Here is a 72,089-nt window from a genome sequence, read left to right on the forward strand (position 1 = left end):
TCTTAGCAAAAGTACTCGATCGAGTAGAAAAACCACTCGATCGAGCTGCTTCCTCTAGAAAACGCATATAAGAAGTATAGGAAATTCGAGGGACGCATAGTTCGGCATTTAAAGTTCAACACACAGCCAAAGGAAAAGAAATAAGTTTAACAAAAGTACAACAAAACAGTCCGGGTTGCCTCCCGGAAAGCGCAGGTTTAAGAGGTCCCGCACGACCTTTCTAGCATCAATTAACTGGCGCATTAAGCTCGTCGAAGTACAAAACTTCAACACGATTGTCTGCATTGTTTGCTTCGTGATAGTGCTTCACATATTGCCCATTCACCTTGAACCTATTTCCCTCGGGACCTTCTAGCTCAACAGACCCAAATTTAGTGACAGTTGTCACCATATAAGGTCCACTCCACTTGGACTTCAGCTTGCCAGAAAATAATCGCAGTCGGGCATTAAACAACAACACCTTCTGCCCGACATGAAATTCACGAGGTAAAATTCTTTTGTCATGCCATCTCTTCGTCTTCTCCTTGTAGATACGTGAGCTATCATAGGCGTTGAGCCTAAACTCCTCTAGTTCATCTAGCTGCAAAAGACGGTTCTGACCACACAACTTAGGATCAAAGTTAAGTTCACGAATTTCCCACCAAGCTTTACATTCCAACTCAACAGGTAAATGACATGATTTCCCATAAACTAACCGATAAGGTGATGCACCAATCGGCGTCTTAAAGGCAGTTCTGTAAGCCCATAATGTGTCTTCTAATTTAAGACTCCAGTCCTTCCGTGATTTAGAAACTACTTTAGATAGGATCTCTTTAATCTCGCGATTAGAGACCTCAACCTGACCACTAGTTTGGGGATGATACCCCAAACCACGCCGGTGTTGAACACCAACCTTAGACAGAATGGAAGTTAGTTTCTTTTCTTTGAAGTGCATTCCCCCATCACTAATGACGACCTTAGGGACACCAAATCGAGGAAATATGATCTTTTTAAACATCTTAATCACGGTCTTGGCATCACAATGGGGTGAAGCAATTGCCTCCACCCACTTAGACACATAATCAATTACTACTAAAATATACCTGTTACCTTTACTAGATGGGAACGGTCCTTGGAAATCAATGCCCCAGACATCGAAAACCTCAACCTCTAAGATACCGTTTTGTGGCATCTCATGTCTCTTTGAAATATTCCCTGATCGTTGGCAGGCATCACAAGCTGAAACAAAAGCCTTAGCATCAGCAAACAAAGTCGGCCAGTAAAAACCAAACTGAAGTACCTTAGCCACAGTACGTGATGGACCGTGGTGACCACCATAAGAGGATGAGTGACAGCCTTCTAGGACTACTTTGGTCTCCCACTGCGGAATACACCGTCTGTAGAGACCGTCTGCACATTCTTTAAACAAATAAGGATCATCCCAGAAGTACTGCTTAGCGTTATACAGAAAACGCTTCCTCTGCTGATGAGAAAGGCCAGGCGGCAGCGTGCCACTGATAACGTAGTTAGCTAGATCTGCATACCAAGGATCTTGGTTAACAATAGAGCACAAAACAGCAAACAAAGAATCATCAGGAAAAGAATCATCAATAGGTAAATAATCTTCTCCCTCTTGCTGTGACAGTCTTGATAGATGATCAACTACAACGTTCTCAGCTCCTTTCTTATCTTTTATCTGCAAATCAAACTCCTGAAGAAGGAGTATCCATCTCAATATCCATGGTTTAGCTTTCTTCTTAGCCAGAAGGTGCCTCAGCGCTGCATGGTCAGTAAAAACAGTAACTTCTGACCCTATCAAATAAGAACGAAATTTTTCTAAGGCATAAACCACAACTAGCAGCTCTTTCTCAGTAGTGGTGTACTTCACTTGAGCCTCATCCAGAGTTCGGCTCGCATAGTAAATTGCATTTAAAGCTTTGTCTTTCCTTTGGCCTAGCACCGCTCCTAGTGCATAGTCACTAGCATCACACATTATCTCAAACGGCAAATCCCGTCGGGAGAAATTTGTATGATCGGCGCAGATACCAAAGCCTGCTTTAACCTGTTAAAAGCAGAAAGACACTCATCAGTAAATACAAAAGGGGCATCCTTAAGTAGCAGCTGTGTAAGTGGTTTAGTAATTTTTGAAAAATCCTTGATAAACCGCCGATAAAAGCCGGCGTGACCAAGGAAACTCCTCACTCCTTTAACGTTAACAGGAGGAGGTAATTGCTGAATCACTTCCACTTTTGCTTTGTCAACTTCTATTCCCCTGTCAAAAACTAAGCGCCCTAAGACAACTCCCTCATTGACCATGAAATGGCACTTCTCCCAGTTAAGCACAAGATTAACCTCAATGCAGCGCTGCAACACTTTATCAAGGTTAGACAAACAATTAGAAAAATCACTTCCATAGACACTGAAATCATCCATGAAAACTTCCATAATAGACTCAATATACTCTGAAAATATCCCCATCATGCACCTTTGAAAGGTAGCAGGGACATTACATAAACCAAAAGGCATCCTGCGATAAGCAAACACGCCCTGAGGACAAGTAAAAGTAGTCTTAGATTGATCATCTGGGTGAATAGGGATCTGAAAGAACCCTGAGTACCCATCCAAATAGCAGAAAAACTTATGAGAAGCTAACCTTTCTACCATTTGATCAATAAAAGGAAGGGGAAAGTGATCTTTCTTGGTGGCGACATTCAGCTGCCTGTAGTCTATACACATCCGCCAGCCAGTCATTACTCTAGTAGGTATTAACTCATTTTTGTCATTCGTGACCACAGTAGTCCCTCCTTTCTTAGGAACTACCTGCACTGGACTCACCCACTTAGAATGACCAACAGAATAGATAATACCTGCGTCGAGCAGCTTTATTACCTCAGCCATCACAACATCTTGCATCTTTTGGTTCAGCCGGCGCTGACCCTGTCTGTAAGGCTTGTGATCTTCCTCCAACTCAATCCTGTGCATACAAATGTCGGGACTAATCCCCTTGATATCATCCAAGGAATAACCCATAGCTTTCATGTTTTTCTTAAGCACAGCTAACAAAGCAGTCAGCTGATCATCATTAAGCTTAGCACTAACAATAACTGGATATTGCTCAGTATCATCTAAGAAAGAATATTTTAGATGAGAGGGAAGAGGCTTACGCTCAGGTACCTTTACCTCTATGGAGCAAAGGGTACTGATCATCTGTTCCACTTGCTCTCCCTCAGCGTCGGTGAGTTCACGCTCATCTAAAGCAGCTTCAAGCAAATCCAACACAGCGTCATTGTTATCTGGGTTATCTGCACACTCATCCAAAAGCATTAGAGCTTCTAGTGGGTCCTTTATAAAAGAACCCGACCAGAAGTCATAGACAGACTCGTCAACAATATCAACAGAATAACATGTATCCTCTATCATTGGCCGAGCCAAAGTGCTAGGCAGACTGAAAGTAATCGCGTCATCCCCCACTGCAAGAGTCAAACGCCCTTGTTTGACATCAATAATAGCCCCAGTTGTACATAAGAATGGTCTTCCTAGTATGATTGGGGTTCGAGTATCCTCAGCTATGTCTAAAACAATAAAGTCTACTGGTATAAAGAACTTGCCTATTTTCACATGCACGTCCTCTAAGATACCCAAGGGTCGTCTTACAGCTCTATCAACCATCTGTAATGTAATATTAGTCATTTTAAGGTGACCCATTTTTAATTTCTTGCAGACAGACAGAGGCATGACACTGACACTGGCTCCTAAATCACAAAGAGCCTTATCTATTACTTCATTTCCTATAATACAGGTAATAGAAAAACTACCCGGGTCTTTCATTTTAGGTGGAGCCTTATTTAAAAGTAAATTACTAGACTCTTCCATGAAAGCAACAGTCTCAAATTCACTTAGCTCTCTCTTACGCGTCACAATGTCTTTCATAAATTTAGCGTAAGTAGGTACCTAGGTAATTAGTTCGGTAAAAGGGATGGTTACCTGGAGGTTCTTGACAACGTCCACATACTTACCGTACTGTCGCTCGACCTTCGCGTCCTTCAGACGTCCTGGAAAGGGTACTCTGGTAGCAATGAGTGGACCCGCGACGTTCTCTTTACCTTAATCAGTGCGTAACATCTTCACAGCAGGGGAAGCTGACACGGTAGCGGAATTAGATGTCAAAATTGAAGCTCCGCTGGTTCTAGCACTCGATCGAGCACTTTCTTCACTCGATCGAGTGGTTTTGTCTTGAGAATTACTCGATCAAGGTATTTGAACCTCTCGATCGAGCTCTTGTATTTCAGGTTCTCTCGATCGAGTCCCAGAATCACTCGATCGAGGTATTTCTTCTGCCAAAGTGTTCGATCGAGAGGAATGGGTTGCTCGATCGAAATCTGTTAAATGAGCATCTCTCGATCGAGTAGAAATTATACTCGATCGAGCAGTGGAAGAAGATAATTCACTCGATCGAGGGGAATTTTCATTCGATCGAGTGCCTGGACAATATGCAGCAGGGATATCGTCCGTGGATTCTTCCAACTCGTCCTCCGGGGCATTAGCAGCTGTCACAACCCCGTCTTCCGGAATTTTTGGCCCCTCATAAGCAAGGCCACTTCGGAGATTGATGGCATTGACTGGGTCGCACGAGGGTGAATGATTAACTGGATTTTGCGCGAGTGTTAATTGCGCAACTTGCTCTCTTAACTCCACGATAGCGGTATTATCCTTGTTGCATTTCTCCCCAAGCTGTTGCGTTAAGTTCAAAACCAAGGATTTCAGTTCGGCAAACTCCCCATTTTTAGAAAAGGAATCCAGTTGTGGCATTGGCGTAGAAGAAGTAGAAGCACTCGTCAAGTCTTCATATAATTGAGAAAAAGGAACTCCTTGCCTGAATTTTTGATAAGTATGGACACGCTCTACACTCGCCAGACAACCAACAGGGTCATGCCCCTCCATGCCGCATCTACTGCATACTATCTCATGCTCAGTAATAGCACAAACTTGTGCATGCTCACCCACAGTCTCTACAATCTCCGGACTCTCCACCTCAGCCACTACCAATTCGTTCACATGTCCACTTCCTCTGGGATTTCCGTATTCGGCAACATGGATGGCCATATCCTCAATAAGATGCCACCCTTGATCATCCTCTACATTCTTCGGGAATCTCCCTTTAGCTGCATTATCAAGGATAGCCCTCTGGTCCGGATGCAACCCATTGTAAAATTAGGTACACATGAACCAGCGCTTGAAACCATGATGAGGCACAGAACGGACGAGCCTCTTGAACCTAGTCCAAGCTCCGTTCAATTCTTCGGTAGGTAGTTGCTCAAATGCAGTAATTTGAGCTCTCAACACATTAGTGCGCTGTGGTGGAAAATATCGCCTGTAAAAGGCTAAAGCAAGGGAATTCCAGTCGGTTACACCGGCAGCTTCCCTATCTAAATCCCTCAACCATTCCCCGGCAACGGCGCCAAAATTTGATACCGTCGTCAGGTACCAAAAATAAACCTAGATACACTAACAGAAGCTAGCAGTAAGTAGGGTCGATCTCCACAGGGAGATGGGAAAATGTCACCCTTAACTAAGTCCGTCACGGTAACCAATTTCTAGGGGTTTAAATTTGTTTGTTCTAAACTAAGAGATTAAGGAAGAGAGAAAAGGTAAGAAAATAAGGATTAAGCAAATAGAGAGAAATTAGCTAAGACAGTCGGTTCACCATGATCATTCAGTCAAGCAATCTAGGTCTCAGGTCAATGCAAGTATGGTCTATGGGGCAGTGAATATCTCCTTCCGGTCTCAATTCGCCCTAAAGCACAAATATCTTAGCTTCCGCCCTCACTACGTGCCCTAATGTTCGCTACAAGTCTCACCCTTTCCAACCTTCCGGTCTAGGTCAAGGTTTACTGCGATTAAATGACTAATTGCGTCGACTCAGTTAGACAGAAACAATTAAATGTAGCGATTAACAACATAGATTACACAAGCATTAAACCTAATATATCGATTTACAATTCCTTCATAATCATGGATTCCCTAAGTCTTAGCAAAGGAAATTAGTTACGCATTATCATCGAATTAACAACAATCATACATAGACAATAGAAATTAAACATCATAACAATGCAATAAGAAAGATTGAACAAGAGCAATTGTAAATAAAGGAAGAGAAGGAATAAAAGAGCAATAAAAGGGATTATGATTAAGAAATAAAAGAGAGTAATGTACCGATTATAAGATTCAAATCCGAGTAGTAGTCTAGAGTAAAGGTAGAAGAGAGAAGAGAGGAGAGAAGAAGAGCGGAGTAACGTAGTCTACTCTGTGATTAAGTAGTCGAAAATCCTACTACTTAACCTAATAACCAAGCCTAATTACAAGGCCCATACGGAATAAGGCAAAAACGCAATTACAGGATAAAAACCTCTCGATCGAGTAGAATTAAACCACTCGATCGAGGAACTAAGCAGCAACTCCTCTCGATCGAATGGAAAAATCGTTCGATCGAGGACTTCTTATATTGGCCTTCTTGATCGAGTATGAAAATAACTCGATCGAGTGAAACTTAAAGGGATAAAGCATTCGATCGACTGAAATGTGGTCGATCGAGCTATATTAGCACGTAAGGCACTTTGACACCTTCCGAAACCAGCTCACGCATCTTCAAAGTGATAGATTCCAAGCTCCGGTTCCTTGTTCTCCATAAATGTATGCAAATGGGACGAGTTTAGGCTCGATTTATCTTCTTTCCGGTCCGTACCTGCAATTTACACAAGACAAACCAAAGTAGACTATTCGGGGGCATTTGTAGCTAGATGCTACATAAATAGTACGGAAATGCGTGTAAAAATGAGGTAAAAACCTTATATAAAATACACGCATCACTCTTGATGACCTGCTGGTATTTCTTCATTCTCGTTTTCATTTTCTCGGTTTCCTACATTACTATTACTACCTCTTCTTCGTCCCCTCGTCGCCATACAAACCAACTAAATTCTTCAACATTGTTAGAAATCAAATAAGAGCAACAAAATAAAAAATCAAATAATAGCAACAAGTAAGAAATTAAATAGTATCAACTATGTACGAAATCAACAAAATAAGAAATCAAATAATAGCATATATTAGGGTCATTTCTTATCTTTAGTTTCCCATTTTGCATATTCTTTGAGGTTTTGTGTCCTTGGTAGGAGAGGATCGCTAACCTTGCATTTATAGAGCGAAATGGAGCTAAATGGATCGCATCTAATGACCAAGCATCGAAGAGGAGACCGACACTAGAGGCCTAAACAAATAAATAAAGTGAAATAGGCAATGATGAAAAGATCCTTGCATCCCCAACACGATCCCCACGGATTGTTAAGGAGCCAAACAAGAGAAGAATCCTGTGCCACGATCCGAGTGGCTTGAGATCAGGACGAGCGTCCTGAGACAGGATCCGAGCGTCTCCTAGACAATCCGAGCGGATCTTCTTACAGGACCAGCCGTGCTTCAGGAGAGGACGAGCGGATCCTGGTGGGACTTGCCGCATGATCCGCGCATGTCCCTCGGTAGGAGCAAAATTACCAAGTTTCTCTTAGGGTCTTAATAGTCATTTAAGCCCTTAGTAACCCTAATCCTTGTACTTAATTTTAGTATAAATACCTTATGGTACTACCTAGATTATCATGTCCTCTTAATCATATCATAATCCTTCCCTTAATTTAGTCTTAATCAAAGTTGTAATACACATTTCAATATTAATCACATCTTAATCTTTCCTTAATTCTCTCAATTGTTCTTAGTTTAGTTGGGTAATTAGAAGATTATTGGGGTTTATTGGAGGATTGACAACCTTCCATCAATCATCAAGATTACTTCTATTATTCTTTGCTTTATTATTTGGATCATCTCAAATAGGTATAATCCCTTTTACCCTTGTTTAATTATTGTTAATTACATCATTTATTCATCATGTTTTGCTTTGTTGGTATGATTGACAACCTTATTAGCATACTAAACTTGATCATGAGTGAGTAGTCCTTTAGTTAGGGTTAATGGGGAATTAGGGGAAATAAATATGGGGATTGATCTAAACTTAATCTAATATGTTTTCATAATTAATTGCTTGCTTGTTGTGATTTCAACCTATGCACATGTCATGTTTGATGAAATGCGAGCCTATGAATCCTTGCATTTTTTACCCATCTCTTATCTTTTCAATGAGGTTTGTAATATATAAACCAACTAGAGCCTTGTTAGACCATGCATAGAGTTGAATAGCAGGAGACTAAGTCGACTTGTAGGTGTTGTACAGTCTAGACGACTCGGCTCCGGGACCTAAATCTTCCTAGGGATTGTAAGATATACATTAAATCGATCCCTTCACAACAATAAGTGCTTGCTTCTAATGGAGAACATGTTTGTATGATTTATTTCCATGTTTCTCCTATGATCCCATGTCACCCTAGTGTCTTTAATCAATTGTTTACAAACCTCTTTATTTGCTTACTTTGTTTTCCTTAGCTAAGAAATGTACCTATATTTAAGTATGTTGCTCATTATAGAAATGTTTATTAGGGTTTAAAATGAATCTTAACATGATACATAAATGAGTAAACATGGTGACATATGTGTTGGTGTGGAATATGTGACCACCTGAGTTGAGAAATGTACCTATGTTTGAGTGAGTTGTTATTTATATTTATGTTTATTTGGGTTTAAAATGAATCTTAACATGTTAACATAAATGACTAAACATGGTCACATATGTGTTTGTAATGAAAATAGGACCACCTTAGCAGAGAAATGTATCTATGTTTAAGTATGTTGCTCACTATAGAAATGTTTATTAGGGTTTAAAAGAATCTTAACATGATAACATAAATGAGTAAACATGGTGACATATGTGTTGATGTTGAATATGTGACCACGTTAGTCGAGAAATATACCTGTATTTGAGTGTGTTGTTATTTATCATGCTAACATAAATGACTCAACATGATTACATATGTGTTAGTTTTGAAAATGTGACCACCTTAGTTGAGAAATGTATCTATGTTTGAGTGTCTTGCTCATTAAAGAAATGTTTATTTGGGTTTAAAATGAACCTTAATATGATAATATAAATGAGTAAAAATAGTAACATGTGTGTTAGTGTTGAATATGTGACCACCTTAGATGAGATATGTACCTATTTTGAATGTGTTGCATATTATACAAAATGTAGGTACATTTAAAAAATGTAATCACCTTAGCTTAACATGATAACATCTATTATGAAACATGGCAACATATGTGTTAGTGTTGAAAGCTTCTTAGTTGAAAAATGTGACCAGTTCTTGATGTTATCAGCCTATTCAAAAATGTGACCATGAGAATGGACAAATGTGCCCTATATTATGGTAAAATGGTAATATAACATAATGTTCCCTATACTCTTTTAAATTGTTACTATTCTGCCTATCTGTTTTCAGTGTATATGTTACCATTTTATTAAAGAACGTGACCTTTTAAAAAGATTTGACCATTTTATTTTTCATATATGACCAATTAGGTGTACCTTGTTACTATTTTATCGTATATATAGATTTGTGATTGTGTAATATCAATTTTAGTTAAAATGGTAACATAAAAATGTGTTGGCCCTTTCTGTTTAATTTGTTACCATTTAAGCAACGCTGGTTAATTTATGTATTTATTAAGATAATTATATGGTAACTATTGCAGTTAAACTGGTAACATATGCCCTTGTTAGTTGTTATCATCTTAATGTAACAATTGTGAGTGAATATAGACTGGTAATTAAATGGTTATAATTTTCGTTAAATGACGGACATATGACTCTAAAGTAGTAGCATATAATGTTTTGAATGTTACAAATGGTCTTAATGTTACTATGTTATTCGAAAATGTTACCATCTTAGTTGTTTTATTTTAAGGGTTGATTAATTTGTTTTGTTTGTAGGTAAATGAAGGAGGTCGAGGGACATGGGCCACCATCTTCCCTATACCATCTCATACAACAATTGACCACCGCGCAGAAGATGGATGTAAAAGATACAGTAAACATCGGTTTGTAATAAGAAAGACTTAGTACTTAGTGGTTGATGGATAATATGTTATTTTGGAACGCACTTTTTAGTCTCTCAAGATGTTACTGGTGTATGACAATGATTGATTTGTAACCGTCATATAAGAAAATATGCGCATTTTCTTCTGAACAATTTCAAGTGTCACCATAAATGTTTACAAATGGTATAACTTTTGTCGCGTATGTGACCACTTTTGTTGACTTGAAAAGTGTGTAAAAGAGAGTATGTTATAATGGAAATGTAACAATATTATTAGGCAGTTATAGTCTCTTAGAATGTGAAAAGGAGAATATTACAATCTTAGTATGTAAATGTAACTATGGCAATTGTCATCTTAACTACGGCATGTAAATATATTACAGATTACACGCATACCATCTTGCGGAGATGTCTATTGATACTGTCGTTTCGTACCAAAAATAAAATACCTAAGTACTACTAACAGAAGTCAGCGGTAAGTAGGGTCGATCTCCACAGGGAGGCGGTGTACTATCTATTTGTCTATTTATCTGTCTAAATATCGCAATTGGGGGTTTTGATTGTGTTAACTAAACTAGAGATTTAAGCAAGGGAAATGAATAAGAGAATTAACAGTAAGAGAAGGGAGTATGCTAGGGGTCGGTCCACCGTGGCAGCTATCAGATCTTATACTATCAGGAATACTAAGGCGATTAGACTATTGATAGGAAGAGCTATGGTCGTCACCTTTCGGTCCTTAAACCGCCCTAGAGTGTAAACAGCTTAACTTTCGCCCTCACTGCAATACCCTATTGTAATTAAGCAAGCCTTCCCTTCCAATCTTTCGATCTAGGTCGGGGTCAACTAGAATTATGGTCTCCTGCATGCATACATTCATTCGAGGATAACAATCAAATTGCCTAATACAATTCCTACCGCAAAGCTAATCTATTTAATACGCTTAAAGCATCGCTACCACGGCTTTCCCGATCCTAACATACTAGGGGATTTAGCTATGCATGATAAAATAAACAAGAACAATAATAAAAGAAGAAATAAACATTAAAAAGTGAATAAGGGAAGAAGAATTACTGAAATTAAGCGATCCGGAAATAAGAGAACAAAGTAACAGTGTATAGAGAAAAAGGAGAAAAGCAACGTGATCCCCCGGATTCTTGGATGATTACAAATGACAACCCTTACTCCTATTTATAAGAAATTAGGAGTAGGATTAAACCTAATTAACGAATTAAACCTAAAAGCCCAGCCCGTAGCAAAGTCCACTCGATCGAGTAAAGAAATCACTCGATCGAGCAAACTCAACCGAGAAAAACATTTCGATCGACCAAGTAAAGTGCTCGATCGACTGATTACACATAAGGGACTGGTCGATCGACTAAGGAAGCAACTCGATCGACTATTTATTCTCCTAAAACCACTCGATCGACTAAGGATGTCTTCGATCGAGTGATAATTGACTTCAGCAGCTTGTAATTCTCGTTAATTTGACTTTGACTTGTCCTTTTAGCTCCCGAAACGCCTTCACGCATCCCAAGACAGCAATATTTCCCGCTCCAAATCTACTCTTCCTCCAAATGCATGCAAAATGGACGGTAAATGACTTGATTCCGCTACTTTCTGGTTCATTCCTGCAAATAAGACAAAATACACCAAAGTAGCATATCCGGGGCATTTCGTAGCGTAAACCACGATAAAAGCATAGAAATACGTGCATAAAATAGGCTAAAAAGACTATATAAAATGCACGTATCAAATCTCCCCAAACCAAACCTTTACTCGTCCCCGAGTAAACTCAAAACTATACGCTAATGGAACGGAAAAAGATAACTCAGAGCTAGCTACAAATGCCCACTTAAGCCAATTTAATGCAAACAAACTAACACTTATAGCAAGACAGTCAAATGCAAACGAGTTATAAGATGTTTATAAATAAAGCTGAAGCGTCGACCTTGCAAGACCTTTAATAATGGACTCTCACGGGTCACTCTTTCCCTCATGAAGCAAAGGGCAAGCATATATATGTATAAGAGAGGAAGAAAAATAGTCGCTCACCTAAACTACGACCCACATAAACATGCATGCAACTGATATGATAGACAATTCTAGCTACCAAACATACATTCCAACCAAACAAGGTCCTGTCACAGCCGAGGGCTTACAAAAATATGGTAAAGTGAGGCAATGGGTAGGAAAAGGCAAAACATTTATGGGAATGTGGAGGTATAGGCGGCCAAGCTAGTACCTAAACAAAACCATATGGAACAAATCCAATTCTCAACTCAATTATGAAATAAGCACAATGCCCTTCATTTGGCATAAAACTCACCAAACCAAACCAAACGTACTCCTCAAATTATGTAAGATAGAACATAGGAGTAGAAACCGTCAACCAAACATCTTTTTTTTTCTTTTCTTTTCTTTCTATTTCTTTCGGTTTCTTCTTTTTCATTCTTTTTTTTTTCATTTTTCATCTTCTTTTTTCGACTCTTTTTTTTTCTTTTTCCATCACGTTTTTTTTCTTTTCTCCCCTTCTTCATAGATTACCAACTCCGATTCAATAGAATATGCGCCAATATTTGATACAATGAAATATATACCGCAAAACAACAATCTAAACTAGCTTGACAAGGCAGGCTAAATTTGGATGTAGCTAAAGGGTCAACTGGCAAATTTGGCTAATGTGGAGTTTGTGGGTAAAAATGAAAGAAAGGGAAATTGTAAGCACCTCCCTGCATGTGACACCAACCACTAACCCGAATGTATGACGGCAAAAAGCAATTGAATTTCATATATGTGCAAATTGATGATACATGATATGCAAGGAGTAACTACTCACAATCCTACATGAAACTGGTCACAAATGACACCAGTTTATACGGCTCTAAATCCTTAGAATTTATAAGTAGGTTGCCAAAATTTCAGGTCAAGTCTATTCGTTCAGCTAAATTTAAACATTAACTCGTAGATTATGCAAAAGACAAAGCTAAAAGATAACAGTTCAATGCAAGGCTTAAGAAAAAAGACAGTTGCAGTGCAATTTCATCATTGAAATCTACCGTTCCGACTCAACCTATATGCTAAAATAAACGTGAAATTTTTGAAATTTTTCAATTTTTTGATTTTTTATGGAATTTGATTTTTTTGAAATAAAGAACAATGCAAACAGAAAATTAAACGTGATAACTGAAATGCAAATAAAAACAATATGCAGACACAGATATGGATGCATAACCTCCCCAAACCAAACCGTACAATGCCCCCATTGTACCAAAACATGGAAAGGAAATGCAAACTGAAGGAGAAAGAGAGTAAAAGCGGAAAAACTCACAAGATAGCGCGAATAAGGGGACCTCCCCAAACCGACCATGAAATGGGAGGTTGCTAAGGGCCCGGAAAACCGTCTCAGGAAGCTAATCCAAGTCAATCGAATGAATGGGCATCCAAAAACTGCTCGATCGAGAAGAAAGGCAGTCGATCGAGTAGTTTCTCTTTTCGCAGGTGGTCGATCGAGTAAATGTTTCACTCGATCGAGTAAATATAGCAGAAAAAGCCCTCGATCGAGTACAAAAAGTACTCGATCGAGTAATCCTGCATACCGCAAAAACGCAATAAAAACAGCCCGCAAACTAACAAGACAAGCATCTTGAGAAAGTTTTATGGTATAAGAACCATTTATTACAACTGAAATTGAAATAAAAACAAAATAAAATCGCCGGGTTGCCTCCCGGGTAGCGCTAGCTTCAGACAGGTCCCAGCTCGACCTTCTTTTTCTTCGAGCCACTATAATCAGCTACAATCAAAACAGCTCAAAGCGCGCAGCAACCTGTCAAATAGCTGCGCATGTGCTACACAAAAGCATAAGTAGCACAAAAGTGGATTACAGAAATAGGGAATAAAAATATGTAAGCATTTAAGTCTAACAAATTTCCTATGGGCGCTCCTAAATTTATCCACAAAATATAGGAGCGAGGGAGCAATTGTCAAATAAGTAGGGCTCCATTTCAGATTAACGAATTTATAATGATGAGGACGGTGAAAAATCGTTAAATTGTGCGACCTACTGGGAAGGGGTAAGGCATTGGGATGCGCAGCAAAAGTCAACTGAGGCAATTTACTATTAAAACAAACAATAAATAAATTATCGTTCAATACCTCAAGTTGATCACTCTCAATGACGGAATCATAGATAAAAGAATTCATTACCTCTTCCGTGCTAGGAGTGACTACCGACTCAGCTACCTCCTTGTCATCCTCAGTGGAATTCGTCCCGTAAATCGCGACCTCAAGCGCATCCGGCTCGGCTTTGAATAAGGGAGATTCACGTGAATCGTTATCATCGTCAAAGTCGTCATCTAAATTAAGCCCAAATGACGAATTACGACTCCCAATGACCAAATCATCGATCGAGCAGAATTATTACTCGATCGACCAATTTCTTCCCGCATTTCGCTCGATCGAGTGGCAGAATCACTCGATCGAGGACTACCTCTGCATTCCACTCGATCGAGTGATATCACTCGATCGAGCAAGTTCTTTCGAAAAATCACTCGATCGACCAATAATTGTCACTCGATCGAGTGATACCTCTATCTGTCTGTTATTTGAAATCTTCGCGTGGGGTAGTGAAATATGATAGGAACTCGTCGTCCGAGTCATAGAAGTCATCCTCATCATTGGGCAACACGGTTTCCTTACGAGAAAAGCGCTCTCGTAAGATAAACCTCTTCTTCTTGCATCTCACCGTTAACCGAGCTATTTGTGACTCGATTCGGGATTCGAGCGTCCATATATCTATCACTCTCTTGCATTTGTGATACAAGCATTCTCGTTAAATATGTCGACTCGCGATCTCTTCTCTCTCCATCTCATTTGCTAATTGAGCAAGCTGAGACTCGAGCTCATCAAATCGCGAGACATATTCTTGCACTTGGAATGCAAGTTCCTCCATCAAGAATTTCAGCTCTGCAAGGTCTTCTTCTTGTATATCGGGGAATCTTGTTGCGGTGGCCATTGATAGGGCGGATGTGGCGGCACAACTACAGCTGCATTGTGCTCGGCAGAACCACATCTCCCGTAGTAAATCACCGTCTGTTCCATAAAATGGGACATCGGTGGTGGGTCAAAGGTACTCAAGCCTTCCCTTTGATTGTCTTTCACCTAGAACTGTCTAGGTAGTACCTGTAAGGCCTATCAAAACACACTAAACAAAAGATTAAAAAAATGACCTCAAGGAAAAATCCCCGAGGCTAAAAAAAAAATAAAATTAAACAAATAAATAAATAGATTGCCTCCCCGGCAACGGCGCCAAAATTTGATACGTCGTTTCGTACCAAAAATAAAATACCTAAGTACTACTAACAGAAGTCAGCGGTAAGTAGGGTCGATCTCCACAGGGAGGCGGTGTACTATCTATTTGTCTATTTATCTGTCTAAATATCGCAATTGGGGGTTTTGATTGTGTTAACTAAACTAGAGATTTAAGCAAGGGAAATGAATAAGAGAATTAACAGTAAGAGAAGGGAGTATGCTAGGGGTCGGTCCACCGTGGCAGCTATCAGATCTTATACTATCAGGAATACTAAGGCGATTAGACTATTGATAGGAAGAGCTATGGTCGTCACCTTTCGGTCCTTAAACCGCCCTAGAGTGTAAAAAAGACTTAACTTTCGCCCTCACTGCAATACCCTATTGTAATTAAGCAAGCCTTCCCTTCCAATCTTTCGATCTAGGTCGGGGTCAACTAGAATTATGGTCTCCTGCATGCATACATTCGACCGGATAACAATCAAATTGCCTAATACAATTCCTACCGCAAAGCTAATCTATTTAATACAGTTAAAGCATCGCTACCACGGCTTCCCTGATCCTAACATACTAGGGGATTTAGCTATGCATGATAAAATAAACAAGAACAATAATAAAAGAAGAAATAAACATTAAAAAGTGAATAAGGGAAGAAGAATTACTGAAATTAAGCGATCCGGAAATAAGAGAACAAAGTAACAGTGTATAGAGAAAAAGGAGAAAAGCAACGTGATCCCCCGGATTCTTGGATGATTACAAATGACAACCCTTACTCCTATTTATAAGAAATTAGGAGTAGGATTAAACCTAATTAACGAATTAAACCTAAAAGCCCAGCCCGTAGCAAAGTCCACTCGATCGAGTAAAGAAATCACTCGATCGAGCAAACTCAACCAGAAAAGCATTTCGATCGACCAAGTAAAGTGCTCGATCGACGATTACACATAAGGACTGGTCGATCGACTAAGGAAGCAACTCGATCGACTATTTATTCTCCTAAAACCACTCGATCGACTAAGGATGTCTTCGATCGAGTGATAATTGACTTCAATGACTTGTAATTCTCGTTAATTTGACTTTGACTTGTCCTTTTAGCTCCCGAAACGCCTTCACGCATCCCAAGACAGCAATATTTCCCGCTCCAAATCTACTCTTCCTCCAAATGCATGCAAAATGGACGGTAAATGACTTGATTCCGCTACTTTCTGGTTCATTCCTGCAAATAAGACAAAATACACCAAAGTAGCATATCCGGGGCATTTCGTAGCGTAAACCACGATAAAAGCATAGAAATACGTGCATAAAATAGGCTAAAAAGACTATATAAAATGCACGTATCATCTATTTCTTGCTCTTCTTTTTGGTGCTAACAGCAGCTGCCATCTTAACTACAGCAGCTGCCATCTTAACAAGTTAACATAATTGATTAAACATGGTGACATAAATGTGTTGGTTGAAAATGTGACCATCATATCAGAGATATGTATCTATGTTTGAGAGTTTTGAACTGAGTTTAACATGATAACATAAACGCTTTATAACATGGTGACATATGTTAACATATTCAAGATGTGAGCACTTTGGTAGGGAAATGTAACCAATCCACCGACCACCGCTAGTAATGTAACCATAATGGAACTGAATTTAGGAGATGATTCAAAATGTGACCACTTTGATAGGGAAATGTAACCACTCTACAGCTAGTAATGTAACCATAATGGGAACATATGTCATAACATTCGTAGATTGTCTCATTTCATCATAAGGTGGTTACGAAACAAAGATTGTCTTACATCTTTAACATCACGAGGGACTAAAAAGTACGTCCCAAAAGAACACATCGTTAAACAAACCACCATGCGCTAAGTCCCAAAAGATCATCATTATTACAAACCAACGCTTACATCAACGGGCCATGCCGATTCTTCATTTCTTCTTCGAAGTCTTAGGAGGACGGGCAACATCTTGAGCACTATTACAAGCGGGATCTCCTGTTGGCCTATCTTTAGCACGGGTGTACCTAAGATGATGTCGTCCAGCCCCAGGTCAAATGAGGGTGGGAGCACCATGTTATCCACTATCTCGTCCAATCGCGGTGGTGTATGAATTGACATAGAATAAGTGGTCGTCCAACTACCTGCCAATGGCCATGTGTTAAGCATATATGTTACCATATTAAGCTAAGCTAAGACATGTCCTCACATTGGTATAATCCTTAGCTAAGGAGGTCACATCTTCATCACTAAGACATGTCACTATGTTAACATGTTAAAATTTATTTCAACCTCAAATTATAGTACATTCCTCGCACAGATACGGTACATTTACCGGAAAAGTGGTCAGATTGTAAAGATATTAACATATGTCACCATGTGTAAGCATAGATGTTATCATGTTAAGATCTGATCACAACACAAAGACATTGGTATATATATCTGACAAGGTGGTCACATTGTCAACAATTACAGGTATGTCATCATGTTTAGTCTATTATGTTGACATGTTAAGAATAATGTTAAGGTGGTCATGTTTTCCACACTAAGACATATGTGATCTAAGGTGGTCACGGTTTCAACAATCACAGATATGTCATCATGTTTAGTCTATTATGTTGACATGTTAAGAATAATGTTAAGGTGGTCACGTTTTCCACACTAAGACATATGTGATCTAAAGGTGGTCACATTATCAACATTAAGACATATGTGATCATGTTTACATATTTATTTTACCAAAAAAAAACATTTTTATAATCTTCGAAAATAAAAAAAACATTGGTATATTTCTCAGCTAAAATGGTTACCTATTCAACACTAACACATATGATACAATATTTACGATAAATGTTACCATGTGTAAATCATAGATGTTATCATGTTAAGTTTACGTCAAAATACTAAGACAGGGGTACATATCTCTGATAAGGTGGTCACATTGCCAACAATCACAGATATGTCACCATGTTTAGTCTATTATGTTAACATGTTAAGACAAATATTAAGGTGGTCACATTTTCAACACTAAGATATGTGATCGAAGGTGGTCACATTTTCAACATTAAGACATGTGATCATGTTAACTCATTTATGTTACCAAAACAAATATTTTTATAATCTTCAAAAAATAAAAAACTTTGGTACATTTCTCGCTAAAATGGTTACATATTCAACACTAATACATATATTACAATGTTTACGCATAAATGTTACCATGTGTAAGCATAGATGTTATCATGTTAAGTTCAGATCAAAACACTAAAACATAGGTACATATCTCTGATAAGGTGGTCACATTGACAACAATCATAGATATGTCACCATGTTTAGTCTACTATGTTGACATGTTAACAATAATGTTAAGGTGGTCCATTTTCATCACCAAGACATATGTGTTCTAAGGTGGTCACATTTTCACCATTAAGACATATGTGATCATGTTTAGTCATTTATGTTACCAAAACAAACATTTTTATAATCTTCACAATAAAACAAACATTGGTACATTTCTCTGTTACAATGGTCACATATTAAGCATTAAGACACATGTGATCATGTTTAGTCATTTATGTTACCAAAACAAACATTTTTATAATCTTCAAAAACTAACAAACATTGGTACACTTCTCAGTTACAATGGTCACATATTTACATATGTCACAATGATTATACATAAATGTTAGTTCGTATTAACATCAATTTTGAATTAGCTATGGTCACATTATCAACACTTCATAGGCACATTACTCAACTAATATGGTCACATTATCAGCCCTTCAGATGCTACATGTTCCAAGTTCAAGACAAACTAGTATTGGTGCCCGGCTTCGCCCGGGCTACCTCTACTTACTATTAAATTTTTTTTTCATTAAATAAAATTACTTAAAGTTGCTTAACCCATAAATTTATCATTAATATATTTGTCTATGACATATCCTAAAATTACGATGAAATAAATTTTGAGACAAATTCACTACTCTCGCTAGTAATATTTTACTCTTATTAATGAAACAATGGTAATAACATTTCATTACTTGCCCGTAATCATTGTTACTTTCACTACTCCCGCCGTAATTATTGTTACTGTCACTACTGCCACATTAATATTGATAATTTCACTACTCCCGCCGTAATTATTATTACTTTCACTATTGCCGGATTAATATTGATTATTTCACTACTCTCGTTGTTGTTTCTACCACTTTCACTAATCTCGCTGATAATATTGTTATTTTTACTATTCAAATGAGTGATTACTATCATATAACTATATCCAATGTTACTAAAATTCTTTTCTTTAGTGACGAAATTACTTTTACTACTTATGCATGTAATTTTAAGAGAATTATATATTTATATAAATATATTACATATATGCATTAAATCAAATCGAAAGAATTATGCAATATTATATATTATGGAATCTAACTTGAATTATTTATAACCTACTTATATTATATTTTTGTATGTTAAATAATTAACAAAGTTTAATAAAATTGCATAGATTTTAAATTTAATATATAATTTTATGATGATAATAATTAATACCATAAGTGTGCATGTTTATATTAATTAATTATTTTATTTTAAGGAAATTGACCATCTTCTAGTCTCTATAAATATTTAGGAAAATTACCAAGCACCATCTTAATTAATTAATTTATTTTAAGAAAATTGACCATCTTAATTAATTATTTTATTTTAAGGAAATTGACCATGTTTTAGTCTCTTACAATTGTTTAGGAAAATTACCAAGCTTCTATATAATTTAATTTTAACCCAAACTATATAATATTTGCATTGAGATCCCTTAATCGGGTCCATCACACGGTGCTAGTGATTTAAAACTATATAGTATAATTAATTTGTATAACTTTCTTTAATTACATTGAAGTCCCTTGGTTTCTGGATTTAATATATAGTATTGATATATTACAAATTACAGGCATACCGTCTTGCGGAGATGTCTGTTTCTTGCTCTTCTTGTTAAAATGGTGACATAATGAAGTGAAATGGTAACATTTTGACTGGTTCTCATTCCAAAACGTCTCTTATACATGTGGTTCTTAGTTTTTCGATCAAAGACGAAAATTGCTTATTTTCGCAACACATTTTATTTACCCAAAACAGTATGTAAAACAATCATTTTAGTCATGAATTAATCGTAAAAACAGAAAGTTTACCCTTTTTGTAAACAACACATGTGTACATGATTTTCCTAAAACAAAAGACGGATGCTTAAACATATGATGTTACGTAATAAACAAATGACGAAACTGAATTAAAATTGAATAGTGGGAAGGAACGAACAACATACCATTTTCGAAATAATCCATCATACTAATATTAAACCAAATTCCTCCTCTAAATTGATTTGGATAGAATTCTCACTTTTTGGCCATAACAACCCCAGCTCTACACATCAAAACACAAATTATTCAAACTTTTTTACATAAATCAAACAAAAACCCAATATTTCGAGTAGAACATGACATAAAGATTGAATCTTTTTACATAAATAAAAAAAAACAACCCCGTATCTACACATCAAAACACTAAAGATTCAAAATTTTTAAAAATAAAATTATCGGAGTGAATAAGGTTTAACGACTTTAACCTAATAAGATTCAAACTTTTTAACGGAGCGAATAAGGTTTACCGATCGTTGGAATAAGGTTTACATATTTTGAATAAGAATTTAAATATGAGTTTTGTTTGCTAAAAATTCTTTGAATAGGTAAAAAATATGGTAAATGATTTGGGTTGGTAGAAAAGTTAGGAAAAGAAGAGATTTGTGTGTCTAAATGAAAAAAGCAATTTATGTTTGTCTCTTGAGAAGATGCAAAAGTTAGAAGATGAAAAAATTGAGAAGATGAAGATTTTGAAATTGAAATGTAATGAAGACTGAAGATTTGGTTGTCTTTAGAAAAGATCTGGTTTCAAAGGCTGTTGAAAAATATAAATTAAATATTTATTTAGTGGGTAATTTAATTTACCATGTGCCCAGTCAAATCAATGTCCCCTACCCATATAATTGTCACCTACCCTTGTGCTTGCTATACGGATCATATTTAACCACATTCACATAATATGGTACTAATTCGACCCATCTCTCCCTTGTGACGGATATCTTCCGTCTTCAATGAGAATTTGTGATCCCACATAGTACATAGACCATTTTACATAGCCTAATCATCTTTATGGACTTGGACGTGAATAGAAAGGTTAATAGCTCGTCATTGTGATGAACAAGCCCTATGCTTGCCGAGTACATCATATACTCCCTTCATATCAGACCAGTAGTAACATTTACCTAATACGGTCGTACCAAAGCAATGGTAACATTTCTTATTTGGTCCACAACATTACCAAGTTATCCTCTTTTCTTAAAAACCCCATTTTTTACCGGGTGATTTCCTTACATAATGATGTGAGATAAAATAATTCCCACCATATGGTTACTTGAAAAATAATTCTCACCATATAGTTAAGGTAGGATTGAATAACCCAATGTAAAAGGATCGGAAAGAACATATACTTGGATTTTCTACAAGTATTGTCTTGTAAGAAAATTATTCCCTATATATTGTTACTTTGATTTTTATTTATTTCTTAATTTTAAGAAGACATATTTAGGTATATATTATAATAATTTGACATATAATATTATATAATAATAAAATTTAAATTAGAATTATGATAAAATAATTTATTTTTTATTTGAGTATATTAATATTAGTTTAAAAAACAACTTTTTAATAGATTTATTTTTTTTGTCCGATATATCTTTTCATCATTTTCTTTTTGCAACAGTTAGTTTTTGTTTTTTTTTTAATCCAAACATTTTTTATTTTTTTACAATTCACACTTGATGTATGACTTATTGCAAAAAAAAAAAGACGAAAAAAAAAGATGAATTATAACTCAGACTTGTACTACCTTCGACGTTAAATTTTAATCCGACTATTTCGGACACAAAATATAAATAAAGCTATGAAAAAAGTATGAGTATTTTTTTACGTAATATTAATACACATAAATAAAAAAATATTTTTAAATTCTTTTATCATAATTGTAACTAGTTTAGATCCCGCGCAATGAATGCGCGGTATTTATACAGTTTTTATTTTTAGAAAAAAAAAAGTAACTATAAAACTAATCCAAAAAATTGAGTAATGTCATGAAATGTGTATATTTTTAAACAAAATTAATGAAATTGTTTATAAATTTTTTATTAGCATATCTTTTAGAAACGATTTAGCATACAAAGAACGTTTTTTATGACAAAAATCTTAGAGACAAATTTTAAATAAGGGATTATATCAAAATAGGAAATGTGCTTTAGGCGGGAAAACTTGGAACTTTTCCTATTCTTTTAGTATATAGGGGATTAGAAATTAAAGTAACAACAATATATAGGAAATAATTTTGTTTACAAGACAATACTTACAGAAAATTCAATTTTATTGTTTTTTCCATTCCTTAGCTTTGGATTATCCAATCCTAGCTTAACTATATGGTATGAATTATGTTTCAAGTAGCTATATGATGATAATTAATTTAACTCTTAGTATTATGTAAGGAAATCATCCTTTTCTACCATATTATCATTGGTCTGTATGGAGGGAGTAAGATTTTTGGACGTTTTTGAACAAGATTCTCGCGCTCCGATGACAGCCTTGCATGCCGTGATTATCCTTCATTTTATGCAATTATGAAGATTAGTCTATAAAATATAATTAAAAGGCTACCCTAAAATGACAAATAAAGGCCACCTAGACAAAGCCACGTAGGATCCAAAAAAACCACCTAGATTAAAATTTAATGTGACGTGGCATATTTAAATATGATGTTGCATATTTTTAATGTGACATGGATTATCAATTTATTATTACATGACATTAATTTAAATCATTTATCTATAAATTAATTTAATTCACTTATATATATAATATTAAAGGATATTATCATTATTCTTAAATTAATTTTGTATATTAAATATGTTGTCTTCCAAAATTTATATAACCCTTACAAATTTACATCAAATTTCATAATTTATAATTAATATTGACATTTTAATTGAAATTTATTAAATATGTTGTCTTCCAAAATTTATATAACTCTTACAAATTTACATCAAATTTCATAATTTATAATTAATATTGACATTTTAATTGAAATTTTTGTAATAAAACATGTTAATAAATTTCATAATTTATAACTAAAATTGAAATTTCAATTGAAATTTTTGTAATAAAACATGTTAAGGAATTAATTAAACCTTTTCATATTACTAAACACTCACCATTATTAACAACTATACAATAATATAAAAAGGATTACTTGAGCATTTTCTTAATCACACGTGGCACAAGGAAAAAGGCACACAAAGTAGACTCATGGATGATTAGTAAAAATAATGTGAGACTTATTGAATGAAGAAGACTAATCGCCTCTTTATTCCCATTAGTTACTCCACCTCATATTAATTCACACACTAAATAGACACTTAAGAGGGAAGAGAAAAGAAATCAATAGGCTAGGGAACTCCAATAGATTTTAAGCGTTTCTTATTGCAAGGCGACTGAAGGATCAACGTTATTAAGTGCCCTCAAATACTGCTATTAATTCAATAGAGGGAGAGAGATTATAAATTGAGAAAAGAGGTGTAGCCGATGAGCCCTAAAATGTAGCGGTATAGACCTCTTATTGTATTTTTGTTTTCCGCTAAATAGCTCGTATTGTTACTTTTTGTTTCGGTATTGCTTTGTTTTGGGTTCAAACCTTGTACCTTCTTTTAATTATATTTGTGACGATATATTTTGTACTTCTATTTGTTAATGTGATTAAGTTGGAGTTGTAAATTCAGGTTGTACAAGAACTATATTTGATTTAGTTTATAACTTTATAAGTGAGCTTCGGTTACTCGGTTAGGCAACGATTTTTTCACTTTGAAGAAAGTTATGCAGCTGGCGAATTTGCTTCTCATATCACTTGCCATATAATCCACCACAACATTCTTCTTTTCAGTTTCAGGTTGAATTCTTTAGTGATTAGATTTTTATTTGCAGTGTTAATCTCATTTATTTGCGGTTCTTGGTGTTCTTTTAATATCGTACTGTACTTTTGAGCTTTTAGGTGGTTCACAAATTTAGAAATTCTTATGAATTTCGATCATTGATAATGTTGGGTTGGTGGAGAATTGGAGTGATTAGTACATAGATATTAGGGTATAAAAGTGATTATAAAAATAGGTGGATGTTACTTTAGAATATGACCTATATAGCCTATAAAATTTTGCTCCTCATAATTTCACATCCATAATCGGGTAAGTATGTACCATAGATATTTGTTAGTGATAATAAAATCTTCAGTACTATAATTTTCTATTTGTATACTAAATTTATATTTCAGTGATAATTTTTTGAGAATTCGAGAAATTTTACACAATATTTATAGTCCTCCTTTATACTCTCACTATATATATTTGAATCTATTATGATTATTCAATCGTATTTATCATATACTTAATTAACTTAACTTTGTCTATAAAATACCTTACCTCTTGGACCAATATCAGTACATGAGCATTGTACTCCGTACTAATGCTAACCCGGGCAATAGGAATGGTCGGACTCACTTGGAGCTTAGATTTCGATTACTTGTCGTTAGGAGCACCTAGACCAAAAAAAAATTTATAACTTCACAAACAACTCTACTATTAGTAAAGAGGCAAGTAAACGTCGGATCCCAAGGGACGGGTATTGATGTAGGATTTTCGATTGCAAGTAGCGGTGTCTAGGGGTGTCACAATTTGGGTTGAGATAAGAAGATCACTTAAATAGCAATAAAAGTAAACAAGCAAGATGATTAAAATGAGATGTAAACAGTTGATTAAAAGCACTAGAGTGTCATGGGGTCACAGGAGATTCATGGGAATTGATCATACAAACATATTCTCAAATTATAAGCAAGCAATTATTGTTGTGATGGATCGAGTTGGTTTATGTCTTACAATCCTAGGAAGGTTTGGGTCCCGGAGCCGAATCGATTAGATTGTACAACACCTACAAGTCGACTTAATCCTCCCTACTCAACTATATGCATGGTTTAATGAGACTCGAGTTGGTTTATGTCTTACAAGTCTCATTGAAAAGGTAAGTGATGGGTAAAAAATGCAAGGATTCATAGGCTCGCATTTCCTCAAACATAACATGTGCATAAGTTGAGATCACAACAAGCAATCAAATAAATTATTAAAACATATTAAATTAAGCATGAATCATCCCCCATGTTGGTTTCCCCTAATTACCCATTAACCCTAGTTAAGGAAACTACTCACTCATTATCAAGTTTAACATGTTAACAAGGTTGTCAATCATATTAACAAAGCAAAACATGATGAATAAATGAAGATGATTAACAATAATTAAAAAGGGATTAAGAGAATTATACCTAATAATGATTCCAAAATAAAGCAAAGAATAATAGAAGTACTTGATGAATGATTGGAAGGTTGTCAATCTCCCAATAATAACCCAAATAATCTTCAATTACCCAAAATAAAAGATGAACAAAAGAGAAATTAAGGAAATGAGATTTGTATTAATATTTGATTAAAAGTTGATTACAAGATTAAAGAGAGATTAGAATGATATAAACTACACTAGAGATTGATAAGAAGAACATGATTCATCTAATTAGACTAATGGGGTATTTATAGTGGGGATTAGGTACACAAATTAGGGTTTACTAAGGGCTTAAATGACGATTAAGTCCTTGAGGAATCGCTCCTCTCAAAAGAGATGCCGGTCTCCTTTTTGCCGGTCTTTCATAAATATGCGCATCTCTCATGGAGCAAGAAGAGGACGTATGGGCCTGTAAGACAATCCGGGCGTCCACGGGTCGGGACGAGCGGATTCTGGGGTGGCTGGACGGGCGGATTGATGCTTGGACGAGCGGATTGGGGCGTGGTTGGACGGGCGTCCCTATGGCAAAGACGCTCGGATTCTTGCAGTCTTGGACGGGCGTCTTTATGGCTGGACGAGCGGATCTCGTCCCAGCCTTCCTTTTCTTCTTTTCTTCTTCTCTTCTTCCAATAATCCTCCGGGATTTAGTCGGGGATGCAAGGATTTCTTCATCATTGCCCATCTACTATAATATGTACAAAGGCCTTCTAGTCTTGTCTTCTCTTTGATGCTTGGTCATTAAATTCGATCAATTTAGCTCTATTTTGCCATGAAAATGCAAGGTTTGCACTCCTCTCCTACCAAGGGAACAAAACCTCAAAGAATATGCAAAACAAAGGACTAAAGATAGTAAATGACCCAAATATGCACTAAAAAGCATAGGAACGAGGCTAATTCGGGGACTAAATATGCTCAAATAATGGTCACATCAAGGAACTTATGTGATTTTAGGGCGATAATTGAAAACAAAGATTAGTTGTTATGCCGCTTATCATAGCATAGCATATGCCATCACACTTATCCATTGATAATTTTCAAATTATTTTATTTAGAGTTCGTGAACTTGGTCTCATACTTGCCCTTAATTCAATTCCCGTCTTCCAAGTTTAGTGAAAATAAAAGTGTGTGTTGATCACATCCTTAAGGTGGAAATACTAAAGAAAATGGAGGAAAACAGATATAAGATTAAGTAAGGGATAATAGGGTAAAATAAAAGCATTAGTTATTGTGTTCATTTAATGATCCATTAATACTCAATAGTATGCAATGAAAATTTCTTATCAAGATAAAGCTTTAAGCGTTCAAATTAGAGCTCAAACAAAGAATTGCAATAAGGTGATACTTATCAATTATCGTGTGTATTGTTACTTATCAATTATCAATAAGGTTTAATGATCTCTCATTTACTAATCAAATAAAGAGCACACCTTATTTTGCTAACAAAACAAAGGGTTAAGAAGGGGACATGACTTGATAAAGAGCATGGATAAAAGATGTTCATCCTCTTCTTAAACTTTCATATGAGCTTCATTTCTATTTTCGATTTATTCATCGATTATTTCCTTTCATTTACTAATATAATTCTTCCAAGCGGTGGAAGCAATACACATGCGTCAAAAATATTACTACTAATCAAAGATAGTTGGAAATAAAAAGAGGCTTCTAAACGAATCCGTGAGTATCACGGGTCACAAAACTAGTTCCCTCTTTAAAATGCTTCTTTTTTATTTTATTTCCTTGCCGTTTTTCACACACTCCATTCCAACTATAAATAGAGCCTTCACCCTCTCGGGTCAATTATAAAAAAAAAATACAAATAGTATAAATCCTCATATATAGTTTTTCTCTATATTTACTCCATTTTTTCATCACAACTCCTTTGTAATCACAATTCCTCTCGTGTTAACTATCAACAATCTACGCAATCTCTTACGAAGTACTTATATGAAAATTAATTTTTTACTTGTTTTTACATTCTTGTGGTTGTCCTTGTTTTCTAATATAATAAAATTACTAATAGTATAAGCTCTTCCTCGTGAAGAAGAGGTCGGAATTGTCGTTTCTAATACACCCTTAATAGACTATTCCGTCTCCTTCTTCACAAGTGATGCTTTATACTATTAGTAATGTTGTTGTATTAGAAAATAATGACAATCATAAAGAATGTAACAAGGTATCCTACAAGCACTCATGATTACAATGATTATTGGTAACATAAGACTTGGGATTACAATGCTTTATTGTTATCATACAACATCTTGTTATCGTACAACCTCATGAGAATTAGAGAATGAGCCTCCTCTCTCTAAAATTTTAGAGAGATAAAATCCTCTCTATAGAAAAAAAAAAAAACAGAATTAAGAAATGGGGTTGAAGGCTTTTCCCCCAAACTCTTCATCCGTTTCTTTAATCACCACTCTTCAAAGTCATCTTCTTCCTAGTTCAAGGTAGATCTTTAGTCTCTTTTCAAATTTTGTATTGGAAATAATAAATCAGTCTTTTTTCTTGATTTTCTTCTTCTTAAAGACTCGACTTTAATTTGCTCTCCACTTTAGCTTAGGAGAGCATTTTTCAGTTATTTGTCTTAGTTAAAGAAGATGTAAATCAAGGATTTAATAGCAATTTTTTTAAAATTAATTTCATAAATTAGCCAAATCATTGTTGATTTTTTCAAATTAACGATGTATAATTATGAATGTATACTGAAATTTTTAATACTTATGGATTTATAACCTGGATTGAAATTTCTTGGAGTCTCATTGATCTCCTTGGGTTGCCCTCGGTGGTTAGTTTTGGTCAGTCATCATGTTGTGTCTTCTTGTGATCTGCCTCTTTGCATTTCCTCAGATCTAACGTGCTTATTTTTTATTTCTTTTATGGGGTTCTTAAATTGTCATACTTTCCCGAGGAGAGTCTCTTCCTTTGAACCCTTTTTTTGTGGTTTCTTCATGGTAAATGGAAATTCTTTGAATTTCGTTTACCATTCTCACCCGCAAGGATGGTATAGGTCGATTCATATGATCGACCTAGTTTCCTTACCTTATCAAAAAAAAAAAAAGGAATGTAACAAGTGGAAAATTAATTTTCATATAGATACCTCCGTAAAAGATCGTGTAGAGATACGAATACTTAAGTTTGGATTTGAAAGGGTACCAATTCAAGATATTTTAATATGTTGGAAATTTTAATTTATGTACCCCATTCCTAATTTCGAAAACTTAATCTATGAAAGACTTATAAGATATTCTCCTATATTATGGTAAATTTAAGTTTATATTTGCATTTGTGATGAAAATATCTTGCAAATTTTTTCATATTAGGCTTATTAATGTGTGTTTTTAGGCATATATTATAATGAAATGAATTTTTACATATTTATGCCCTACACTAAAATCCCTAATTGGTGCTCCCACGAAGAGGTAAACGATTGGCTAATGAATTTACTCCATTCCCATGGACAGGGATCGAACCCCCGACCTCATGGTTAAGGGATGAGAAGAGCAACCACCACACCAAAGCCGTCTCATTGAAGACGACCACTATCCGTCACAAGCTGAAGACGAATAGTGGTCCTCTCATAAAATGCAAGTGAGAGGGCAAGTAGAGGTATCCATTTTCCCACCACTTGCATTATCCACTCGCATTTTATGAGAGAGACACTATCCATCTTCAGCTTATTATCTATAACGTCCGTCTTTGAGAATTTGATAACTCGAGGACATTAGTAAAATGCTACCGTAAAACGTACTACGTATAAGGAGACCCCGCATTCCCATTACCGAAATGGACTAGGATTCATCAATCGGGTCAGGTCTGGTCAGTTTGTTAGCAACTCAAATGAAATAGGATGTTGTTGGGCCAACTACCAACAGCAATTCAAGGGCCGTGGGTTAGTAGTGAAGACCAAAAGTTAACAGCAGAAATTCAAGTGTTATTCTTTGAAGTTACAGCAACCAAAATTGGCAAGAAGATGAAGAATTGAAGATGGGTGGATGAAGTGAAACCTTAACCTGCAGTGCCCTTTATCTTGTCTGTAAGACCTGAGTAGCACAGCATCACAAAGTTCAAACACAAAAATGCATGCTTGCAGTTTAGTTTCCCTTACTTTTAGGTATATTTATATATCTCTTCAATTCTTTACCTTTTGTCTTTAATTTTACTCATCTTCAACTTTTATGCCAATTTTTTCAACTGGGTTTTTATTTTCAGGGTTCCTGTTGTGTATCCATCTGCTCTCTTCAGGCAACCTGAGCTGCAGTTATCTGATGCTAATTTAAATCATTTTGGTTTCTTTAGAGGTCTGTATTTCTCTTTATTCTCTTAATTCTGCTTTATGGATCACTAATTTTAATAATTGGAGTTGATTAATGGGTAATGACGTGGGATTTGACTTTCTTGTGTGTTTGATTAGAAGTCAAATTAACAAGGGTAGTGTCAACTGTCACTTAGTTAGTCACCAGGGCGGAGTTCGTCTTACATGAGACGGTCTTATTGTATGAGTTGTTGATAGACAACTAGGATTATCCAATTTCTTTGAAAGGAGAAATGTAAGAATTGTCAAGGAAATGTGTCATCTTTATGATTTAGGTTTCAGGGGAAAGGGTAAAGTTTTAGGTCCTGTTCTTTTGGACTTAATTTTAGCTAATTTCAGTCCAAAAGAGCAGTGCCTTAAACTTACATGAGACTTTTGTCATTCGTGTGGGTTCATATTAAGAAATGTGTTATGCGAGAATATGTATGCCTGGAGATGTTGGATTCCATCAAATAACCATGAATTGGGACTAAAGATACTGGAAGAAATCATGTTCAGTTGCGTATGATCTTTGCATAAAGCAGATAAGGTCTATATATGGGCTAAGTGTCGCTGACAATTATTTAGCTAATGGAAAAAGTTACTTTGGTTTTAACAACTGGGCCAATAGTTTTACTTACTCTACATGCAGGGAATGAAGAGCCTAAATTTTTTCGGCTAAAGGCTAGCTTTTGGGAGTCCATCAGATCTGGGTATGTCTGTTGATTTCTCTTGTTGATCAATTCAAAGCCTTATTGTTATGTCATTACTAGAGATTTATTCACACTAACACAATATTAATCCACTTGGTGTCGCACCTGCTGTTCTACCTTCTATATGTTCATAATTCTGCTTGATTTAAGTTCTTGATCAATGAGAATTGAGGACTGCTACTATGTTATGTATAAGAATAGGGTTTGTGTAAGAATAAGTTGTATATTAATTATGAGGAGGAGTACATGTATTTATATGGTATCCAAGGGCCTTCGATCTGCCAACAATCTTCGACCTCGCCGCAACACCTTCAAACGACAAACACCCTCTCTTCCATCCTTCACCATGTCGAGCAACACCACCCAAGACACCGTGGTTCCTAACCCCCACGACAACACCAAACCACTAACCTCCTTGAATCTTAATCATTGTGTGAAATTGAATGCGCTAAACTATACGGCTTGGCGTTTTCAACTGACAAACATACTATTCGGCTTTAGCCTACTCGGTTTCATTGATGGAACCGAGACACCACCACCATCAACCATCTCTGATGAGACTAAAACCGACAAACCCAATCCGGCTTATTTGAGCTGGCTCAAACAAGACAGATTAATTCTTGGTGCTCTCATGGGCACTCTCACCGCGGCCCTACAACCAATGATAGTACGGGCCAAATCTGCGAAAGAAGCATGGGATATCCTTGCTCACACCTACACAAACTCATCCCGAGCGCATATTATGCAATTAAAAGAATGTGCAAGGAGCACCAGTCATCAGGAGAGGGAGGGGATGAATTGGTCGATGCATCTCGTCGAAATGGGTATTCATCTTCGACAAATTTCACGTGTCGAGATGTGTATATTTTATGGGTTTTCGGGTCCAAACAATGGTAGGCACTTTGCGTATTTGAATAGCCAATAAAAACACAGGCAATGGAACGATCTTCTAATTTGTGCTTCGTATATGGTCGAAGCCATGGATAACAAAGGCACCCGAAATTATGTAATTTAGTGTAGTCGGGTTGAGTTTTATGGAGCATAGAAAATGGCGAGTCATTATGTAATGTTTTTGTAGGAAGTCGATTTATTAGATAGGTTGCCGTGCTAAATGCAAATGGCCAATAAGAGGTTGGCATGCCGGCATGAGTAAGTAAGGCGAGACCGGTTTCTACAATATGACGGTGCCTGCGTTCGGCGTATCCGTTTTGATATGGAGTGTGCGGTGGGGTAGTGAAGTGAGAAATTCCATCGGTGAGAAGAGATTGATTTAATTTAATGTATTCGCCACCATTACCGGAGAAGAAGCGGCGTATTGGTTTGTTAAAATATTTTTCAACTAATGCTTTAAATTGCGTAAATACTTGAGTTGTTTCGGACTTGCGTTTTAGCGGATATAGCCATATATATTTACTGAAATGGTCGACAAAAATAACGTAATACTTGTAATGGTCACGAGATGGAACCGGACTGGTCCATAAGTCAGAGAATAGAAGGTCGAGTGGTGCGTGAGATTGGAACGATGATGCGGAAAATCGAAGTTTTTTGCTTTTAGACACACAGCAGGCATGACAATTTTCATAGTCTTTAATAGAATAAGCTAGACTTTTATTGATAATTTTTAGTACATCATACGTCGGATGTCCTAATTTGTGATGCCACGAGATCGGCGTGGTTCCTTTTTCTTTGACAGCTGCCAGTGTAATAGGTTTAGGTGGCGTCCATTCGTAAATCCCCTTGGTTGCTCGGCCGTGGAGGAGGTTGTTCCCCGTTCGTATATCCTTAACAAAAAACGAGTCACGTGAGAAAATTACATATACATTATTATCACGGCATAATTGTGAAATTGAGATGATATTACGAGAAATTTTGGGAACATGAAGAACATTAGTGAAATTAAGATTATGTTTAGTGAAGGAACCTGTATTAGCAATGGGGAGACCGGAACCGTCACCGATAATTAAATCATTGAGACCGTCATAGGGAGAGTGGAATGCAAGGGTGTCCAGGTCGTGGGTCAGGTGATGCGACGCACCACTGTCAAGGAGGAAGTTGGTGTTTGGTTGCGGGATACCATAATTAGCGAGGTTGGCTTGCGGGTTTCCTTGAGGTTGACGATAGATGGGTGCAGGGAAGACTATGTTTGGGTAAAGCTTCCTGAACAGTGGGCAATTGGCAATGACATGCCCGGTTTCCCTGCACCATTGGCAGCGGCTTTTGAAAGGCCGAGGAGCAGCATTGTTGGGGTGGGTGGTTGGTGGGTTTTGAGGGGTGGTGTGTGGTCTGGAATTGCCACGGTATTGGTGATTGTGGCGGTAGGCAGCATTGGCCGAAGGAGCAAAGTGGTTTGTGGTGGTGTCATGTTTCATCAGTAGGTCATGTTGAAGCAACTTCTCATGGAGAGCCTCAAAGGTTATGGGTGTATCTCGAGCCCTAACAGTGGTGATGACGGGTTTGTAGGTTTCATAGTCAAGACCTTTAAGAACTTGAGCTATGACATCCTCGGGGTCGAGTATTTTGCCCATAAGGGCTAGTTGATCGACACAAACCTTGATCGAGTTCATGTAGTCAGAGATAGTTTGATCCGTGGTTTTGACGATGGAATCGAATCGTTCTTTTAATTGCATAATATGCGCTTGGGATGGGTTTGCGTAGGTGTGAGCAAGGATATCCCATGCTTCTTTCGCAGATTTGGCCCGTACTATCATTGGTTGTAGGGCCGCGGTGAGAGTGCCCATGAGAGCACCAAGAATTAATCTGTCTTGTTTGAGCCAGCTCAAATAAGCCGGATTGGGTTTGTCGGTTTTAGTCTCATCAGAGATGGTTGATGGTGGTGGTGTCTCGGTTCCATCAATGAAACCGAGTAGGCTAAAGCCGAATAGTATGTTTGTCAGTTGAAAACGCCAAGCCGTATAGTTTAGCGCATTCAATTTCACACAATGATTAAGATTCAAGGAGGTTAGTGGTTTGGTGTTGTCGTGGGGGTTAGGAACCACGGTGTCTTGGGTGGTGTTGCTCGACATGGTGAAGGATGGAAGAGAGGGTGTTTGTCGTTTGAAGGTGTTGCGGCGAGGTCGAAGATTGTTGGCAGATCGAAGGCCCTTGGATACCATATAAGAATAGGGTTTGTGTAAGAATAAGTTGTATATTAATTATGAGGAGTACATGTATTTATAGGGATACAAGGTAGAGAAAATAAGGTAATTACAAGAAGAGTTTCCTAATTGTACAATATTCACACAATCAAATAATTCTAAGTTATATGAGAATAATATGGTTTTGATTTTGAGTTTATTTGGTTAATATTATGGACCTTATCCTATCTTTAGGTTTCTTCACACTAACAAAGTACTACATGCATCTCGTATATATTGTTGCCATTTTGACTTTGATGATCAACCAATTTCAACTTTGACCATTTCTTCAAATATATGTAGAGATATAACGTAGAATTTGACACATTTGATTTATCAAAACTATTTTAACACCAGTGTGCCAGATAACTTTGGTCATAGCTGATACTGGATTTTAACACCAAAGTCAAATGAGGACACTTACCGTGGAGTACTTGTCCGGTTGGTTCTGCTCCCATTTACCGTCTGCATATTTCTGTAGTGCCATTGCATGTTTTGGATCTTTTGAACTGGATACATGGGTTTGAATATGCAAAATCTATTCTTTTATATGACTCACCATTCTTGCTTCCTATCTAGTTCAGCTCCTTGTAAAAAGAAATCCTCAAAGATTCATCCTCATGAGTGTTCTCTATTTGAACTTATTTGTATGCAACTTGGTTGCAATTTTATTGTCAGGACCGGCTACTACCTGTGCAAACAGGCATAGAAATTTAATTGTAGTTCTTTGGATATTTTAATCAAAGGATTCAACGATAATTTAATTTTGTCTGTTATGTGCTGAATGAGGTATGATTAGAAAGCTGCTAACGTAAGCGTTACACTGCAACTGTTTTTTTTACCATTATTTAAATTTCAACTCTTTGTCCTCTTAACCTCGTCAGTCCAAACAAAATGAATTGCATTCCTTGACATAAAATCAAAGCTCCTTGGTAAATTCAGCTCCTATAAATTGTTGTTTGTTTGCTGCTGATGAATGCTTCAAGCTTTCAGTAATCTCCTCTCAAATGGTATTGTAAGAGAAAAACTTGTATACTTTCTTTTGCAGAATATTAAAAAACAATACAAAACGATCCGTTGAACCAGCAATCCCAATTGAAGAAGAAGAAGAAGAGCCAATGCCAGTTGAATTTGTTCTTTCTGAAAATACTCAGACAGATGGTACTGTTGAACAGATAATGTTTTCATCAGGTGGAGATATTGACTTGTATGACCTCCAAGCATTGTGTGATAAGGTGATCTTCGAATTTCATGTCAAGAAAATATGCTCTTGTTTATTTCTTGTCTTTCCCGACCTTACCTGCTTGTCATCACTGTCTGACTATCAGGTTGGTTGGCCCCGTAGACCAATGTCGAAACTTGCTGCAGCTTTGAAAAACAGCTACATGGTTGCTACACTGCATTCAGTGCAGAAGTCATCACCTGGAGCAGGTAGTTTGAAATGCATCAAGTAAACTTCCAATAATGTTTAGGCCTACTGGTAGAGACGTAGGGCCTGTGGATCTATCTTAGGTCGTCTTTCCTTGTATTGTACATTTGTACTGGCCTTTTGCCTCTTTTCAACCCAGAGAAAAGAAAAAAATTCATACATGTCCTTTTCAAAAAATAAATGACGAATATCTTGTGTGTACTGGGACAAGTTATATGACAGAAGGTTATGATGATAAGAGGCTTATTGGCATGGCTCGTGCAACATCTGATCACGTCTTCAATGCTACGATATGGGATGTCCTTGTAGATCCATCATATCAGGTACTTTGCCATATTTGTACAAAAATGATTATTTGTGTGTAGTTTTTTCCCCCCTTTTTTTTTCTTTTTTGAGTCAGGCAGAAGTCACTGACCTCTTGGTTGAGAAAGTCGCCTGCTTGTTAGATTTCGTGTGAAATCCGACCCCCTATTTTGGTGTCGAAACCTTGTATATTGGTAAGACACATTTTGGAAGAAAGTAGTGACACTTAAATTAATCATATGATTTTTGACAATTTAAGGCTTTTTTTTTTAATTTTTTTTTTTTTTTGTCATGGTATAATTCTAAATAGATAATACATCACTAAATTTTCGTTTGGAGGCATGCCTCATACAGTCATACCCATACCCTCTTCCTTGGACTGAGTCCATATTAGTCATGACGAACCCAATACTTGATATGCAGCCATACCCGAGTACATGAAACATAGCGCATTACAATACTAGTGATGGCTTGTTTTTTAGTTAAGGTAGTCAAATATCGTCACTAAAAGCATGGTGGTGCAGGGTCAAGGTCTTGGAAAGGCTCTTGTAGAGAAGCTTATAAGGGCTCTTTTACAAAAGGATATTGGCAATATCAGTCTTTTTGCAGACAGTAAAGGTACAACTTCTAGGCTCATGAAATTTGTCTGGGTTTTTTTAACCGCAAGTTCCTAATGTGAAATCCTACATTCTTTTCCTTTTTTTTTTTCGAGTCACCTAATGCTGTTGCTTGGCCTATATAGATGTAATTTCTGTCATTTCGTAATGTGGTCCTAACTCTTCTAAACAAATGGAGCTAGTTGCCGGACTTTTAACATCTTATAATTCTCCAATGCAGTTGTTGATTTCTATCGAAATTTGGGGTTTGAACCAGATCCCGAGGGGATCAAGGGCATGTTCTGGCACCCTAAGTGAGAGTCTACGGGCACTTGGGCAGGAAGGGAGAGTTCAGACCTTGTTGAAATGAGTGATGAGCAGTGCATAGTTCTCACTAGACTTCTAGCCGCTAAGATGTGTACATTGACGAGGCTTGTCAATTATGGGCTGATTATACAAAGTGTAAATGACAAAATTCGCTACTCTGCCCTAGTATGCTATTCTGTTGAAAAGCCTCATCTGAAAACAAGTTTTAGACTCGAGTTGTCGATGTATTTCATATTCTGTATGGGAACATACTTCTTAAAAGTCACCCCAAGAAAAACAAGGTTTTCCCTGAAATTTCAAGTGCCTTCCATGAAAACTCGGATCGAGAAACCAGCAAATTTTGAGTTTTAAGGCAAATCATGTGTCAACACTTCTAAGTAAATAAGTCAAGGAGAAAAGATGTTCATTAGTGGGAAAATCTAGGGTGGTAGTCGTTGTATATGGAGGTATATATATACAAAATATAGTAGGGGATGATTATCAACACGATTTGTGTAAAAATATTGTAGAAATCACATGCATCAAATTAATAAGAAAACCACATAAAATTAGAATGACAAACTAGAGCTCAACGAATTCACGTTGTCTCCTTGATACAATTTGTCTCCTCTACGGTACCCAATATTAATGAACAATTGTCTCTCATGATACAAGAAGTTACATTTCTCATATTGCGCTACTTCAAACTTGAGTAAAAGACGAACTCTACGATGTTTGATAATCACATGACACTAATACATGGAATGAATGTGGAGAGGAATATGAGAATTACTTAATTTTCCATGTAAAAATGAATTAGGGAGACATGTTATATTTATAGAAAACGAAGGGGCAGTAATATGTTCATGGTGGACATTGCCGGAGTGAGAATTCTATACACAGGAGACTATTCTCGTGAAGAAGATAGACATTTACGTGCTCCAGAGACCCCTCGATTCTCCACCAGATGTATGCATAATAAAATCGACATATGGTGTCCAACTCCATCTGCCTAGGTGTCACGGTCGGGAACTTTGTGCTGGAACGTGGCGCCCACCTTTGTCTAACACACGACAAGAATGCAAGTGAGAACGTCAAGCACTAGTGAAGGATCACTAGTGCATTCGTAATCAGTCTCGGTTGGCGTGTGTCGGGAATCCTAGTTACGATTAGAAAAGTTCGGCACACGGAAGCAATAAAAGTAAGCAATACGATTATTGAAAGCAAGAAACAAGCAATATCAAGCTTATGGATGAGAAGCGGTTTTAATTGACTAGCACCTCTCATAGAGGCAAATTTGATAGTTTGAGTCCTGTAGTAGGATACATTGATTGTGCAGAATAGCGATACGTTTTGTAAACACCTAAAAACGTATCTTAAACTAAAAACGGGACTCCAAGTTCGACACATAGGAAGGAGTCTTGGAGTACTAAATAAAACTAAAAACAGAAATGAAAATACATGAGTACAAATAAAAAATCCAAGGGCTCGAAGTAAAAGGACCGTGCGCGCAAATGTCAGGGACTATGCAGCTAAAAGCGCGGCTCCTTACACTCTCCCCCACCTAATCTGTTGTCGTCCTCGGCAACGCTTGAAATCCGCATGGCTGGTTCAGTCGACTGATGTCGCTGGAAGTTGATTAGAATGAATGTTGGCACATTTGCTCTTGTTGCGGGTGGGATCTTCAGGATCTGGATGGTAAGGCTTCAAACAGCTCAGATGAAAGATGAAAGACAGAGTAACACTTTATCCAAGTAGGGCGGTCAAGCTTGTATGCTACTTCCCCAATCCGCTTGATCACTTGGATGGGGCCTTCGTACTTTCGCACTAGTCGCTTGTCTCGTCCCCGGAGGAATCTCATTTGCTCTTTGTTCAGCTTCACCATGACCATGTCGCCTACTTTGAACTCCCTTGGTCTCCTGTTTTCATCTGCCCACTTCTTCATGCGGCGAGACGCTTTCTCCAAGTAATCTCGAGCAATCTCAGCATTCACATTCCATTCTTTGACATACTCGTGAGCTTTCTTTGTCCGGCCTCCAAAGGTATCTGCAACTATGGGAGGCAATAACAGATGTTGACCTATAACAAGCTCAAACGGGCTGTTATTGGACGAGGAGCTCGTTTGAACATTAAAACAGAACTGGGCAACATCAAGGAGTCTCACCCACTCTATTTAAGTTGCCCTCACAAAGTGTCTTAAGTAATCTTCCAACATGTTATTGAATCATTCAGTCTGGCCATCCATTTGGGGATGGTAACTTGAGGACATCCGGAGATTGGAACCCAGGAGCTTGAACAATTCTCCCCAAAATACTCCTGTGAAGCAAGGATCGCGGTCACTGACTATACTTTGAGGCAATCCCCAATATTTCACAACATGCATGAAGAACATCGTGGCAATTTCTTCAGTGCTGCACGCCTTAGGAAGGGGAATGAAAGTCGCATATTTCGAGAATCGGTCCACAATGACAAGGATCACACTTAACGCCCTACCTTCGGTAACCCAGAGAAAAAGTCCATCGAGATACTCTTCCATGGCCGTGTTGGCACTGGCAACGGATTTAGTAGCCCTCCCGGCTTCTGTTTCTCTCTCTTATCTTGCTGACAAATGAGGCAGGTCTTCGTATACTCCATCACATCATCCTTCATCTTCGGCCAATAGTAGCTCTTCTTCAATAGGCATAAAGTTCTCTGCCATCCCAGGTGACCTGCTCACAAGGTATCATGGCACTCTTGTAGCAGAATCCTCCTCAACCCTGCCGCCTTGGGAACAAAGATCCGATGTCCCTTCGTGAATAGATGTTCATCTTCCATCCAAAACTTGCTAGTCTTCCCTTCTAAGACCAACTGTTTTCGAGTCCTCGCCATCGGATCTTGGTCAAGGTGTTCCTTTGCCTTAGCTCGAATATTTGTGACCACTGTAGTAGTGGACAAGTGAGCAATCATATGCAGTGCAGACAAGTCACAACTACGGCTTAGGGCATCAGCGACCCTATTCGCTGGTCCCGGTCGATAAATGAACTCCACATCGAACTCCGCTAACAAATCTTGCCATCTAGCTTGTCAGCTGTTAAGCTTGGGTTGAGTCAGGAAGTGGGATGGCGCGGTGTTATAAGTCTTGACGACGAACTTCGATCCCAAGAGATAGTGTCTCCATCCCCATAGGCAATGAACAATAGCGAGGAGTTCTTTCTTTTGGACAACATACTGAGTCTCGGCCCCATTCAACTTTCTACTCTCAAAGGCCAATGGGTGACCCTCTTGGAGGAGTACTCCACCAAGGGTATAATCAGACGCGTCCGTCTCTACTTCAAAGGGTTTTGTGATATCCGGCAACACCAAGACGGCTCCTGCGTCACCGCTTCCTTGAGCCTCTCAAAGGCCCTTCTCCTGTCGATAGACCACTCCCAGTTGATATCCTTTTTCAGCAAATCGGTCAGTGGGGCGATTATTTTTGAATACTCTCGAATAAATTTCCGATAGTAGTTTGCTAGCCTCAAGAAAGAGCGAAGCTCAGACACGTTTCTTGGGGTGCCCCAGTCTTTGATGGTTGTAATCTTCTTCGGATCCATTCTAAGTCTCCCTTTTTCTCACGATGTGGCTGATAAAATTGACTTCAGGTTGGGCAAACTCACACTTCTCCTTTTTGACAAATAGGTGATTGTCTCGTAGTTTTGCGAACATAAGCCTCAAGTGTTCTACGTGTTCAACCAAAGAGCGGCTGTACACAATGATATCTTCCAGGTACACCACCACGAATTTGTCCAAGTACTCATGTAATACGTGATTCATCAGCGTGCAAAACCTGGCAGGTGCGTTCTGTAGATACCCAGTATCTGTTGACTCCCCAACAAACATCCGATGATTATCGGACTACAACATGCTTAGGAATTGCAGCGTTTAATCGACAGTTTTGTATAACTATACGTCGGAAAACTCAAAACGATTTCGAAAACAAAACATTTTTAAAACTTTTCAAAAGTACCAGGAGTGTTTTATGCACGACGGCGGGGTCGCAATGACACTAACTAAAATCAAAACCGACACCGGACCCAAAACCGACTCAAAAATTCAAATCCCGACTCCAACAACGAGTCAAACTGAGTCAAACACAAAAAACAAACATCACAAAGCTTCCATGTTAAGTATACACGGTATACTTGAATGGTCAAGTACAACAATCATGCCATCTAAAACCTAGGATAGAACAAATCATGATTTCAATTGCGTGATAGTGACAGGACAGCTCAAAGACCCGCGAAATGGCTCGCGACTCTTCGAGTAGCCCATGCGGCCACGTCGCTCAAAACGCACACAACCACCCATTTTTCTATAAATACCCCTCAAATGCCACCATTTGAAGGTACACGAGAGTCCGCCCCCTCATTTCTTCCTTAAAATTCTAGACTCAACTTCTTAAGTCACAAAGTGACACGTGTTTTCGACCCACCGATCGAAAATACAAGCCTTACACATTGTTTGGTACCGTCATCGTGCATTAAATCACTTGACCGACCATCTCGACCAACTACATCATCACTAAACTAAACAAAACACTCTTTACATTGCTAAAACGGTTTTCAACCAAGTTTTCCGACCTAACAAGTTGTTACACTTCCGTCGATTTCTCGTCTCAAACCTAGCATGTAAGTATGAGGGTGTAATAATCCTCTTCTTTCATGTCTTTTTATCCATTTTTATGACCTTAACAAGCTAAAACATGCATAACATGGTCCAAAATACGGATCGGATGAGCCAAAACCGAGTTTTGACCGGAAACAGAAGGCCCTAGTCACCACTAGGTACCTCGCGCCTCAATGAGGTGTTTAGGTCAGAACTCAAACGTGTTTGAGTTGATTCTTTCCATTTTTCATTTCATTTTACAACCGGTTTTTACCGTTTCAAATAATTTTTATGATAAATCTTTTAACCATAAAACATTTTCACCCTTGGTTCCTCATACCATGACGGTTTAATCCGTGTTTCGGTGATAATATTTGGTTAATTACATTTCAAAAGGTATTTTAAAACCTTTTATTTCATTTCTTTACATTTCAAAACAAACATATTAGTCATACATGCATAATCATCCTTGGTTCCATATACCATGTCGGTTTAAATCCGAGTACAATGATAAATATTGACTAATTACAAACAAATGAACTTAATACAATTAGTTCATAATCATTTCTCAAAACTATTCATGTCAAGCTTGCAAAACCGAACCCGATATCGAATATCGTCAATACAATGATGATTATTCAAGTCCCGTTCTTCACATCAACACAAAAGCGGTTTAAACGACCTTTTCAAACAAAGATGGGTTCAAATACCCCTTTACAAACCGTTTTACAAACGTTTTCAACAGTCAGAAGACGTCCCTTTAGACAGTCAGCTGCCTCGCGCCTAAATAGGCCAACTGTTTTCCAGTTTTCAAACCAGGATATGCCCCTTTGCATCGTCTGACCGCTCGCGCCTCAATAGGCTGCCTGATGCAGGACCTGCTTCCTTTCCAACACTCATCTAGGACAATCCCGACTTTGGTTAACCCGAATACAGGATAGATCAGATGACGAGCCTGCCCTTTTACTTTGTATTTGCAAAATGCCTTTCTAAGAAAATGGATCACGTTATGCACCATAAACCTAACTCGGTAAATGGATGCTTAATTTCCGTCTTGCATGCAAATAAAGACTAAATCCAACTTGACATCAATTACTTGATATTTGGATAAACAACCGACATAGAAAGCTCACATGTTAGGTTTAAACTTGTGAATGCGCATTCATGCATTTATCCATTTTATCAACTTTTGCATTTAACCAACCAAGACCGATCAATAGAGGCCGCTACTGCGGGCGGGATTGGGTGTCCGATTAAAAGACTTCCCAATACGTACCTTCACCTCTTACTCAGAAACTTTGGATAGTGGACGACCTTATCGAGGGCGTACGCGAGTCATTCTAGAGATATGATGCTAAAGAGGGACGACTCCTTATCTTTAGTACCTATGTCACACCGCTTTTTGCCTTGGTTGACCTAGGTATAAAGTGGATTCGAATGGGTTCCAAGCATCTCACAAATACTTGGTGGCGACTCCGAACATCTCTTGCATCATTTCGAGACCCTTGCTGAGACGAAACCGACCGATCTAAAGCGATCCAGTCGAAATCATTTTTACTCCATCGAGCGTGACTTTCCGACTGCAGCACGTCCACCGATTGGCTGGGCGTCGCAGGTGGCCTATGTCCACAAATTGGCGACTCCGCTAGGGAAAACTAGGACACTTGTGTCTTTGTGATCCCTAAATGGCGAGACTCGAACGAGGTCTTGGTTGAAATGCATTAATTGATATTACGGTCATAAGTCGGGTTCCTTATCCGGGCCCACAACCTAACCTTTATCGACCAATTGGCTCGTCCCGTCGGCGTGAGTTTTCTCATCCCCGCGCTTCGAATCCCGATTGAGTCAAGCATACCATTGAGTTACATATTTCTGTTTTGTCAAAGAGCTTTCATTTCCTTCATGCACGAGGCTAGGGCACCCTCCATACACATTTTGTTTGGACTGGTATCCCTCTCGAAAATCGGGGTTTGATCGCTTGGTGTGTAACGCACCCTTTTAAGCCAAAACCCGTGTCAGCATTATGCATAATATAATGAACTGCGAGTGCTTATGTGTTATGTGATCATAAGTCCTTCCGTGTCATTTCAAACTTTCAAAAACACCCTCTTGCGCCGTTATAATGGCCATTTCAAACCTCGGTCTTTTGCCGACCGTTGCACGCCTTTTTAGGCGGTCGTAATGACGATTTTCAAACCCGGTTTTCTACAACCATTTCAAAAAGCACGCCTTTTTAGGCCGTCTTAATGACGATTTTTAAACTCGGTTTTCTACAAATCATTTCAAAAGCACACCTTTTTAGGCCGTCGTAATGACGATTTTCAAACCCGGTTTTTTACAAACCATTTCAAAAGCACGTCTTTTTAGGCCGTAATGATGATTTTCAAACCCGGGTTTCTACAAAGCACAACTTTTTAGGCCGTCGTAATGACGATTTTCAAACCTGTTTTTTTACAACCATTTCAAAAAACACCTTTTTACACCGTTATAATCGCCGTGTCAAGACACGGATTTTAACCTGTCTCGCGCCGACACAATTACTCTTTCAAAACCCAAAAATGACACACACCCTTTTTCGAGCCTTTTCAAATCCCGAGGACCATACACCGTCCTCGAGACCACAACCTTTTCAAACCTTTCAAAACTCGATTTTCAAAACACCCGGTTTTGAATTTCAAAGGCCGTCTTTGGAAACAACACATTGTTTTCAGAGCCGCCGCAACTCGAACTCAAACCGTCTTTTGAAAACAAACTTAAGATAACCTTTTCAATTGGTCGACCTTTTGAAGATCCCTATTCTTCGGAAGCCGTCCATATAAAACGACAAATGAATCTTTTTGAAAATTTCTATTTTCGAAAATTTCACTCCACCATTCCAATTCCGCCTCGTGTCTATCGAGTTGAAGCAAACGTACTTATGGGTCTTCACTTGTGAGTCGTCTCACCTCGAGACTCGTTCAGCGGCGTCACGCCATTACATTGAACGCGGATCAAAGTGCGGTCAACACTGTCACATCATAAATCGAGTCAGCACCGAGGCACCACACATGGTTGCCCTCGTCTTGTTGAGTTAAAAGTGTCTTCCCGTCTTTTGTGTTGTCTGCGTTTAGTCATTAAACCGTGTCGGACTGGGATGTAACGTGAGCAATTTTCTGCCTCAGAGCCATGGCCCTGTCTTCAGCATCATCCAATAACAACGACGACAACAGAGATCTCACGACTGCTCAGCTAGCCAGCCTACTCACCGCTCTTAAGTTCACCCTGGACCGTGTCGAGACCCGTATCGACACCTTGGAAAACAAGGAAACCGGAGAACACAACACTCCGCCTTTGACTGAAACTGAGAAAAGGCTCAACCTCTTGGAGGAACAGCTCCTAGCCCGTGGTAACAACATCCACCTTGAGAACAATCGAAGATTCGAACCCATTGGGGATCAATTGCCCGACAACTTTACCTTAACTGATGTACCCAAGTTTAAGGGAGTGGAGGACCCGCTCAATCACATTCGGGCCTTTAAGGACTACATGTCTATCAAGGGGGTCAAGCAGAAACTTTTTACCCGGATCTTTCCGTCATCCCTGGAACCAATTCCCCGTCAATGGTTCTATTCCCTCGACCCCAAGAGCATTACCACTTGGGACGAAGTAGCCGTTGAATTTGCCAAACAGTACGCCGACAACGTCGAAATCCAAGCCAACACCCGCACTCTCGAAGTCCTGACTCAAAATGATAAGGAAGGGTTCACAGAATTCCTCACCCGTTGGAGGAGGGTAAGCACTCAATTGGTCAGTAAGCCGAGTGAATCAACTCTAGTGGAGAATTTTGTCAACAACCTCCGTCCAGTTTATGCCAACCTACTGAGATACCAAAATATCAAAACATTCCAGGATCTACAAATCCTCGGAACCCGCATTGAAGATGACCTCCGCAAGGGCGTTCTAGCCTAAACCACTGGCAGGGGCTATCAGGGATCTACATCAACCGGATCTCGTCCTTATGGTCAAACAAACAAAATCGACGAGGTCAACCTCCTCGAACAAACCACAAAGAAAACTGAACGTCCTCAAAGAGTGTTCACAAACTTGGGAACAACCTATGCCAGTGCCCTAAAAAGACTCATGGACCAAGGGAAACTACAGTCGATTGGGCCCACTCCGGACCCGTTTGAGGCTAAGAAAACCCGCTTCTGGAATCTCAACGCCTACTGCCAATACCACCAGGGTAAAGGTCATGACACGGAGGCCTGCTTTAAACTAAAGCACGCCATTCAAGATATGATTGAGAAAGGGGAATTACCTTTACATCCACCAACAAAACCAAATAACAAGACAAACCCCTTGGGAATCCATGCCATCTCTAACGACGAGCCAACTCTGGATTGCTCACACCTCATCCTGCCTATTGATGATGAGGTGAATGCCTTGGAAAAGGATACCCCGGATGGGATGTTCGTGTTCAGCGCTGCAACCATGCTCACCATGTTCCAACAAGTTGAGGAAGCCATAGCCAGTCTCTCAGAAAGGATTACCCGACCTGAGGACGCCTACCACCGGTTGATTTTCAACCCACCAACACCAACACCACGTCTAAGGGAGGGTCCTCCGAGCACCCAAAACTCCCAGTTCCAGAAAGGATTGCTCCCGCGACCATTCTGGCATGCACCCCACAATAATCAACCCCACAAAAACTACCCCTACAAGAACTTCCCCTACAAAAACTATCCATCGAGGAATACCCCTCCAAAGTACCCTCGCGACTCCGAAATCAACGGTATCTGGAGAGACGACGCAGAGGATGCCTACATTGTTCCAGGAAAGGGCAAACAAGCAAAAGAGATCGGTCATCTTACCCGATCCGGACGCCCTTACCAAAATCCGAACAATTCAACAACCATTCCAACAACGAATGACCAAGTCGACCCAGACGTGGACACTCAACCCAAGGTTCCCAAAAACTCGATCCTTAAACAACTGCAAAAGGCGAAGGCCGAAATTTCAATTTGGCAACTGATTGCTACATCCTTCGAACATCGGCAGACTTTGCTACAAGCCTTGGGAAAGTTGACAGTTCCCTCTACTTCCTCTCCAGAAGAAGTGGTAGCACACATGACAAGGGATGTCCTCGACTTGAGCAACCTGGTCATCTTCTCTGACGAAGATATCCCTCCATTCGGAGCCAACCATAATCGGGCCCTGTACATCACCGTACAATGCCTCAAGAAGAATGTGCCTATGGTTCTAGTGGATGACGGACCTGCGGTCAATGTCATTCCCCTCAAGACGGCTCATAAACTGGGCATCAAAGAAGCTGACTTGGTCCCAACTAATCAGGGAGTACGCGCCGACGACGGCACCCGCCATAAAGTTACGGGGCTTATCATTTTGACCATCGCAACTGGACCCCTGAAAAGACAAGCTAGTTTTTAGGTGGTCGACATTGACGCCTCTTTCAATATGCTTCTGGGACGCCCCTGGATTAGCGCCGCCAATGCCGTCACTTCGACCCTTCATCAGAAAATCAGGGTCCCTTTGAACGGGAAAACAATCACAATCCCTGCGTCCCCGATCAAGGCTATCATGAAGACGGGAATACCTTTTAGGTCATTGAGGAGGACGACAGTGAAATGTGGGGATTCCAAACTGTGAATGCCCTAACCGATGAATCAGCATCCTTCGATTGTGACCCATTCTCGAACCTCACAGTCAACCGCATTCTGATGCACTAGGGTTATTTCTCGGGCCTACCTCTCAATCCGATGAAGAGCACCTTGCCTCATATGAAACAAGCCAAGGTTGTGACACCCCGCGATAACGCGGAAAATATAACTAATAAAATGCAGAATTTTAGGGAATTTTTGAAAACTTTTAAAATTTAAAGCGCGGGTTCACCAAAATCTAAAACATAAATAAAGGGTGCGGAAATAAAGATTTAAATTATACAACGTGATAGTCGAGGTGCGGGAAAATATATCCCTCGAATGACAATACAATAAAAGGTAGGTCTAAACAATCCTAATAAACCAACTACTAGGCCGAAGTGCTCGCTAGCTCACACATGTCTTCATCCCATGAATGCATCACTAATACCTGTCATTCATGTAAACATGAACGCCACAGTCAGTGGGGAGTAACTCAAGGTTCTCCCAGCCACAAAATGTCGAAACGAACATAACAAAGAACTAAAACAGGTAAGTCATGTAAGACTCTTACAAAAATATGGATATCAAGTTTATGTTTAAACATGGTGATTAAATGAGATGGAACAAGATAGATCATCATTAGCGTGATAACGGTTAAACTATTCATGTGAGACAATTAAATAATATGAAAGATAAGAAAACAGACACGGTCACTTAGCCACGAGCACGTATTTCAAGGAGATATGACCAAAGTAACCATCCAAATAATGCAAGACATTTATCACTCTTAGACTATAATTTCCCCGGGTAGGACTACGATAATAATACAGTCCTAGTCTAAATCTGTAGATTCTCGGGTGTACATCCCGATTCGACGTGCGCCAACACAACACGCACCCAAGACTCGACTACTAAGGAGACCGAGTACCCCAATCGCCAGAACAGCACGAAAGTGGCGGAAAGACTAAGATAAGACTCACTTGCCAGCACAGCACAAGTGGCCCAAAAGCCATACTTGCCAGAACAGCACAAGTAGGCCAAAACCGTACTTGCGTAACAAAGACAAGTAGGTCAAACCCGTGCTTGCCAGAATAGCACAAGCAGGGCAAAAAGTATGTCAAGCACGTACGATGGTAATATGGCATTTCTACAAGAATACGACTCTTACAAGTAATTATTTATAATAACCTTTTCATGCACATGGGACGGGATTATTAATGTCACACTCATACTTATGGCTTGCATCTCACCATAAGTACGGATGGGAACATCAGTCCCGACGATCATATCGCAACTAGAGGGCCTATGGCTCACCCCTAGTATCCGATAGGACCAAGACTCTCACCACAGAACAATACAAGACATTATCAAGAATATGACTCTTACCAGTACTTTTAATGAATATCTCATACTTGTGTTATATTACTAAACATTCCGTTTTATAATTTAACATGCCGATTAAATAAGATATAAGGAATGATAATGAATAATTTACGTTATAAAATGTGACCAAATCAAGTGACTCGTTTATGAGCCCAACAAATAAGCTATATGAAGTCCAATAAATTAGTCCATTTAGATCCAACATGTAAAACACAATTAGTCCATCATACAAAGCATATTAAACCCAACAGATAGAACATAACAAGCCCATAATTGAATTATAAGGAATCCAACAAAAGAATATGTGAAGGAGCAATATTAATGATTTACGTTATATGAAATACGAGATGGATATATTTAATTATATTTTAAATAAACCAAACTAGCGCCAAAACAATTTATAAACACGATAAGTCCAATTATAGAATCATGACAAGTTCAACAGATAAGAGTGTGTCAAGCCCAACAAATAAGGTGTGTCAAGTCCAACAAATAAGATGTAGTGAATCCATCAAGTGCAATTTAGTGAGCCCAACATTGAAACCATATGAAATCCAACAAGTGAAACATAACAAGCCCGACAAAGAAAACTTAACGAGCCCAACGATTAAAACCGAATGAGCCCAATCTCACAGAAGCAACCCAACTCACAAATATACCTATTACACGAATATTATACCAATACGGTTTTATAAACATACTTGAGACGGAAATACACATTGATTTTACCATATAATTTAACCGCCATGTACCCACTAAAACAACCCGCGTATAGCGTCTACGAACACCACGTTTTCTGCCTTAAAACAGTCCCGATACGGCACTAACTCACGCCTCATTCCCGTCCCAAAATAATCCATAGACAACCTGCGAAACGAACACTAAAATGGGGTCCAAACCAGGCCGTTTCAAAGAGCCACCAAGTCTAACACACCGACTGAGTATTTCAATGTTCAATTTTATTTCACCAGTTACTTGCATCAGACAAATCCCTTTTATTAAAATTAAACGCTTAATATACGAGTAAACCCCAAAGCAACCGAGAGCTGCATCGTTCCGACTCGAAAATTCGGCATCAAGACAGCCTAACGCGGCCACGAACAACCGACACACGACTACCATTCACACCACCCTAACTTCCACCCCAAAAACCGTATAAATGTGCTCTGTTTTTACGCCTAAAGAAGCCCAAAACCAAAGCGGATTAAGACGACATACAGAGAACGAATGAGCTGAACTCTTACCCAGCTAAGACAACATTTTCAGACGAAAATAAAGCTAAACCCCATAAAGATCGAAACTTTACTACAACTACACATTCCACACACAAACTTAGCACATAAAACAACATAACAACAAGAGATGTCGACATTTGTCGAGTAACCTATCACCGTTACCTTATCTCCTCGAATTCTCAGGTGAAAACGTCCAAGGCACGAGCTTTACTTCAGTCTTCAACTAAAAAGGAAGAAAAACGAGTAACATGGGTCACAAAACCGAGTTTGTCATGAATTGCCCATTTCGAAAAATCAACAAAATCAAAGCTTTCTTACCTTAAAAGAATGAGGACGGAGAGAGGAAGCTAAAGGTATAAAAATGGTGAAGTTTGGTTGAGAAATGGGGTTGGGATCTTGGTTTGAATGGTCGGAAATGGCGACTGTGTTTCGTTGTTGTTGTTGTTGTTGTTTGTTGCTGCAGGTTGAACGAAAAAGAAGAAGGGAAAAAGAAGGGGGGTGGGTCATACGGTATGAGAGTGTGTGAGAGTGAGTGTATATAATAACAATAATACATAATAACAATAATGATAATAATAATAATATATAAATATTAATAGGAGATATTTTAAAAGTGGAGTATAGGTAGGTGAATGTGTTGTTGGTTTTTGATTGGTCCAGATTAAAGTCGGTACAGAGTGAAATGTGACGGTCTATAGCTAGACGGAATAAGGTCTCGAGTTTATTTTAACTTGAGACGGAAACTAATATTATTGCTGTCACTATTATTATCCGACCAAAATACGTATACATATATTATTATATAAATCAAGCCTTTAAGATATAATTTAATCGTACGTATTTTTATAAAAATGAGCTTTTATATAATACGTTTATAAAAATCGCGTTTGAGATAAAATTAATCAAATTGAATAATCCAAAATTATAAAATAAAGTAATCAAACGGTTTAATAAATTTTAAATGTCAAAATAGGAAATTCGCGGGTGTTACAAAGGTCCCCAACATCCCCTTCGGGTTAGGCTATGAGCCAACCGATGAAGACATCCAGGAAATGAACCTCCTAATACGGAAGCACAAAAAGCACGGAGTCATCCTCCGTCCCTACCATTTGGTTCTCAATAGATACTTCGTCCCCGAGGGAGAATCTGAGCTCTACAATGGCTTTCCTGATCCAATCTACGACCCCGTAGCTAAGGTCAAACACCCAGGCAAAGAAGTCGTTCAAGACTGCTACTTCATCCCCGACAACACCAAAGCTGCGTCAACCAAATCTGAGTCGACCCCGTGCCTGGACGGGCAAGCCACGAGTCTCCTCTTTGGAGAAGACAACATCTAACACCTCGGCTATGAGGACATCATAAACATCGCTCTAAAGGATAGCCAGTTTGATCCCACTGCCTTAATCTATGATACTGACCCAGAGAAAGCTATACAAGGCTAGAGGAAAACTGTCAAATGGACCGATCGCCAAGGCCGCATTCTCAAGATCACTACCGGAGAAGGCCCTATGTTCAAAGAGGGAAGTGAAGATGAAAAGGAGTCTGAGTCTGAGTCTGAGTCCGAGTCAGAGTCAGAGTCAGAGTCTGTCTTAGCTCCTAGCACTCCGGACGTCCCGGTCAAAGTCCCCTTTCCACTGTTTTATCACAAACTTGTGGCTACCTCAGAGGCCGAATCAACTAGGGTTATTCCCACTCCCACAGAGGGTAGCAACCTGGAGCTTGTTCCAGGGGCCATCTCCTCCATTGCGTCGCCTCTGACTGCCCATGAATGTCTGTCCTATCCGAGCTTTTTCGCTCAGGTCGACTTAATGAACGCTAAGTTTGCTTATAACTCTTCTCAATTTAACTACAATGCAATTCTGAACGAATATGAGGAATTGGACTTGAGTGACTACCCACCTCACCAAGCCAAAGAACTTGACAAACGAGAAGATAGGACCCTCATCATTGAGGAGAAGGAACCCATCAATGTAGGGACCGATAAAACACCTCAAGAACTTAGGATAGGGACCACCCTTGACCCCTCAAAAAGACAGCAGTTCATCGAACTTCTGCACGAATACAAGGACGTATTCGCATGGTTCTACAAAGACATGCCTAGGATCGACAGGGAGATTATAGAGCAGAGGATACCTATCAAACCCGGAGCTAAACCCGTAAAACAAAGGTTGCGCCGTATGCGTCCTGAATGGGCCCTTAAAATCAAGGAAGAGGTAGACAAACAGTTCAAAGCCGGATTCATCAAAGTTTCAGAATACTCTGACTGGGTGGCCAACATAGTTCCTGTACCCAAGAAAGACGGGAGAATTCGGGTTTGCGTCGACTTCAGGGACCTGAACAGAGCAAGTCCAAAGGACGACTTCCCTCTGCCACATGTTGATATCCTGGTGGACAACACCGCCGAGCACGCCTTATTATCATTTATGGACGGGTATGCTGGGTACAACCAGATCAAAATGCCTAAGGAAGATATGCACTAGACTGCATTCACTACACAGTGGGGTACATATTGCTAAACTGTCATGCCCTTCGGTCTAATCAACACCGGAGCAACTTATCAAAGAACCATCACCACTGTCCTACATGACATGATGCACAAGGAAGTAGAGGTATATGTCGATGACATGATCGTCAAATTAAAAGAGCGGGACGGCCACATCAGCGCCCTTTGGAAATTCTTCGCCCGTCTTCGGAAATACAACATGAGAATAAATCCTCTGAGTGTGCATTCGGGGTCACCTCCGGAAAACTCCTGGGACACCTCCGATCATACTGATTGGGACGACGATTGACAAAAAGCCTTCGATAGGATAAAAGAAATCTTATCCAAGCCTCCTGTCCTCATGTCACCTCAGCAGGGAATTCCCTTATCCCTATACCTGTCTATCACTAACACAGCCATGGGAGCAATGCTAGCACAAACAGTCGACGGCGAAGAACAAGCCATCTACTACATCAGCAAAAAGTTCATCGAGTACGAAACAAAGTACACCCAACTGGAAAAGACATGCCTTGCCCTAGTATGGTCAACAAAGAAGCTGCGACATTACATGCTCAGCTACACAGTTCACATCTACTCCAAGATGGACCCGGTCAAATACATATTCGAAAAACCCGTACTAAACGGATAGCTGTCTAGATGGACACTCATGCTATCCGAATTTGACCTCAAATTCGTACCCCTCAAGGTTATCAAGGAAGGGCAGTCGCCGATTTCCTAGTAGAAAATCCCGTCAACGAGGATCCAATGACTGACACATGGTCACTTCCTGAAGAAGAAATCTGCTATGCCAACACCGACGCATGGGACCTATACTTCGACGGTGCGTCTAACCTGAGAGGTTTCGGGGTAGGAATCCTTCTAATATCACCAGAAGGAGAACATGTTCCGATCTCGGTCAAGCTAGACTTCGCCGTCACCAACAATGCCGCCGAATACGAAGAATGCCTCACCGGCCTACAAGCAGCCACAACACTTGGCATCAAGAAGTTGAGGGTCCATGGCGATTCATCACTCATCACCAATCAGGTGTCCAGATCATGGAAAATCCAAAGCGACAGCTTAGCACCCTACCAAGCAAAAATCAATCAAGAGGCCGAATTCTTCGACCAAGTCGACTACTTTTACCTGCCACAGGAGGAAAATCAATTTGCTGATGCCTTAGCAAAACTTGCCGCGCTTGTCAACATAACTGACGACATGACATCGATGCCCCTGTGTGTCGAGAGAAGGAGCGAGCCAGCTCACATCTGCGCCATCAACAACGACGAGGAAAACCATGTTGAACCTTGGTACCAAGCCATCCTCAACTACAAAACCAAAAACGAATTCCCTCCTAACTCTGATACCAGAGAACAAAGAGCCATCCTTTTACTTGCATCATAATTCGTGATAAACCAAGAACAACTATACAAAAAAACACCCCAAGGGATTCTTCTCCATTGCATTGATCATCACAAAGCCAAAAAAAGTCATGGAAGAGCTTCACGAAGGAGAATGCGGCCCTCACATGAGCACAATGATGCTAGCCCGATAAATTATGCGGTTGGGCTACTATTGGACCACCATGGAAGCCGATTGCAGAAACCACGTCAAATATTGCCACAATTGCCAAATCTTCGCCAACATAAAACACATACAACCATCCCTTTTATACACAATGACATCACCCTGGCCTTTCTCGACCTGGGGCATCGACATCATCGGAAAACTCAACCCGATAGGCACCAAATGACATTGTTTTGTCCTCGTCGCAATCGACTACTTCACCAAATGGGTGGAAGCACAGTCCTATGCAGTCTTGACCGCCAAACAAGTGGCCAAGTTCGTCCAGGACAACATCAGCGACCAAGGCTCCCACTTCCGGGCGGAAACCTAAGCCTTGCTAGATAAATACAAGATCAAACGACACTGATCATCCCCAAACCAACGGAGCGGTAGAGGCAGCAAACAAAAATCTTGTCACCATCATCAAAAAGATGCAAGACAATTACCGCAATTGGCCGAGCAAACTCCCATTCGCACTTTGGGGATACCGAACCTCCATTCGAACACCAGCAGGAGCCACACCCTTCAATATAGCATACGATATGAAGGCGGTTCAACCAGTAGAGTTGGAGGTCCCATCTCTATGCATCCTACTGGAAAGTCAAGTTCCTGAGGCGGAATGGACCCGCCGAAGGTTCGAACAACTCACACTCCTCAACGAACGGCGCCTCAACGCCTTGCACAACGTCCAACTATACCAACGATGTATACAATGGCCATTCAACAAAAAAGTCAAACCCAGAAACATTAAAGAAGGCGACTTGGTTCTCAAGTCGGTTCGAGCACCATTACCCGTCGATCTGAGAGGAAAATTCAAACCCAATTGGGCCGGGCCATACCTGGTCAAGAAAATACTTTCGGGGGGCGCAGTGAGACTGAGTGACCTAAACGGGGAGGATTTCATATACCCGACCAACCTAGACCAGCTCAAGAAATACTACCCTTGAACCCTAGTGACCAACAAACCTCACCCTAGTTCCATAACTAGTGACAACAATATACTTTTCAAGTCAATTCCTCAATGCGTTCTGATTTGAAATTGCATGTTTTATCGAGTCTAAGTTATGGCACCATGCCATGTTTCAAACAACCTTTGATCTGTCAAAGGCAGCATCCTTTTGCACTCAAACCAAAACACCTGAACTAGGAGCATGGTTTGATTTCACCTCTTTAGGTGGATACGTAGGCAGTCCTTTCTTACACAAGAGGGATACAACCACAACACCCAAACACAATTAACAATACATTCGAACTACGATCATGGTTTGATTTCACCTCTTCAGGTGGATACGTAGGCAGTCCTTTCTTACACAAGAGGGATACAACCACAACACCCAAACAAAATTAACAAAACATTCGAACTACGATCATAGTTTGATTTCACCTCTTTAGGTGGATACGTAGGCAGTCCTTTCTTACACAAGAAGGATACAACCATCCCCACATACAAAACAACAATCACCCATACCAACTTCAAAACAAAAAGAAAAGGGGAAAACATTCCCTTCCACAAAAAAAGCCTTTCTCCCTTTTCAAAAAAATCCCCCTTCACAGGTGCAACGTTTAGGATAATTCAAACCGAATTACCTTTACAAGATGGATGGAAGAAACAACAAGCGTTCACAACTCTTTTAACACAAGCAATCCTCTTATTTAATTATTAATGAGAATGATTACAAACTTTACAACAAATAAAGCTAAGCAAGTTTACAACTTGTCAAAGCTAGAATGTCGACTAAGATATCTTACATAGTAAAACTAGCACAAAAATACACAATACATAGCTAGTACAACATAATAAAAACACACAACACTAATACAACATAATAATAAAGCGGATAATGGAGGTCTTCATTCTTCCATTCTACCCTTGCCTTTTCCCTCGGGGTGCATCTTCCCCTTGTCCTTCTTGTTGGCCCGCCTAACATGGACTTCCTCTTCGGGACGGATCCTCAATGGATCTACAACGGCAACGGCCTCCGGTCTTTTACAAGACCCCATACTCGGCCCAAGCCGAGCCCATACACGGCCCGCCATCTCTTTGGGACCCAAGCTTCTCCTCTTCGGTGGCCTCACTACATCCGGGCTAACATCATCGGCAAAGTCGTCAAAGAAGGCACGATTGGCCTTACCAACTTCCCTATACTTCAAGTCAACGACTTCCTCTTTGCGGAACATTGACCTTTCTTCGAAGGTTTGAGCTCTTGACCACTTGACATAAGCGGGAGTCACCCATGTCGTGGAAACGGGGTTTGGTACCTCCCAAATCTTCCAATTGGCCCACCACCTCTCGAAAATCCCACAAGCTCGGAGTTTCGAAAAACACTCTCTTGGACGAGAGTATCTTGAGCGGGCACCTTTTGTTGGCGGCCCATTTGCCTCATAAGCCTTTCGGGATAAATGAAGGACGCAACCTTCAAGCCTACCATCATCAAAGAATGATAACTAGCGGCCGAAGCGGGCAACCTCGTGATGGACTTCAAGTGCCACCACGGCACCACCCATCGGATATGAGGACCACCCTCCTCCACCAGTTTCGAGGTCCAATAGGCCTCGGTGGACGGAAAGCTATCCGAATACAACTTCTTCCTCACAGTAAGGTGACGGAAGGAATAAGAAGAAGAATCAACCGGAGGCTCTACATACCTTAGCCTCTCCATGAGCCACACTTGGAGGATCCTTGGAGATCCGAACGAGGGAGCTTCTCCACAAGAGCCCTTCTTGTCCAAGGCTTGGATGATCTCGCCAAGCACCAACCATGATGGATCCCAACCATGCTCCATTTGCTCAACTATATGCACAAGGGTCATATTACCATACCATCTTGACCCTTCCTTCTTCAAGGCATCGACAAGGAGGTATGCATGCACTAGGCAAAAGACAAGAGCCCTTCTCCTAGCCACCTCCGAGACATTAACATCCGATCGGTTTGAGAAGATGTTGATAAGAGCCAACATATCCACACCATGGGGAGCAAGGAGAAAGTTCAGTTGGCTAGTCGACAAGCCCAACATTGAACGAAACTTCTCCTTGTAACACAATCGAGTCGGAGGAAGCACCGAAGTACAACCCGACCACCCTCCTATGGCTCTCACTTCTTCGGCAAGAGGGCAAAATTCATCTTTCGGGAAAACGAAAACATGATGTTTCGAATCCAAAAACCGAGAGCATGCTTCAAGGAACTAGGATTGTACCATAACTTGATGAATCACTAACAATTGACCAACTCCCATTACAACAAGTTGATACTTCTCGGGAGGCGACAAATCCCGACACCAATGTCGCAACCTATTTTCGAAAGTATCCATGAATTATTTTGTGGAAGAAGAAGAAAGGTTTTCGTAGAGATGTTTTTCGTGTTTCGGATGATGAAACAATGAAACACAAACGTCTCTATTTATACAAAACAATCAGCGCTTTTTTCCGAAAAAGGGGGAAGCTCACTTGCATCGCCCAAGGCCTCGCGCCTCTTTGTGCTGATCCTCAGGATCCGCTCCTTGATTGGTCCATATCAAGTTGTGTTTCTTCTTGACACATAGATTTTCTCGCATTAAGGCTCGCGCCTCTTCAGGCCTATCCGGAAATTGTTATGTTTTCTCACACTCACATTTCCTTGTTTTCGCGTTTTTCGAAATCCGGCACGATTTCCATGACGCAACTTTAAACATACGGGTTTTTCTCTCTTTTTTTAGGGGGAAGGGCTAGTCGCCCCGATCCACGACGGATCGTTTCCATGTCAGTCGAGAATTCCGAATTTTTTTTCGCATTTTCCACCAAAATCGAAAATTGATAACACAACGTCAAATTTTTCCTCAAAAATTCAAACTCAAATTCATCCATGACGGTTTGAATTTTAGTTTTTCGAGTCACAAATCATTTTCGGCAAAATTTGATGCAATTTAATTCAAACACGAGTTAATTGCTCAAAATTTCAAAATAAATTTTACTTGAAAAATCCAAACGCGACGACTTGTCGCGGAATTTTCAAAATTTCTTTTCAATTTTAACTTCGAGTGATCGAAGTTATTTTTTGTTTTCAAATGCTTTTGCGTGCTTACATGTGTGCATATGTGCTACATGTTGCCTGTTTTCTACACTAACAATGCAGGAACAAATGCTAAAGCAGAAGGGGAATCAGCCGCTGACTGTGCTTCTCCGAAACACAACACAAAAAAGCCAAACAAACAAACTACAAACCAAAAACACATATATACAAACCGCCTCACGCAAAACGTGTACGTATACAAACCAAAGTTCGAAAACATGGACAAACAACTACAACTACTCAACGCCACCCGACGGGCCAGTCTCGGTCGCACGAGGAGTCGCGAGCAAACCAGACACCACCTCCTGCTCTGGCCCCCTCTCAGGAGAACTCTCCAACGTCTCGTGCTTCATCGTGATGCAAAGCTCCTCCGCCTCGGCCAACTGAGCCCTAAGAGAGGCAATCTCCGTATCTCGGCTCCGCAACCCGTCCTCTCGATACCTCAGCTCATGGTCCCGATTGATGATCCCAAGCTCTTATGCCTGGATCGTCGACCTCGCTGTATCCAACTCAGCACGGACTCGAGCAAACTCTGCCGGATCCGCAGTATTCTGTAAAACACAATGCAGGTAGTTAAGATCTAAACGTGAAATGCAATACAAAAACATACAAAACAACCAACAAAAAGCACCTGCGCAAGCCGAGACTCCTTCGCAGCCAGGTCACCCGCAAGTGCTCTCCACCGGTTAGCCATCTGCCACAAAGCCTGATGACTAATGGTCGACACCTACAAAAAAGCAAGCCTTTTAGCAAAATAAAATGCAAGGCAAGACACAAACAAGAAGGAGAGTTCGAACTAGAAACTCACCCTCAAAACTGTCAACCTTCACTCCATGCCGACGTCGGTCACCTCAGGAACCACAGGCTCTAGCAGGCGCAGCTGTAACTCCTTACCACCCGGCCCCTGGAAAGTGGTCTGTGTTGTGAAGGGTGGGGGCTGGGTCCTCATGAGCTCGTCAACACCCTACAACAGGAAACCGTGTCGAAGCTAACAAACCCTTCAATTAAGAAGCAAAAGAGGCAACAAAGCAAAGAACAGAGGGAAACATACCTCGATCGGGTACCAAGCAAGCCTCGACAGACGGAAAGTATCGTAGTCAGCCTCCTGTAATAGCAACTCCTCACCTCCACGACCGTGAAAGTGCTCCTTAACCTCATCAGGTGTCGACTCCTGGAACAACACCCTAGGCGGATCGACCGGCACCACGAAGGTCTCACTGAAGCACTGACGAGCTAAACGCTCGCCAAGGTACCAAACCGGGTCGATCGCCGTCTCGAGGTACAAGCGCTGGCAACTGCGAGGTTGCAGACGCTCCCTGACAGCGGCCGACACGCCCGTGTAGTGCCCCCAAGGCCACCCGACAAACTGCACTCATGGCAATGCTAATCAACTAACTGGGGCTTTCTAAGCTACCTAGTCATCCTATTTCTACCCTTTTTCTACAAAACAAAAGACGTGAGAAACAACGACTTACATCACCAACCCTGAGGGCATTCACCCGACGCCTGCAGTCCTCGTAAGTCAACTTGGTCGACTTCTTCCGAGCCACCGTCCAACCCCTCACAGCGGGGTAAACCGAAGGCACGTCACCCGTCGTCTTCGGGCGCAAGGGGACGAAATAAGCAAACAACCAAGCCTGTAACACAAAACACAGTAACCACAAATAAGCCAATTTTTCGAAATTGCCAAAAAAAAAAATCAATCAAAATCAAAATCAAAAACCACAAAAACGCTCGTACCTCCAAGATGAGTCCGGGACCAACCAAAGTGGGAGAACTCCCATCCTCCATCGTCTCCGGACAAACGGCGGCGTGCAAGTAACGGGTGAAACGCGCCAAAGCCGGCGTCACCAAGTCGTACTGACCTAAGGCGTCTAGGTCAGCCAGCAAAGGAAGTACCTTGGTCGACAAGCGCTCACCCTTGTCATCAAAGTACGTGGTACCCAATAAGTACCACAACCACAATCACACCTCCTGTGCGTCAGCTCTAGCCTCAGCCTTCGGACTCGCCAATGGCGCCGGAACAAAGCCAGTCACTCTCCCCCTGAAGTGATCCCTCACGTAAGAGTTCGCTATCGGGAAAGGAGTGATGTCAGTCGGCGGAGGCAAAACATTGCCGATCAAACTTGTGATCACGGCGGAAGACACTCTCTCTGGCGTCTCCGGGAACTGAACGGGCGTCTCACCACAAGGAAGACCTGATATCATGGGAAAATCCTCCAAAGTGATACCGACCTCCCCAAACTCCATGTGAAATGATGACGTCGTATCCCAATAACAGTCCAACATGGCGCGAATCAAACATAAGTTCGATCTGATCGAAGCCCCGTGAATCTCGCGCTAGGCAGCAACCAGCGGCCCCATAGCCGACCTCTCTATTAACGCCCTCGAACCGGCCCGGAGAACGTCGTAAAAGCTCATACAAGTCGAGAAGCCTGAGAAAGTCCTCATGGTAGCAATCTCCTAAAATCGGGAAACAGACAACGTCAGAACACCTATACAGGTCTGAAATAACAAAAACAGCAAAAACTCTACAAAGCAGCAGACTCACCAAGCCCTCGTGCGCACGGTAGTAAATGTGATTGTCTAGCTTTAACAACAACTGGCTACCGTCAAAGCCCTAAGCCCAAGAAGGCACCGCCCGCAGGTCCAGCCCTCGCGGAGCTGTAACCAGGCTAGCCTCCGAACTCTCGACGAAGACGTCGTTCGCCTCCGTCTCTACTCTCCGCCTCTTCGTCCCACGAGACTACACGGGACGAGGAGGATCCCTCTCAATAATCTGTACGACGTTCTGGAGCCCCTGTCTAGAGGTCCGAGGACCTCTCCTCCTAGTGCTGACCCTCCTCCTAGAGAAACCAGCCTTAGACCCCGTCTGAGCCCTCTCAGGACCAACAGCCCCAACAACGGGCTCCTCCCGAGCCTCCGTGGCTCCCTCAGCACCAACGGCCCCAACAACGGGCTCTTCCCGAGCCTCCGTAGCTCCTTCGGCTCTAACAGCCTCCTCGGTGGCCTCTTCCTCAGAAGCGTCTTCCACCACCACCTCGGGTGCACTCGCCGGGGTACTAACCGGTCCAGTCCCAAACAAGAGCTCTAAGGCCTCAGCCACAGACCTGGTGGGCCCAGAAGCCCCGGAACACTCACCTAAAATCAAGACAAAACGAAATGTCAGCCGAAATTCCGGCATTACGACGGTACGAAATGGACAAAATCCAAAGAAAAAAACCCTGCAGAACACTTCACAAAGTTCACAAAAACGACTCGCCCTTCTTTTTAAGTAAAAGACGAGTCAAAACGACAAAAAAAATTACAAAAATCACCCAACACTTCAAAGACCAAACAAGGTCCGCAAAAATAAGAAACAAAAATTCCCGACACAACTGGGTATTTTTCACAGCTCGAAAAAGACAATTTTACGCCAATTCGGGGGCAAACAGGTCAAAAATTCAAAATACGACCACAACAAAACAACGTGATTTAATCACGTCTCAAAGTGACCTAAACTACCGTGGAGGTCCATTTCAAAACAAGATGGCTCAGTTCGAGCCCAAACAGACGCTTATTTAGTCAGCATAAGACCGTCTCACAAAGGCAAAAATTCAAATTTCGCCCACAACGCCCAACGAGGGTCCAACATGGCAATCAAGACGGTCTCCCCCGACTACAATGCAACCTAGTGGGGCACACGACTCGAGAAAACAAATACGACATTGTGAAATAAGACGAACTTTCGTCTCATTCACGTTTTTTTGCTCCTAGAGAGCGGGAATGGAGACCAAAATGCTAACTAAAAGCACCCCTATACTCCTAAATAGGTTTCTAACCTAATGCAACCATCAATTTCACTCGAAAATGGGCCAAGCAAAAACGCCGAAATCGATTTTCAAGGGGTTAGGGTTTCGCCCTAATTCAATCAACAAAAAGACCAATAAATTCAAGTGGAATCAAGAGGATTTACATACCTTGAGATGACATGAAGACAATGGCACGAAAATGAGCAAATGACGAAGCCGACAAAGGGCGATTTTGTGGGTTTTTATGGTTTTGTGTCGAAGAAGACGAAGGCAATGGGGAGCTAAACCTCCTCGCGTCTTTTTACCGAAAAAAGGAGAAGCTCCTTGCCTCGCTATTTTCACAAATTTCAAACGACGGAATTAAAAACCGTCATTTTCAAATCTCAAAAACAAAATAGTGAAATTCAAATTCGCTATTTTCACAAATTTTCAACGACGGAATTAAAAACCGTCCTTTTCAAATCACAAAAAAATAGTGAAATTCAAATTCGCTATTTTCACAAATTTCGAACGACGGAATTAAAAACCGTCATTTTCAAATCACAAAAACAAAATAGTGAAATTCAAATTTGCTATTTTCACAAACTCAAACGACGGAATTAAAAACCGTCATTTTCAAATCACAAAAACAAAATAGTGAAATTCAAATTCGCTATTTTCACAAACTCAAACGACACATTAAAAACTGTCATTTTCAAATCGCAAAACAAAATAGTGAAATTTAAATTCGCTATTTTCACAAATTTCAAACAAACGGCATTAAAAGCCATCACCTTTTCAAACAAAAACAAAGTAGTGAAACTCAAAATTCGCTATTTTCACAAATTTCAATGACGGAATTAAAAACCGTCATTCTACTCACAAAAAAAAACCAGAATAGCGAAATCCAAATTCGTTATTTTCCCACAAAATTCAAAACAAACGGCATTAAAAGCCGTCACGCCTTCGAACAGGGTAGTGAAATTCAAATTCATTATTCTTCACAAATTTCCAAATCACAAGAAGACGGAATTAAAACCGTTATCTCCCAAACACACATCAAATGGCGGAATGCACATCTGCCCTTTCTACAAACTTCCAACAAACGGCAATAAAAACCGTTACCTCTCTTCGAGATTCGAAATCACCGCCAACCGCAGGAGCCAGGCTTGAGCCTATCTCTTTCCGGCGCTACAAACGTCCAACGTAAACACCGAAATTCCTCAGCAGGATATCAGAGGCTTACCCACGGAGCCCACTAACTCAACAATCTCTCGAAATAAGCCCGTCCAACACAGTTATTTCCAACAGTCGATCATTCAACATGGCTGGTGAGCCCCACTGTGGACGCGAGCCCACGGGGGTCGCTCGGTGAAAATGAGCAAGCTTTGCATTTGTGGAGTCGCCACCAATTTATTCTGGAAAATTGGAAACCGTTCGAATACCTCATGCCATGTCAAGACACAAAGTAGTGACATGAACACCAAGAACTCGTTACCCTTAGCATTCTATGTCTAGAATGACTCTCGTGGATGCCAATGAACACAGATGTTCACAGAGATCTGGAGTAAGGGGTGAGGGTACATATTAGGAAGCTCTTTTGATCGAACACCTAATCCCGCCCGCCTCGATAGCGGCCTCTACTAATGATTAGGGAAAATCGTCTATACTCGATATGTTGAAGGTTATATGCATGCTATGCAACATCCATTAGATTAATCCTAGCATGTGAATTTAGACTAAGTCGGTGATCAAGCAGTTTAACATGCATTAATGTCGAGGTAGAGATTTAGGTTAATTGCATGTGAGAGCATACAAACAATATGATAATAAAGAAATACAATAAAAATACAATAAAGAAAATTACAATAATTACAACGGGTTAATTGATTTATGTCAAAAATACTTTAAAAACGGATAATTTGAGAAAAAGAAAGGGAAAATAAATTAACGAATTGATTAACGGTGATAATACGAGTAATAGTTAATTAATACGTAAACTAATAACTATGTCAAAGCAACAACGGAAGTTCAGGGGCATAATTCAACCTGGAACAGGCGCAGCAGTGCTGCGTCCTTTGGAAGAGGCGCAGTGCTCACTACGTCTGTTCCTGAGGTGAATTCTGGCTGTGAAGCCGGAATTGCATATCGTTAATGTTCATTGGTGAATTTAATGCTTGATTATCGATATTTGACTCGGATAGAAGTGGTTAAATATATTATTTACATGTGAATTGGTCATAGAAACAATAAAACATGAGATAAAACTAATTAGGATAAATTAATTACAAGATTAATTACAAGGTTAATTAGAAATAAACAAACTAGTTAGGTTATTAATGCTAAACTATTGATGATGATGACGATAAACAGACTAAAAATATACAAAAGATGAATTTCAGAGACTTGATATTGATGATCGAATCTCTAAAACCCGGATTTGATTTTAATGACGAACACCCGCAAATATTAATTACAAGGGATTTAAGTCGGGAATTCAAAGATGATAAATTAATAACGAACATGTTAAATTATCATGCTAATAAAATAAGAACAAGCAAAGACGAATAAGATAAACAGACGAATTAAACAAAAGACGAAGGAAAAAGAAGGAAAGCGAGAATGCGCAGCCTCGGGGAAGAGGCGCAGCAGTGCTTGCGTCCCTTCAAGAGGCGCAGCGATTCTTGCGCGTTCCTTCTCGACATCTGTCTCCCGTTAATCCGTAAAAAGGGTTTGAATAAAGGTTTTGTAAATCGGTTTTGAATATGTTTTCGACGTAAACCTTACAATAATGATTACAAAAATAAAGTACAATGATAAAAGATGGGATTTACACCCTCAGACTTATATTTTTGACGAAACGAGATTAACTAAGTTTACATTTAGTGATGCTCGATTCGAATGTACGAAGAAAGTGCCCTCTGAGAGGAAGTTAAACAAGATTGATTAAGTTGATTGATGTGGAGTTGGTCAAATTGGTCTTTCATGCAAAACGAGGCTGGTACTCAGAAAGATCCGAGCTTACGTGGTCAAAAGTTCAAGAACGTAGGCGCCAAAAAGCAAGAGCGTGGTCTTAGAATGCAAAGGGAGAAGAGAAGGGCGGACACTCGCGTGAGAAATATGAGGAACGAAGGTTTACGGAGGAACTAGGGTTTCGGAGAAACTTTGGAAGTAAATCTCGAAAAGATCTTAAAATACGCAGAAAAGAGCTGGGGAAGAGGCGCAGCAACCACTGCGTCTCTTGGAAGAGGCGCAACACCTGCTGCGTCCTTTCCCCAAGGGTTTCCTCCTGCGGAAGAAAGATTTTCCACTTTTCTATTATGGAATTGCGGGTTGAGCTTAATTTCCTTATTATTTAAAATATAATTCCGGAAAATACTTTACAAAAGATTAAAAGATTGAAAATATGGAATAGAAATATTCGGAACATTCCAGAATATTCTGACTCGGCATTTTAAACGGTTATTAAAAAATGAAGACGGTTTTTGACCCGGACTCCAAATGTACTCTAATTACTGTCAAAACGACCGTAATGGCGCGTAGATGACGTCCAAGGGGTAGACACAAGTATTTGAGCTATCACTTGACGGTAAACTTACGAACTGTCATAAATCGTTCCGTGTACCAAACATGCGGCCTAATCTTCACCTGGTGGTTTGCGGGAGGTGCAGAAATGAGGTATCTACAGAGCCCCCACTTTGACTGAGGCTTGGACAAGGTGAAAGTCAAAGTATAGCCATCATGTCAATCGAAGATTACAACCTGACGACTATGGCGACGCGAGGCGGCTCAAGGGGTCCGGGCCAATGACCTGTCGTCGGGAATATTTTAGAGTCTGTCGACTATCGGGGAGGGTCGTTTAAAGTCCATTAGACTACATAAGGAAGCTTGCCAGCCATAAGAAGAAACCATACCTGAGACACCCCGGGGTGAAACGAGACTGAAGGCGCTTCGACAAAACTCTTGATCTAAAGATAACTTGATGTCTGAAGGCATTAGGGGGTTACAGGGAATTCTGAAGAAACTTCTTAACACTTTTGAAGACTAACTCTGAAGGATATCTCTCTCTAAAGGGAAGGCTGAAGGATAACTTTTCTGAAGGACTGAACATGAGGGCTGAAAAGAACTGAAGGGGGAATTATAATGAAAGTTGTCTGAACATATAAAGGGATTGTCTTGAAAGGTGTCTGAAGGAATAAAGGATTATCTGAAGTTATCTGAAGGGAAAAAGGATTATCTGAAGGCTTATTTGAAGGGTTGTCTGAAAGATTAAGGCAAGTTCCTGAAAGATATGAAAGTTTATCCTGAAAAGGGTTATCTGAAAGGATTAAAGGATTATCTGAGGGGATAAAGGATCATCTGGGGGTATCTGCCTGTCTCTGTCCTCAAGCAAACTCTCGTTGGGTGAGCAATACTGCAAAATACTGCTGCGCTGGAGAATGAAGACTTGAGCGAAGCCCCTAGTTGGAGCGAGCATTGCTTCTGATACTTACCTGCATGGTTAGTAGCCACACAAGAATGCGATCTAATAGGAAAAAAATAGCACATATGCATGTAAACAATTATCACATGGAACTCGAATGAGGAAACACATAGGTTTTGCAAAACTTATTTCTTTATAAAAGTTGTTTAAAACTTGCTTAAAGAAGTTTGTCGTTTGTAATGCGTTATGCATATTCAAATGGGCTCTAGTCACAGGACTTGACACGACATCGACTCACTAGGATACAAGACGATAGACTGACGCAACCTGACCTAGATTTGACGCGACCCAGGGATGAATTAGACAGACTTTGCCTAAGTATGCGCAACCCCTAGCCAAGTATGGGTGATAATGCGTATCAGTTCCTAAGGTAGAAGAATTGCAAGAAAGATGGGGGCATATAAAAAGCAAGGCATGAGCCATAGATTAGCTGTTCACTTGGACGTCTTTTGACATCGTTTGCTATAAAAGAGGTCCCTCTTGAGGTACGATAACTTGGAGAATCGATCTAAGACCTTTGTCATTGTCCGGACCGAGCACTAGCTTGACTTGAAAGAGACTCGAAGAGTAAATAGGTGAAGGAAGGGTGGCGTCTTGGAAGAGAAGCCCCCAGGATGAGAAGGTGACTCTGAAATTTGGTAAAAAGGAAGACTGGGTGCACGATAAGAAGGAGCCCCCAGTAAAGAGGTGGAAATGGAAATTGTGGTTGGGAAGGTTATGAAATGAAAAGGCATGGCTGTATAAATAGGTGTCGATAATTGAGGTTGAAGGTTCATGGTTAACCCGGTAATTGAGATTGGAAGTTGATGATTGGGATGGTTGTGTCCATGAGGACTGCCTACATATTCACGTGAAGTGAAATCAAACCAGATCGTAGTTCTGAGGTTTGGTTAATTTTGTTTGGGTGTTGTGGTTGTATCCTTCTTGTGTAAGAAAGGACTGCCTACGTATCCACCTGAAGAGGTGAAATCAAACCATGATCATAGTTTATGTGTGTGCCTAAGCTTAGGACCTTAAAGTGCATGGGTCAGGAGAGTATATTCCTTTGGTGACTCGAAGAATCGATTTGAGATAACTCCCTCTGATCATAGACCAAAGAGGTATAACTAATTTTGTAAAAAATTCCTTGTTATGTGAGCGCACTTGAAAGTGGACCCTAAGGATGATATGGGTATGTCCCGTTCTGGGTAGCAAAGTATTTGAAGACTCTGTGTCTGGGTCAAGGTGAAACTGGATTGGATATTTGGAATGTGGAGCTCGGTAATAAGAGGCTTTGATGAACAAATCTCTGGAGCTTGATTTTGTGGAGTTAAGGCTCGATGGGATTATAGCTTGTAATATGGCTTGGAAATGGAGTTTCTTGGCTTGATGTAGCCTGAGCACATAAAGGTAGGTTAAAATGACGTGGGTTCAAATTTCCATGTCTTGGCCCTAAAGGATGGGTATACTTGACGAGCTTGAGAGGATTCTCAAAATTCCTAACTATCTCCCCATAACGGTCTCGAGAAGGACTTAGGGTGTGTGATGTATGAAAGGCTAAATGAGGGTGCTAGCTGACCATCTTCATCGATGTCTTAATGCTATATAGAATTCAGCAGTATTCCGTATTTGATTTCATACTCGTTCTTGATCTAGACTTAGATTCTGGGTCTGGAATATATCTCGGCTTTTTGCTAAGATTTTTGAAGATAACTTTGATTTTGGATATTGACATTGACTTGCTTGATCGAGCCTTGTTCTTTTGACTCTTTTGTCTTGGATATTGATCTTGGTCATTTCTCTTGAATGAGCCTTTGTCTTTGATCATGGCTCATATCGTCTTGGATTTGCTTGCTACCATGGATTTGGGTCAGACTAGCACCTTTGGTATGAAACGGGTTGGTCAAGGGTTGTTTATTGTGGGGAATGGGCTTGCCTTCCATCATGGATCGTTAACAAGGGAGATGGTCTGGATTCGTCCTAGAATCTCTTGAGATAGGCTCATACCAAACTAGGGTACATCAAGGTTTCTATTGCCAGACATGGAATAGGTAAGGAAGAACACGGAGTTTCAGGTCCTCTAAAACTTGGAATAGAACATCATCTAAATGTACTCACATTGACTTGTCATGCGTTGTTGCTTGTTTTAAAATGTCTCAAATCAATTCTTGTTGTCACAGGAAATGGTAAAGGAAGAGATATGAAGAATATGTGGATTGAAAAGAGTTTACTTTTATTGAAATGGATAATGAATGTACTTATCATAGACTCGAAAAGACACGTGACTAGTCGGACAGCCCCCAGATTGTCACTAGAAATGGACACGAAGAAAGACACTAGAAAAATTATGGGATAGAAAGCCCAAGACTCAGACTCGGGCCTGGACTCTGACTCGATCTTAGATACAGACTCGTAATCATCGGCCCACGCTTGAACATTTTCTTTTCCAGCAACTGGCTTCGGCATCTGACTTTGAGCATTCACCCATTTGAGCACCTCGTCTTCATCATTGGGAACACTGGAAGGATAACAGTCAAGAAGAGTTTCCTGATAAGTGGCATATCCATGAGGATTGCCTAAGTTACCTTGTGGGCTAAAGTTTGAGAGGGACAACTTCCCACTTTCAATCATATCCTGAATGACATGTTTGAGCTTATAGCACATCACAGTATCGTGTCCCCTTCCCCTGTGATATTGGCAATAAGCATTCTCATCCCAGAACCTAGACTTCTTTTCAGGATCTGGTGTAGGACCGATAGGCTTCAATATTCGTAGCTTCATGAGTCTATGAAGGGCATCCATGTATGTAATACCAATGTTGGTAAAATTCCTAGGGGGTGTATCCTTCTTGTCGAAAGCCTTTGTGAATGACCTTGGAGAGTTGTTAGGTTTCTTTAACGAAGGCTTCAAGAGGTTGCCTTTGTTGATTTTGATTCTTGGAGGAGAAGAACTAGGAATAGATTGCTCGCTCATTATTTTCTCCTTAGGAGTGTCAAATTGAGGGTTTGTCTGGACATTTTTCATCTTGAGAGGTTGGGCATCAAGCTTCTTACCCATTTCAGCAAACTGGTTCTCCATGTTGAAAACTCGAGAGTTTAGATTATCAATAGCCCCCTCTATTTTGGCAAATTTATTGTTGAAGGCAATGGAAAGCATGAGCATTCCACTTTGGATATCTTCGTCTTCGAGGACATTGATTTCTTCGTCGTCATGAGGATCGAGGAGATGAAAACAATCTAGGGATGATTCATGGTCATGTTTAATGATATTGGACCCAAGAGGGTCGATCTTCTTGGATTTCTTGGCGGAAGGTGACACAGGAAGCTTGTCATCATCGATCATATCCTGAATAATATGCTTTAGACAAAAGCATTCTTCCGTATCGTGTCCCCTACCTCGATGCTACTGATAATATGAATTGCCCTTCCACCTTGGAAATATCTTTTCAGGGTCTGGAGTTGGACCAATTGGATGAAGTTTTCCCTGGGAAACCAGTCTTTGTAGAGCTACTTCATATGTGGTTCCAAGGTAAAGGAATTTCCTATAAGCTCGTCCCGGCCTTCTGGGTGGAGTTTCCAAGAGGTTGACTCCCTTGTCTTCATTGGCCCTCTTAGATGGGTGAGTTATGTTGAAGCTACCAACCGGCCTTGAGGTATGGGAAGATGGTAAAGGTTTCATCATGTCTATCTGGTTTTCCATATTGATGACACGAGTGCTCAAATCTTCGACGGTGGCCTAAAGCTTAATGACTGAAGTACTTAGTTCTTTGACGTCGACAGATAAACGTTCTTGAACATTTTCATTGGAAATCGCAGAATTCCTACCGAGAAGAAAATAACGCATGTTACAACTTGATTTGACATGGGATCACGCATACTAAGGCGACAAATAAGGGATACACGATGAGACGAGATGACTAGACTCTTGACTTGTGAATCCAGGAAATATCGTGAGTGACTTCTCGTGTTTGGACTCACGGTGTTTGACCTTGACCTTAGACTCGAGTGTTGACTTCGACAGAGTGACATTTATATGGTTGACTGGATTGACGGGATTGACGACACATGTTGATTCTAGACTCGAGGTTAAGACAGACTTGACTCGAGGTTCGGGTATGTGTGTCCCGAACGTGTCATTAGGAGAATTCAAGAAACGGATATTGGAATGACTCGATGTGTTAGCCTCGAGTGTGTGAGTCGAGGTGTGGAAATGTTTAGATCCTAACTGAATTGGAGTAGGGGTCTAAAGTGACGGCGTGACGCCTTAGGACTTGACTCGAATTTTGAAAAGACCCAAAATATAAAGGAAGTCGGGTTCATGACTCGACAGAGTTCCGACTAGGACATAGCCGGTTTGAATTTTTACTCTAACTTAGCCCAATTGAATTTACATATTCACATTTACATGGTTTGAAAAATATTTTGGTTTTTTTTTTTTTTTTTTTTTTTTTTCTTTTTTGGACTTTTTTTTACATGGGTTTTGAAATGGGTTTTAGGCCCGAAGTTTGACTCGACATTTGGACAGAGTTTTGGCTTATTTTGCGCTGTTTTGAAAATGTTTACATGTTGAAAAGGATTTTATTTTACAAAATTTTGTCATGGCTTTGTTTACAAAATAGCGATCACGTATACAAACATACATATGGGCATTATAACGGTATGCTGAGTGCATTTAGAAGGGTTTTGGCTTAAAAGGTGGGTTACCATACCAAGCAATCAAACCCGGGGTCTGTGGAGAGGCTCGTGCCAAACAACAGTAAGGTCGATTCCTAGTCCATTTCCTCGAGTAGTGAAAGCCCTTGATACAAACAGGAGTAAGCATCATGGTATGGTTGACGTCAATTACTATCCATCCTTAGGCCCAGATAAGAATTTGGATCGTCTAGACGGGACGGTTGGTCGAATGGGTTGGGTTGGGCCTAGGAAGGCCGAATAAAACAATCTAGGAAGACCGAGTTATGGAAACCGACAACTGTCTCATATAAACTATTCCCTAACCTTGTTTAAGTTTCACCTTTGGCAACACGTAAGTGTATGAATCCCCAGCGGAGTCGCCAAACTGAAGACGCGAGCCCACGAGGGTCGCTCGGTGAAAACGAGCAAGCTTTGCATTTGTGGAGTCGCCACCAATTTATTGTGGAAAATTGGAAACCGTTCGAATACCTCATGCCATGTCAAGACACAAAGTAGTGACATGAACACCAAGAACTCGTTACCCTTAGCATTCTATGTCTAGAATGACTCTCGTGGATGCCATTTAACACGAATGTTCACAGAGATCTGGAGTAAGGGGGTGAGGGTACGTATTAGGAAGCTCTTTTGATCGAACACCTAATCCCGCCCGCCTCGATAGCGGCCTCTACTAATGATTAGGGAAAATCGTCTATACTCGATATGTTGAAGGTTATATGCATGCTATGCAACATCCATTAGATTAATCCTAGCATGTGAATTTAGACTAAGTCGGTGATCAAGCAGTTTAACATGCATTAATGTCGAGGTAGAGATTTAGGTTAATTGCATGTGAGAGCATACAACCAATATGATAATAAAGAAATACAATAAAAATACAATAAAGAAAATTACAATAATTACAACGGGTTAATTGATTTACGTCGAAAATACATTTAAAACGGATAATTTGAGAAAAAAAGGGAAAATAAATTAACGAACAGATTAACGGTGATAATACGAGTAATAGTTAATTAATACGTAAGCTAATAACTATGTCAAAGAAACAATGGAAGTTCAGGGACAGAATTCAACCGGAACGAACAGCAATGATCTTTGCGTCCTTTGGAAGAGGCGCAGTGCTCATCGCGCATTGTTCTCGAGGTGAATTCGGGTCATGAAGCCGGAATTGCATATCGTTAATGTTCATTGGTGAATTTAATGCTTGATTATCGATATTTGACTCGGATAGAAGTGGTTTAATATATTATTTACATGTGAATTGGTCATAGAAACAATAAAACATGAGATAAAACTAATTAGGACAAATTAATTACAAGATTAATTACAAGGTTAATTACAAATAGACAACCTAGTTAGGTTATTAATGCTAAACTATTGATGATGATGACGATAAACAGACTAAAAATATACAAAAGATGAATTTCAGAGACTTGATATTGATGAATCGAATCTCTAAAACCCGGATTTGATTTTAATGACGAAAATCCGCAAATATTAATTACAAGGGATTTAAGTCGGGAATAAAAAGATGATAAATTAATAACGAACATATGTTAAATTATCATGCTAATAAAATAAGAACAAGCAAAGACGAAACAAGATAAACAGACGAATTAAACAAAAGACGAAGGAAGAA

At 39.8% G+C, this 72,089-nt stretch overlaps 1 protein-coding gene across 1 annotated transcript; it reads left to right on the plus strand.

The window, feature by feature from the left end:
• The first annotated feature begins 29,647 nt into the window (after positions 1 to 29,647).
• LOC141647589 (histone acetyltransferase TAP1) lies at positions 29,648 to 36,891 on the plus strand. The gene is made up of 8 exons (XM_074455837.1): positions 29,648 to 29,893; positions 29,992 to 30,080; positions 30,726 to 30,786; positions 34,969 to 35,155; positions 35,249 to 35,351; positions 35,572 to 35,672; positions 36,177 to 36,270; positions 36,490 to 36,891. The coding sequence occupies exons 1-8, from the start codon at positions 29,859 to 29,861 to the stop codon at positions 36,564 to 36,566; spliced, it is 747 nt and encodes a 248-aa protein (XP_074311938.1). The 5' UTR covers positions 29,648 to 29,858; the 3' UTR covers positions 36,567 to 36,891.
• The last annotated feature ends 35,198 nt before the right edge of the window (positions 36,892 to 72,089 follow it).

The sequence above is a fragment of the Silene latifolia genome, chromosome 3 (assembly GCF_048544455.1).
Source record: "Silene latifolia isolate original U9 population chromosome 3, ASM4854445v1, whole genome shotgun sequence".
Taxonomy (NCBI): Eukaryota; Viridiplantae; Streptophyta; class Magnoliopsida; order Caryophyllales; family Caryophyllaceae; genus Silene; species Silene latifolia.

Bases quoted from the DNA above. Each gene is read 5' to 3' on its own strand.
- LOC141647589 (XM_074455837.1), top strand. From the start codon at position 29,859: ATGCATGCTTGCAGTTTAGTTTCCCTTACTTTTAG. The intron at 35,156-35,248 runs GTGATCTTCGAA...TCTGACTATCAG, and splicing joins TCCAAGCATTGTGTGATAAG to GTTGGTTGGCCCCGTAGACC. The intron at 35,673-36,176 runs GTACTTTGCCAT...ATGGTGGTGCAG, and splicing joins TTGTAGATCCATCATATCAG to GGTCAAGGTCTTGGAAAGGC.